Source organism: Tamandua tetradactyla, chromosome 13 (genome assembly GCF_023851605.1).
Source record: "Tamandua tetradactyla isolate mTamTet1 chromosome 13, mTamTet1.pri, whole genome shotgun sequence".
NCBI classification, from domain to species: domain Eukaryota; kingdom Metazoa; phylum Chordata; class Mammalia; order Pilosa; family Myrmecophagidae; genus Tamandua; species Tamandua tetradactyla.
The window spans coordinates 62,043,888-62,115,463 of NC_135339.1; the positions used below are offsets into that span (position 1 = coordinate 62,043,888).

A 71,576-nucleotide genomic window follows, 5' to 3' on the forward strand; every position below is an offset into this window, starting at 1 on the left:
TATTTGGGTTATTTAATTGATCTATCCAGACAGGTTGAATCAGATTATTTGCTACAGAAAATTTAGGTGTTGGACAAAATAAACCTCTCTTCCTTTTTGGTCTCCTAAAACAGGTGGAGTTCTAAAATACAGGCAATGTCCTCCCTACCCCTGTATTCTGATTTACCTTAGGCCCAACCTCATCAGCTTCATTCTTATCGCTAATTGAAGCCTGATCTCTTTTTTTTTTTTTTTTTTTAACATGGGCAGGCACTGGGAATCAAACCCGGGTCCTCTGGCATCTCCAGGCAAGCACTCCTGCCTGCTGAGCCACTGTGGCCCACCTGCCTGATCTCTTTTTAAATTTCTGCAACAGTTGTTGCATGTGGCAATGCTGCCTTTTGGACCTGTAGATCTCCTACTCTGAGTCTGTGGTGTCATACAGGTATCCAAAATTCTAGGAAATACCAGGTTACACATATATAGAACAGCCTCTCGAAATCTAGATATAACAATTTCAGTTCCAGACTGACTTTGCAGTCAGATATATTCAGGAGTTGTAACTGTTATTTCTAACTTTTGAGATACTGAAGTTAGTATCTTCAGTATCATTCCCAGAAACTTCAGGTATTTATGTGACACCTGAGACTCAGAATTAGAGCTCTGAAGCTATGAAAGTCAGCAGTACCCCATACAGGAACCATGTGATTGCGATGAAAGCTTGCAATCTAGGCCCAAATTTTCTTATAAGTATTTTCTAAATGCAACCATACAATATTTGCTCTTCTGTTTTTGGATTATTTTGTATCATATATTGTCCCTCAGGTTCCTTCAGATCATTGCATGCCTCATGACTTTGTTCCTTTCTGTAGAGTACAATATTCAATCATGTGACTCCACCAGAGTTCACCATTCTACTTCTCAGTCAGTGTGTCCTTCAGCCACCTCCATCCATTGAACATCATGTATAATGTCCAAAGTCAGCATCAATGTCTCACATTATCCTCACTTAGTTGTATAATCATCAACACTCTCAATTTTAGAAAATTTTTTTTGCTCCCAAGAGAAAAATAACCAATAAACACACCCTCATCAAATAGGAAATCCAGACCTCCCTTTAACTCTTGTCCTTCCCACACACCCCCAATTGCTGTGATACTGTCACTGTCTTCCTATTAAACATAGCCCGTAGCATGCAGTAGTAGCTTTCCCCCCATAGCCCTCTATTATTTACTCTTTGTACAAGATTCATACCTTTGAAATAGTTCATGTAAGAACTTATTTATATTTGTACCTGGAGGAACTGAGTGTGGGGACATGAATGGACATCTGCACATTGGTGTCTATGGTGGCAGTGATCCCAATCCACAACGGATGGAGGTGGCCTAAGGGTACAACAACTGAGGAATGGGAGGGGGAACAATGATGACACACACAACAGACTACCAGCCAGCCGCAAGAAGGAATGAAGTTGGGAGGCATGCAACTAGGTGAATGAAACTTAAGGACTGTATGTTTGGATGAAATGTCAAAAACAGAAAGACAAATATTATCATGTCTCACTCATATGAACTATGATATAAAACTTGGTGAACAGAAGTTGAGAGCATGGGCTATCAGGTTGGTGCCTATTGTAAAGGGTCCTAGATTGTAAGCTCTTACAGCAGTCACATATATTCAGGAGGTATAACTGCTATTTCTAACTTCTGAGATACTGAGCTGTTAGTATATAACATGATCATTCCCAGAAACTTTGGGTATGTATGTGACATCTGAGACTCAGAATTAGAGCTCTGAAGCTATGAAAGTCAGCAGTACCCCATACAGGAACTGTTTAAAAAGCGGAAAAAGAGATCTGACTTCAAGTAGAGATATGAATGAAGCTGATCTGCATAGGACTAAGGTAAATCAGAATACAGGGTAAAGGATGATATTGTCCATATTTTAAAACTTCAACTTCTGTGTGAGAGCAAAGGGAAAGATGTTCATTTGGTGCAAAATTTATATTTTGGGTAGTACATTTCCTAATTTAACTTGTATAGTCAGTTTATTTGAACGCCATAAGTACATGAAATCTTGAATAGGGCATGAGACTTTGTTGGGTTGTCAGGTTAATGTGATGCCCCAATATATATCAGAGTAATTTGTGTAGAGAATAAAAAGCTCTTCTGGATATGTACGAAGTAGTGATATTGCCGGGTCATAGGGAACTGGATATTTAGTTTTCTAGGGAACCACCAAACTATCTTCCATAGCAGCTGTACCATTATACATTCCAACCAGGAGTGCGTAAGAGTCCTAATTCCCCACATCCTCTCCAACATTTGTAGTTTCCAGTTTATTTAACAGCAGCCACTGTTATAGGTGTGAGGTGGTATCTCATTGTAGTCTTTTTAAAAATGGTTTTATTAATAAATCTAACATACAAACATTCCATATGGCGTACAATCAATGGCTTACAATATCATCCCATAGTTGAGCACTCACCACCACGATCATTTTTTTTAACATTTGCATCACTCCAGAAAAAAAAAAGATACTCCTTACCCCTCTCTCTTTGACTACCAGTATTTCCATCTACCCAATTTACTTTAACCTTTGTTCCCCCTATTATTTGTTCATTCTCCATCCATGCTTTTTATACATCTGTTCATACCCTTGATAAAAGGAACATCAGACACCAGTTTTTCACAATCACCGTCACATTGTAAAAGCCATATCGTTATACAATCATCTTCAAGAATCAAGGTTACCCAAACACAGCTTAACAGTTTCGGATCATGTCTCTGCAAATAATGAGAGTTTTACTTTCTCCTTACTGATTTGGATGCCTTTTATTTTTCTTGTCCAATTGCTCTAGCTAGAACTTCCAGCTCATAGTTGAGTAGCAGTGCTAACAGTGGCATCCTTGTCTCATTCCCGATCCTGGGGGGAAGGCTTTCTCTCACTGTTGAGTACGATGCTGGCTATGGATTTTTCATAAATGCTCTTTATCATAATGAGGAAGTTTCCTTCAATTCCTACCTTTTGAAGTTTTTTTTTTTTTATCAGAAAAGGATCCTGAATTTTGTCAAACTAGTAGTATCCTTTTGAGCCTTTTCTCCTCCATTATTAGGTCCAGTCCAGGATCATGTATTACAATTATCACTGTCTCTTTAATTGCTCTTTTTAAAAAAATTGTGAAAATATATATACAACATAAATTTTCCCATCTCAGCCACTCCCAAGCATGCTGTTCAGTGGGATTAATAACATTCACAATAGTGCAGTACCCCACCACCCGTTACCAGAACCTTCCCATCACCCCAAACTGAAACCCTATATCCATTGTACATTAACTCCTCATTCCCCCGCCCCTCACCCCGGTACCTGTACTCTACTTTCCGTCTTCATGATTTTGAATATTCTTGCTATTTCATGTAAGTGGAATCATACAATATCATTCAACATGGTATCTTCAAGGCACATCCATTTGGTTGTATTTATCAGAACTTCATTTTTAATGCAATTTTATTGAGATATATTCATACACCATACAATCCATCTGAAGTTCATTCCTTTTTTAAGGCTGAGAATATTCCACAGCATCTATACCACATTTTGCTCATCTATTCATTTGTTGATGGACATTTGGGTTGCTTCTGCTTTTTGGCTATCGTGAATAATGCTGTTATGAATATTGGTGTACAAATATCTGAGTCCTTGCTTTCAGTTCTTTTGGGTATATATCAAGAATTAGGATTGCCTGGTTATATGAAAGCTCTATGTTTAAGTTCTTTTTATCTTTTTTTTAACTATTAATTTAAAAATAATTTTTTCCAAACTAACATTCCCCTTCCCATCTCCCCTCATTGCCTGGCAAATTCTAATCTACTTTTGATCTCTGAGAATTTTCTATTTCTACTCATTTCTTATAAACGATATCTCACAATAGTTGTCTTTATGGGCCTCACTTATTTTCAAGCTTCTTCCATGTTGCAGCATGTCTCATAACCTCATTGTTTCTTTTGCCTGTCCAGTCAGCTATTTCCCTTACTTCTTTTAGATCTCTCCGCTCATTTGCTCATTTCCTTTGACAGGTATAATACTCCTCCAGGTATCATAAGCAACTTGAAATTAATTAGAACTTAAACTGAATCCATGTATCCAGAGTATGGTGGGACATGAACCACAAGTTCCACCACAGTGACTTGCTTTGGGTTACTCGGAAAAGACTCAGAGCCTGCTCATGATGATTACCCTTCTGTCATTCCTTCTTATCCTACCTACCCTTTGGGATAATACCGTGAAAAACCTTCCCCTTGGCTTTGGTAAAATATCTAGGACATCAGCAATAGTGGCAACAAAGGAAAACAACCTTGCATTCCTCATCTCCCCTAGCCACCTCACAAGGGGTCTCTGGGCCTCTGGTAAAGGGTGAAGTGTTTTTTGTCCAGTGGGTAGGTGCAGTGTAGGGGAAAAACTAATAAGAGTTAGAATGCCTGTAATCTGGGTCACAGTTAGTTTTGTATCCCCTGGATTTGATACTTCAGGCTGGAATATCAGATGTGGATTCCAGGCTTTGGGTAAATACCTCTGAGCCTCCAGCCTTGAGGCTTCCTACGTTCAAGAATTGTCAAAGCATCTCTTTGTCTTGCAGTGAAGCTTGCTGGATCTTGTTCTGACAATAGTTTAGACTTCCTGATCCCAGGCCTTCCTGCAGCTCAGCAGACTGCTTCAGGAATTCAGATTCTGTGGTGACTTGACTGATGAAGACTCGGTGGGGGCAAGGCTGTGGCAGCTGGTGGGCAGGGGTACCGCAGAGGCCAAAGGTGACCAGCTCTCCCCCAAACTGGTGAGCCAAAACAAAGGAGGGATAATATTAACGTTCAAGCTGAAAACTAACACCAAGTCAGGATCAAAGGGGAAACTATGTACCGTTCAATACTAAGATAGGAAATCGATAGTAAGAGCACGCCTGTGTGTGGGCCAGGGTCAGGAATTGAGCATGGAATATGCCCCCCACACCCAAACCACATCTGCATGCTTAGCACCATCAGCTGAAAACTTCGGCACCTGGTGCTCATCTTCTCACCTGTTCTAAATCATCATTTTCCTAAAATGGGCTAAAAGGCTTGGCATTATCACAACCTTTAGACTCACTACAGCCAAGTGACAAAGTCTTGTCTTTTCTTCTTGTCCAGCATCTCTCATGCAGGTCCCTCTATTTCATTCCCACTACTAGCACACCTAAATTACTGACTATATTGCTGGCCTGGTTTTGCCCGCCCTCCAATCCAACCCTTAGGTTACCACCCTGTCCTTGTTGCTACTCAGGAGCTTGTAATGACTACATAAGGCCACAGGAGAGAGCTTAACCCTTCTACCTCTAGTGCACAAAATCCTCCAAAATCAGGGCCGGGCTTTCTTCTCCAAACAGCTCTCCCTGCTCATTTATGTGATCTTTTCACATCCCTCAAACACCTGGTTCGTTCCTGCTTCTGTGCCTTTGCCCACCGCAACACCCCCACTTCAGTGCCAAATTAGATATTTTATACGAGGCACCTGGCACAAGATGGGTGCATAGTAAAGGTCCTTATTCCAGCAGTTCCCACCTTCCCTGCCCATTAAAACCAGCTAGAGAGCTCTTTTAAAATGAATTTCTAGGGTTGTCAGATCACACTCCAGACAATAAAATCAGAATCTCTGGGGGTGATACCAGTATTCTTCAAAGCTCTCCAAGTCATTCTAGCGTGCAGCCAAGGTTGAGAACTTCTGTTTTATTTTTTAACTATTCACCAGTTCCTATCCTAAGATCCAAATTCTCAATGAACTTTCCCACCAGAATTCCTATTTGTCATGACTCCTACAGGTGGTGATAGTAGCACAACATTGTGACTGTAATTAGCAGCACTGAACTATGTAATTGAAAGTGGTTAAAACAGATAATTTTAGGTTGTATATGTTACCAGAATATTTTTTTTAAATCAACAATATAGAACTCTACAACACAGAACGTGAACCCCAATGTCAACTATGAAACATAGTTAAAAACATAATTATAATAATATTCATTCATCATTTGTAACAAAGGTTCTGCACTAATGCAAAGGTTAATAAAAGGGAAAACTGTGTGTGTATATGGTAACTCTCTACTTTCTGCAAAGAAACTTTCTTGAAGTTAACATTTACCCTTCTTTGTTTTTCCTCACCAGTTTGGGAGAAAGCTGGTCACCTTTCTTCATGGTTTTTCTATAAACCCACAGCTGCTCTAATAAAATTTAAAATTTTAAAAAAGAATAAAGGAAAAAATCTAAAACAGAAATTAGTGAAACAAAACCATCTTAACTTTTTATTTGTATAGTACTTTATGCTTTTACAAAGTACTTACACATTCTCTTTCACGGTTCCTGTTAATTTACTAATATAAGCTGGGAAGATACTACTATCTCTGTTTTAACAGATAAGAACACTGAAGTTCTGAGAGGTTAAGATCGCCCAGCTAGTAAGTGGCAGAGCTATGATAAGAATTCAGGTCTCCTGACATCTAGTTCAGAGCTGGGCACCTCACTGTCTCTGAGTGTATTAATTTTACCTCGAACCTCTGCTTTTATGCAACTGTTACAGTTCAATCCTAAAATGTAAACATTCTGCTAGGTGCTTTAGGGCCTTGATATTCAGAGTGTGGTCCTCAGACCAGCACCAAGGGCAATAAACTAGGAACTTAGAAATTCAGCATCTTGGGATCTACCCCAAAACTAATGAATCAGACTCTGAATTTTAACAAGATCCTCCATGATTTCTGAACACATTGAAGTTTGAGAAGTACTGCTTAGGGTATTCAAAAATGGACATATCCATGCTTGCTTCAGCAGCACATATACTAAAATTGGAATGATACAGAAAAGATTGGCATAGCCCCTGCGCTAGGATGATATGCGAATTCGTGAAGCGTTCCATATTTTTAAAAAAATGGACATATTCTTAACCTCAAGGAATCCATTATTATATATAATCTCTGTGCTGGTCTGAATCTGTGGTGGACCTCAGAAAAGCCATGCCCTTTGATCCTCATTCAATATTGCTGGGTGGGAGTATTTTGATTGTTTCCATGAAGATGTGACCCACCCAGTTGTGGGTGTTAACTTTTGATTAGATGATTTCCATGGAGGTGTGTCTTCACCCACTGAAGGTGGAGTTGCTTGCTGGAATCCTTTAAAAGAGGAAACATTTTGGAGACAGTCCCTTTTGGTAGAGCCACAAAAAGCCAGCAGACACCGCCATGTTCGTCATGTGCCCTTCCAGCTGAGAGAGAAACGTTAAACGTCGTCAACCTTCTTGAACCAAGGTATCTTTCCCTGGGTGCCTTAAATTGGACATTTCTATAGACTTGTTTTAATTGGGACATTTTCTCGGCCTTAGAACTGTAAACTAGCAACTTATTAAATTCCCCTTGTTAAAAGCCATTCCGTTTCTGGTATATTGCATTCCAGCAGCTAGCAAACTAGAACAATCTATTATAACCTCCAGATACGTATATAAACAACTTCAGTGCAGTTAGAATGTATCATTAAAGGAGTATAAATCTGTGGGATTACATCAGTGACATTGATTTTGACTAGGGTTAAAGAAGGGTTTCCTGGAGGAGATGGCATTTAAACAGGACCTTGAAAGGCTACACTGAAAGGATCAAAAGGTATTTAAGTAAGGTCTTGAAAGGATTCATTGGGCACAGGAGAGAGCTGAAGAGGCAGGAGAGTTGAGGACTTCTTTATGGAACAGAAGGTAGTCACATGTAATTGAAGCATAAGGAATACACGGGAATGAAGTAGAAATGAAAACTGGAAAAGCAAGGGGGGCCCTATGTGCACTTGGCCTTCGGTCTACAAGATGTGGGGGCTCAATGGTTATGAGAAGGGGAGTGACGTAATAAAATCGAAATATGTTTTCTTCCCTGCTTTGTATTACTTAGTGCCAATCCAGACATATAAAGATTACAGAAAAATCAGGCTATTTTCCATAACCAAGAGATCTAAATCAATCAATTTTTTTAGACAGGACTGGAACGGCAAGGAGGGCAGAGAAAGGATGAAGGGGTAGATGAGATGGAAGCTATAGTGATTCTATACTGAAGAAGTGGGACCTAATATAGGACAGAAGCAGTGGGAATAAACCTCCAAAAGAACTTTGCTCTAGCCTGGGCACATGATACACACACCCCCTATATACACACTACACTTACAGTAAATGAAGCTTCTGCTGGCCTTCTAATCCATTAGGGGGGCTTTTTCAGGGAAGGTATCACTGTTGCTTGGGCCATCTGTCCTGGCACCTGCAATGGCGGGAGAGGCTGGCCTTTGAAAGGAAAGGAGATCTGGGGCAAAGGGCATCTGTATCATTAGTCTGAAGTGGGGATTTAGCCAGGAAATCACCTATAAACTCCATTTTGAGAGGAACACTTGGGACACTGAATGTGGCATAAAAAGGCTGGATACTCATATTACAGGGGCTGGGGCTGGGAGTGAGGGCGTGATTCCCATGCAGCGGAATGATTCTTGGAGAACCTACTGTGCCCAAAGTCCACAATGGAGTGTAACACAAATGGGGATATGGGAAAGAGGGAGACAAGACAGTTCATAGTGCTGAAATAATGGTCCCAGTAAAGAGGTCCTATGTCACTGACTACAGGAAACATCTAAGAACAAGAGTTAAAATGAAGGCCTCCTTTGTACTGTGGCAGTAACTGACATCCTTCCAGGAAGATGGGCACTGGAGCAAAGGCCCAGCCCTCCTAAACCCAGGGCTCTGGTCTCCTAGGCTCCAACAGACCCCACCTCTTCCCAGGCCACATATCGCCCCCCTGCTACTTTCTCTGCCCACAGAGAAGCTCCTTCTCTCCAGCATTCTCCACCAAATCCTTCTAACCTTGTCAACTTATCTCATCTGCTGGACTTCCCAGCTCCTACCCATCACAGAATATAAACGAATCCCACCATCAAAGGAGGCAGCAGAGAACACTGAAGGGTCCTGAGGGCACCACTGAACATCAAAGCACCAGGTGCTCTGAGTGGGTAGTTCATGTGCCACCTAATATCAGGGGACACAGCCATTAACAGCCATGCAGACCACAAAACCTTGACTTAGGCAACGCAACCCAAAAAACACAGCTGTAGCTGGGATTCCTCTACCATCTCACCTCCCATCCTGACATTCTTGCAGAAGGCCAAGCCTACCTTATTGCTCCCCAGGTTCCAGCTCAAGATCTGGTTGTCCTTGGCACTACTGAGCTGCAGCTCAGAATGAGCTCGACTCCATGATCCTGACATGATCCCTTTGAAAAGGAAAGAGAAACTAACATTTATTGAATGCCTGCTATGAGTAGAGTACCTTATATATATCTGAGATAAATCCCAGCCCTCTAAAGTAGGTAGTCTGATTTAATCTTACAAATGTAAAAAAGCAAGGCTTTGAAAAGTTGAGTAACTTTCAGACAGTTACACAGCCACTAGTGGGAGATGAACCCAAATTGAACTCCAGAGCCTGTGCACTGAACCACTTCGCCTCCCAGGAGTCACGCAGAATGGCCTGCTTTTCTCTGATTGTAGAGCAGGGACTGTGAATCAGTATGAAGTGGGTAAGCACCCATCTCTATGGATGAACCCTCTTCTGTAGAATTTTATCTCAGGAAGGTAGTGAGGACCTAATCCTCAAATACCCCCAAGAAGGTAGAAAGGTAACAAGGTCCTTTGGTTAGAAAGAACAGATGGGGGGTGGGGGTGGGGGTGACTTTTCCCTCTGCTGTGGATCCAAGCGTTACAGCTTCAAGGGCAGGCCTATTAGCAGAATAGACAGAAGCTAAGTTGCTTTTATTAAGGAAGAGACCTGGAGGAGGTAACCTTATCCTAAGGAAATGAGCATTAGCCTTGGATCAGAGTCTGGAGACTCTTTCAGGTGGACTAAAGACTGGTTTCAGTATTTCTCATGATCCTACATCCATTCCCATCTCTGGAAGTTGCATGGAATCTCAGACTATTCTTCAAAACCCAAAGTTGGGAAGGAACTCATGTTAGTTGGGGTTGGAGCCAGGACTTAGGACTGTGTGTTCACTGGGATGGCTTTGAACCTGGGGAAGATGTTGGGTGGGGACAACACAACAGATGTTACCTGCTGTGGTTCTCCAGCACCTTCAGGGGTGAGGAGGCAAAATGCAAGCCCCACAGCTGGATCACGGGAGATGATCATCCTCTGAGCAGAGTACCAGCTGGGTGGCTGTGTTCGGTTGCCAGGCCAGGCCTGAGCAATGCATCTGTGAACAAAGTGCATCCCAACAGGTGATGTTATCTGACTCTTCTGGTTATGAACCTTTTTCTGCCCAGTTAGAATGAGACTGCTCCAAGGGCAGGTTTTGTGTCATCTTCTATATGACTGAGAATACCACAGACATCAGGGAATAAGTTGCAACCATGAATAAGTAAGGAATAGAAGAAACCTTCAGATCAGATTTTTAGCTTTCCTAAGCTTTCATGCTCAATGGCAAGTCTGCTACGGGGTTGAATGCACATGAGCAGTGGCTGAAAGCAGCTTCAACCGACAGGCCTGAGGAGAGACTAGACCCCAAGTTTGCATCCTGGTCTCCACTACTCACCCTGCTGCTGTGATCACTGACTTTGATGATAGATTGGTTCTTCGGAGATTTCACACAACTACCTTGCCACTGGGGTGGGCAGAAGACAGAATGTACTGTACTTGCCGGTTCCAAGACAGTGCCTTGATAGCCTCTGGGGGCTCCTGAGGCAGATGGCAGAGGGGACAACTTGTCACCTCCTGGACCAAGGGACATCTGCTATTCCCCTCTCCCAACCAACCACAGAAAGCCCAAGAATAGACATGGAGCTATCAAAACCTAAGCAGTCTCAGGGAGCTAGGAGTTACATTTTCCATGGAGGATCCTTTAGGATATTGATGTAAAAGCTGAGAGAATGGCAGACTTGGATATTTTCCTCTAACCCAAGGTGCTTTTGAGAGGATAGAGGCAAGATTTAAAAATAGCCCTCTTGTCTATAACGAAGAGAGGAGAAAGAGAGATAGTGAAAGAGGTATATATCCCCCAAGATCCCCCAGAAAGAGTGAGACAGAAAGAAAAGCACTGCTACTTTAAAAGCACAAAGTGTCATCAAATTCAACCTAATGCATCCCACAGTAATGTTAGCATAAGTCAGGAAAAAGCCAAGGAAGCAAAAAGATGGGCCCAGTTATAGACCATCAGATAGGCGCACACAGGCAGAAGACAAAAGACAGAGCAGCTCCCCCCCATGCTCCCCCATTGCATGGGACAACCATAAACAGAGGCAAGGTTGACCTTACCTACACAAGGAACACATATATATCTGGGTGTCCTACTCGCTCTCTCTTTAGGGAGCCCAGGGCCCTACCCAACCCTGCCTAAACTGTATTAATAACAAATAGCGCTTCAGCCCCTTCCCTTAACATCTTTTACTCTACCCCTCTTCTTCATTTTCCTTTCAAAACCTCCTAGGACAGCTAATGACCACTAGTCACCACTCAGCTCCCACCCACCCTCTGCTCTCCCTCCCAACCCTGCTTACCAACTGGCTGGTAGCATCCTAGAGTGTGGAGTTTCACTGCCCTCCAGTGGTAATGTCTGAAACCTCCTGTGTATTGGCTGGCTACAGAATTCAAATTCAAGACTTTCCTTGGAAAAGTCAGCTGTACACTCTAAGCAACAGTGCCAGGAGCCTTCTCACCTGTGATTTGGATCCTGGTGTCATTGGCACACTTGGGTTATTCAAATCCCAAATGAAGATTTCAGAATGATTGGCTCCTGAGGCCAGGAGGTCGCTCTGTGGAAAGAATAGGCTTTGGAGACACAGCCATCCCAGAAAGAGATGAGAGCAGGAAAGGGGGGCTAGAGGCCCATATTTGGAACTATCCAAAGCCTTGCCCGTAACAGCATGGGAAGGGGTCAGAGTTAAGGTCTGTAAGCCGTAAGTGAATGCTCCCATTTAGACTTGTTACTCTGTGGTGTGGCTATGTTTGACTACCTGGAATTCAGTAGCTGGAAAGGATTAAAGTCAAGGGCCCTGAGAGCTCCCTTATGCTTCTGTCTCTGGGTAATCACCGGCTCCTTCCCTGAAGACAAGATGTGGGTCACATTGTATAGACTAAGCATGCCATTGTCCCCGCTGCCTGCAATAACCCCAGAGCCTTCTAGAAGTCCATTGCCAAAGCTCCCCCAGTTCAATTTGTGAAAACTACAAAGAGGAGGAACTGTCACCAGCACCAACTCGGGTCCACATCAGTAAGCAGAGGTGAGGATCTTTTTCAGCCTTGTTATTATGCAGGCATCCCCACCCCTGGCCAGGGCCTGCCTATTTCTCTCATTTCCCAGACGCAGAACAGAGGTCTCCTCTGCCCAGTCATGCCCTTTCTCTTAAAGAAGATTCTACCTGTTGCACTAGAAGCCTGGTGGCCACTGCAATTAAATTACATTTAGGGGTGCTTTTTGGCTTTAAAGTTAACATTATTGGGGTTATTATAGGTTGGGCACTCTGAAAAATTAATCGAATAAATTACTTAATCCTCACAATTCAAATAGACAAGTATAATAATAACAACGAATACTGAGTGTTGGCTATATACAGGCACTGTTTTAATGTATCATATGTGTTTTAGTTTACTAAAGCTGCCAGAATGCAACACACCAGAGATGGATTGGCTTTTAATAAGAGGATTTATTTAATTAAAAATTTATAGTTCTTCAGAGGAAAGGCAGCTAGCTTTCATCTGAGTTTCTCTATCACATGGGAAGGCACGTGGTGACTTCTGCTGGCATTCTCTCTTGGCTTCTGGGTTCCAACAGCTTGCCCTGGGGTGATTTCTTTCTGCATCTCTGAATGTCTGGGCTGAGCTGCGAGTGCTGAGATGAGGTATGCTGAGCTGCTTGAGCTGTGCTGTGTTGAGCTCCCTCTGACCTCTCTCTTTTAAGCCTCCAGCTAATTAAATGAAAGGTCACTCGTTGTGGAAGGCACTCCTCTTAGCTGACTGCAGATATAATCAGCCATAGATGAATTTCACATGCTTTATGACTTAAGACCACAGCAACAGAACAACAGGACATCATCACCTGGCCAAGCTGACACCTGAACCTAACTATCACAACGTGTATTACAAATATTAGCTGACAATATTCAACAATCCCATGAGGTAAAGATTATTACTTCCATTTTCAATTGAGAAAACTGAGGCACAAAGAAGTTATAAAACTTGTGTTCATTCAGCTAGTAATTTTACAGTTAGGAAGTAGCAGACCCAAGGCTCAAAGCCAGTCCCATCTTATTCCAGCGCCTGAGTTCTCAACCACTGTAAAATACTACCTCCTGCTTAAAGGTAGATTTGGTAGATTCTAATTGTTCTGTACTAAATGAGAAGCAGGTTCTCTCAGTCAACAACTGCTGCTCCTCAATTGGAAGAGAGAAAATACCCAAGGACCCAACAATGACCTCTCCACTAATGCCTCTCCCAAGTAGCTGGCCCACTGGAGCTACTACATGACTGCGATGGACCAAGACACAGGGGCATAAGAGGATAAATACCCCACTTGGGAAATACTTTCTTGGCTCTCTGAGAATGCTCCTAACAAGATGCGCCTGCATCTTGCACAAAAGAAAAAATTTGACCTTGAGATGCCTGCTGCCACATATGCCTAGGGAAGGCTAGGGGACGCTACACTGGTGCCTGTGAGTGTGGGGTACATGTTGCGGGGTTGGGGAGGTGTGGGGCCATGAGAGCGAGGTGCCGCTCAGGCAGGCCTTGGAGCTCAGGAGCAGGGTGTGGCATGGGGAACACAGAGGTAGGGCACTGCTGGAGGTGGGTCAGGAGGCTGAGCGGATGGGCTGAGGCAGGATGCAGGTGGCTGTGTGGAGCGTGTGGGTTGTGGTGTGAGGGTGTGGGTACAGGGCACAGAAGTCAGGATGCAGGGAGAGCAGGGCAGGAGTGTGTCCTTGCACAGCGGAAGGGGTCAAGGAGGGCTGGGATGTGGATGCCCGAGTGTGTAGGGACACGGTAAGTGGGGTGTATATCAGGGGCGGATAATGTCGGATAGGCAGGACCCTGGAGCAGGTGCACAGGTGTGGGGGTTTGGGGGAGGCAGACGTGCACGCGTGTGCAGGGCAGGAGCCATGTGGCACAGATGTGCAGGAGAGCACCTGCCAGGTGTGGGAGAAGGGCGCTTATGTGGGGGTGGGGCGGGGCAAGGGTGTGCACGTGTTTGGGCAGGGTGGCTGGAGTACAGGGGTCAAGAGGTCAGTGCACGGATGCGTGGATGCCCAGTGGGAGGATGTGGCTGTGTGCATGCGTGGGTCTAGGGTGTGCGTGGGTAGAGCTCAGGGGCAGTGGGGTGGGATTGCATCTCAGTGGGCTGGAGGCGGGTATGGCCCTGATGTGCACTTCAGCGTGTGCCCAGAGCTGAGGGGCGTGGCTACAGTGGGCACATGCGGGTGCACACATGTGCACACACACACAAATTTATCTTCTGTTCCCTGTTCAGTTAACAGAGCAGAGGTGATTGACTCATTTCTTGAGCCCACTGAATGATCGAGTCTCCTTTTTTGCTTAACATGTCAGCTTCATCCCACTCTCCCAGGGGTTCTCAGTCATGACCCATTCAGACACCAGCTTTCACCCTCACTGGTGAAGTGGTTAACAACAGGAATGTACTTTATAAATGCATTTAGAAAAAGAATCATTTTGTTACATCCTGTGTTCTGTATTTCTGTCGCTTTGAAGTAACTGTGTTCTCTAACCCTTGGGTAATCCTCCCTGGGGGCTCATCTCCCTTTACTCTGATCTGTATGTCATGTTCTCTGACCATACTGAGGTCACTGCAACTTCTCCTACCATTCCCAGGTGACTGGCCATATCCTCCTCTGATCCCTGTGTGATCTGTTATGAACTTCACTTGGGGGGGGGTACAGATACTGATGTGTGCATGCACAGAGCTGGGAGTGGGGTGGGGTAGCGTGACGGTATAGGCTGGGGGCAGGTGTGGCCAAGGTATGAAGGTGAGTGTTGACAGCCTGGATGCGCAGGTGACTGCCTGCATGGGGTAGGGAAGGGGAGGTGGGGGTTGGGGACTGGACGCAGGTGCGGGGTCTGAGGAGGGGCAGGGCGAGACTGTGCGCTTGCTGAGAAGAGGTGTGTCAGGCTGGGACTGGCTTGCACACATGCGCGGGGCGGGGGTGGGGATGCATGGGGCGGGGGTGGGGATGCATGGGGAGGGATGCTTGGAGTGCAGTGTGGGGGGCAGGTGACGGGGTTCAGGTGCATGGGGTGTGGAGGAGTCTCCAGTCGTGGGGCAGGAGCAATGCCCATGAGAGCAGCGTTTTCAAGGAACGCTGCGTGGCTTATTTCCTTGTCCCTGTCTCCCTGTCCATGCGCTCCTGAGGGCTGAGGGCCTCCGTTAGGCTGTTTGCACTAGCTGGACAGTCTCTGGTTCTTTGCATCTCAATTCTTCTGCTTATTCAACCAGGGCCTCCATATGTGGTGTAGAAGACCCTCCCAGGTCACTTACACTCTGGAATCGCTGTCCCTGTCAATTTTTCTGTCCCTTCTCTAGCTGTGCCTTGGAGCCAGGGCGAAGTTGACCTATCCTATTCCACCATCTTCCCAGAACTCTTCACGTTGATCTTAATATGGCAGAAGAATGTGTTCCATACTGGCTTGAGAGGCTGCCATGTCATCCAGGGTGACAGCTTAGCATGGGCAGAGGACAAGGCAACAGAGAAGCTAGTGAAGTTCATAACAGATCACACAGGGATCAGAGGAGGATATGGCCAGTCACCTGGGAATGGTAGGAGAAGTTGCAGTGACCTCATGGTCAGAGAACATGACATACAGATCAGAGTAAAGGGAGATGAGCCCCCACAGAGGATTACCAAAGGGTTAGAGAACACAGTTACTTCAAAGCGACAGAAATACAGAACACAGGATGTGACAAAATGATTTTTTTTCTAAATGCATTTATAAAGTACATTCCTGTTGTTAACCACTTCACCAGTGAGGGTGAAAGCTGGTGTCTGAATGGGTCATGACTGAGAACCCCTGGGAGAGTGGGATGAAGCTGACATGTTAAGCAAAAAAGGAGACTCGATCATTCAGTGGGCTCAAGAAATGAGTCAATCACCTCTGCTCTGTTAACTGAACAGGGAACAGGAGATAAATTTGTGTGTGTGTGCACATGTGTGGAGAGAGAGGAGAGAGAAAGAGGGAAAACACAAATGTGACAAAATGTTAACTGGCAGGCAGAAGTGAAAGACAGATGGGTGTTTATTGCACTATTCTGCAACTTTTTTTGTTTGATTTTTTTTTCAAAATAAAAAGTTAAAAAATGAAAGAGATGGCCTTTAGTCTGAAACAGGAACTAAGCGAGAAGTTTAAGACACAGAAAGTTAAGTGTGTATAGGAAGATGGTAACTTTCAAAACACAGGAATAAAGGTGGAATTATCTGCTAAATAAGTTCCCAGGATAACGATGGCAGTGATGAAGACGTTATGGCACCACAGAATGATGGGTGACAACTAAAGAAAATACAAATTATGCAATTCCTACTCAGACCTCAAAGCAGAATTTCCAAATTCTGAGACAGCCCTCAGAATCTACATATTTAACAAAAAACCCAGGTGGTTTTTACAGGTAGCCAGGGGTAAGCCAGGGTTGAGAACAGCTTAGAACAAGAGGGGAAGAAGTTGAGTTTCATAAACATAGAACCAGGATTAATTACCAGTGTTCTAGTTAGCCAGCTGCTGGAATGCAATATACCACAAATGGAATGGCTTTTAAAAGGGGGAATTTAATGAGTTGCTAGTTTACAGTTCTAAGGCCGAGAAAATGTCCCAATTAAAGCAAGTCTATAGAAATGTCCAATCTAAGCCATCTGGGGAATGATACCTTGGTTCAAGAAGGCCAACGACGTTCAACGTTTCTCTCTCAGTTGGAAGGTCACATGGCGAACATGGCGGCATCTGCTGGCTTTCATGTGGCTCTCTCCTGGCTTCCGGTTTCATGAAGCTCCCTGGGAGACATTTTCCTTCTTCATCTTCAAAGCTCGCTGGCTGGTGGACTCTGCTTCTTGTGGCTATGTCATTCTGCTCTGCTGTCTCTGAATCTCTAAATCTCCAAAATGTTTCCTCTTTTATAGGATTCCAGTAAACTAATCAAGATGCACCCAAATCTCCACCTAATCCATTTTAACAACCACTCTTGATCACTCAAGATCACATCAAGATCACATCAAGATGTGACTCCCTAAGTCACATCTCCAGGGAGATGATCAATTACAGTTTCAAACATACAGTACTGAATAGGGATTAGAAGAAACGGTTTACAAAATGGAATTAGGATTAAAACATGGTTTTTCTAGGGTACATACATCCTTTCAAACCATCACAACCAGTAAAGGCTAAAGAAAATAAATTTAGACCTGTGAGATCAGGAGGTTGTACCAGCTAAACTAATCTGAGGCTGAGCTTTGGCTACTAGTTTACTAGCTGCTGGAATGCAGTATACTAGAAACAGAATGGCCTCTAAAAAGGGGAATTTAATAAGATGCTAGCTTGCAGTTCTAAAGTTGTGAAAATATCCAAATTAAAGCAAGTATATAAAAATGTCCAAAATAAGGTACCAACAAGAGGTTACCTTCACTCAGGAAAGGCTGATGAAGTTCAGGGTTTCTTTTTCAAATAGAAAGGTACGTGGCAAACATGGCAACATCTGTTAGCTTTCTCTCCAGGCTTGTTTTGTGAAGCTTCCTGCGGGGCATTTTCCTTCTTCATTTCCAAAGGTCTCTGGCTGTGTGGTTCTTGTGGTTCCTGTGACTCTAAAAAGAGACTGTCTCTAAAATGTTTCCTCTTATAAAGGATTCCAGCAAACTAATCAAGACTGGAATGAGTGGAGTCACATCTCTCTCCAATTCAAGATTAATAGCCACAACTGGGCGAGTCACATTTCATGGAGATAATCTAATCAAAGATTCCAACCTACAGTATTGAATAGGGATTAAAAGAAACTTTATTTCCACATGGTTGGATCAGGATTAAAACATGGCTTTTCTAGGGTATATAATTCTTTCAAACCAGTACAGCTACTTTATGATTAGGAATATGTGCTGTATAGATTCTTTCATTTGTAATTTATACACTTCCTTGTTTTTGGATTTTGCTTCTATTTGCTTACTAAAGTTCCTTTTGAAAAATCCCAACCACATGTTAGTGAACTAAAATGGTAAATAATTTGTCCACATCCAGCCAAAATAGCTGGGGAGATCCAAATTTTGTTAAAAGTCAAGCAGAATTACTTGGTATATACCCAGAAAACGTGAAAGCAGTGACACAAACAGACATTTGTACATTGAAGTTCATAGTGCATTATTCACAAACACCAAAAGATAGAAACAATCCAAATGCCCATCAACAGATGAGCGGATTAACAAAATGTGGCATACACACACACACACACACACACACAATGGGATATTATGCAACAGTAAGACAAGATGATGCCCTGAAGCACATGACAAGATGGATGAGCCTTGGGGTCATAATGCTGAGTGAAATAAGCCAGACACAGAAGGATAGATACTGTATGAAATCCACTTTTATGAGCATGGTAAAGGTAAAATTGGGGGGTTATAATACAAAATATAGGAGACTTAGAGATACATAGAAACTAGAGATGGATGAATGGTTAGCCAATGGGGTTGAACTCAAATGTAAGGGAATAGATAGAAGTGAAGGTGGTTCTCTAGTGGGTCTATAAATAATATTATCATATTGAAGGTAAACATGGTTGAAAGAGGTGGTATAGACTTATATGTCCCACTGATTAACAATACAAATATAAATAAGTTCTTGCATGAACTACTTCAAAGGTATGATTTCTGTATAAGGAGTGTTTAGGTTCAGGGTACAGGGAGAAAACTACTATTGCATGCTATTGGCTGTGTTTAACAGGAAAATATTAGCAGTACCACAGCAACACTACTAGTAAATAATGGGTGGAGGGATGGAGTTAAGGAGAGATTTAGATTTTCTATTTGGTGAGGGTATTGGTTATCTTTCTCTTGGGAACAATGAAATTATCTAAAACTGAGAGTGTTGATGGACTGGGGACTTTGGGCATTATACATGATGCCTAGTGCATGCAGATGGCTGAAGGATGCACTGACTGAGAAACAGATTGGTGAACGATGGTGTATACATATGATGGAACATTGTGCTGCTACTAAAAAGAATGAAGTTGTGAGGTATGCAACACTGTGAACGAACTTGTGGGACATTTGGTGAGGCAAAATAAGCCAGAAACAAAAAAGCAATTATTGTATGGTGTGCTGTTTGAAATTATGTATGTACCCTAGAAAAGCCATGTTTTAATCATAGTTCCATTTTGTAAAGGCAACCATTTCTTCTAATCCCTATTCAGTATTGTATGTTTGAAACTGTAATTAGATCATCTCCATGGAGATATGATTTAATCAAGAGTAGTTGTTAAGCTGCATTAGGGGAGATGTGTCTCCACCCATCTGAGTGGGTCTTGATTAGTTTCTGAAATCCTATAAAAGAGGAAACATTTTGGAGAACGAGAGATTCAGAGAGAGCAGAGCAGAACGACATAGCCATGAGAAGCAGAGTCCACTAGCTAGCAACCTTTGGAGATGAAGAAGGAAAATGTGTCCCAGGGAGCTTCATGAAACAGGAAGCCAGGAGAGGAAGTTATCAGATGACACCATGTTCGCCATGTGCCCTTCCAGATGAGAGAGGAACCCTGACTGTGTTCGCCATGTGCCTTCTCACTTGAGAGAGAAACCCTGAATTTCATCGACTTTCTTGAACAAAGGTATCCTTCCCTGGATGGATGCCTTTGATTGGACATTTCTATAGACTTGTTTTAATTGGGACATTTTCTCAGCCTTAAAACTGTAAACTAGCAACTTATTAAATTCCCCTTTTTAAAAGCCATTCTGTTTCTGGTATATTGCATTCTGGCGGCTAGCAAACTAGAACATATGGTCTCGTTTAGAAAATGCTTTTAAGAAAACAGGGGCCTAGATTGTAAGCTCTTACAGCAGTCACATTTAGTCCAGAGTGGTAAATATTATTTCTGAAATTTGAGAGGCTGTTTTATATATGTATAGCCTGGTATTTAGAGATAAGAATGTAGCTTATCAGAATTAAGGTAATTCAGAACACAGGGGTAAGGAAGACATTGTCTATATTTCAGAAATGCACCTAGTCTTTGAGACCAAAGGAAGAAAGTTTTTTTTGTCTGGAAACTAAATTTTTTGTAGCACAAATCTAGCTCATTTAAACAATTGAAACACCAGGAGCCCAGAATAAGAATTAGGGCCTTTGACCCTGTATAGCTTAATATAATACCTGGATACACAGTAGGATATATTAAGTAGATTATTAAAAAGTTTTGGCAAGGTCCCCTGAGGGATGGGAGAAAAAATATGAAATTATTAAAGTTTACCAGAGGAGAAACCCCTGATACTGTATCAAACATTAGGGACACCAAAACCAATAGACCAAGCCTTTGATATTAAGGCTTGCTCTTGTAAAGTTTATGTATGTAGTGGAGCAGCTTAGCCTACCTATAGGTATGCCTAAGAGTTACTTCTGGAGGACCTCTTTTGTTGCTCTGATGTGGCCTCACTTTCTCTAAGCCCAACTCTGCAAGAGAAATCGTTGCCCTCCCCCCTATCTGAGACACAACATCCAGGGGGTGAAAATCTCCCTGGCTGCATGGAAGATGACTTCTAGGGATGAGTCTGGTCCTGGCACCATGGGATCAACAATTCCATCCTGACCAAAACGGGGGAAAGAAGGGTAACAAATAAGGTATCAGTGGCTGAGAGCATTCAAATAGAGTTGAGAGGCTACTCTGGAGGTCACTCTTATGCAAGCTTCAGTTAGACATTGCTACCTATCACAATTTGCCAACCCCAACCAAAACCATTCTTACCAATCCTAAAGAACATTTAAGGTGTTATGTAAGATTCTACAAAGGTTCCATGCACTAGGGTAACTTTCCAGAAACTACAGCCTCCAGATGGGTCCCTGGACCAGATAAGTCCTGAAATCTAGAGGGGCCAGCCTCTCCAGAACATCAGCTAGCTCCATCTCCCAACCCCCTATTATGACAGCCCTTTCCAACATGAAAAAGTAGAATGGGCATAGCCCAAATACCCCTACAGAGTGGGAGAAAGATCAAAGATGATGGTGGAGTTATACAGAGAAGGTAGGGTTTAACAAACAAGTATGATTGCTGAATCATTATATTGATATATCTTTTAGTCTCCATTTCTTAGAGCAGCTATAAGTAAAACCTAAAATTGTGGAATTGTAACCCATACCAAACTCTGAAATCTGTTATACAACTAATTGTTGTGCTGTCCTTTGAAATTTATTGCTCTTTTGTATATATGTTCTTTTTGACAAAAAGAAAAAAGAAGTCAATGGTAATGATAAAAAATATTTATTCCTTCTAACATCCAATATTCTGGAGTAGCTAAAAGGAAAAATCTGAGATGATGGTATGGTAGCCCATGACAAACTCTGGGATCTGTCCTGTAACTACTTGTTGAAGAGTGCTTTGAAAACTATTGCTTTTTTCTTTCTTTAGTTTGTATATATGTTATATTATATATATATAAAAAGCCAATATAGGTGGGATACATGGGTGGTTCAGTGGTAGAATGCTCACCTGCCATGTGGGAGACCCAGGTTTGATTCTCTGTCCATGTACCACCAAAAAAAAGTAGGAGCTTAAAACAAAAATATAATAGCATCTCATGGTTCTGTAGGTTGACTTGGCTCAGTTGGTGTGGCAATTTGAAAGGATTTTCAATTTGTAAAACCCTTTTCAGTTTATGGTGTATTTGAATTGCTAAAGGAAAGCTGTAGAGCTGTGTTCCAGTAGCCTTGTTCCTTGAAGATGATCGTATGAAAATATAACGTTTACAGTGTGACTGTGTGATTGTGAAAACCTTGTGTCTGATGGTCCCTTTATCTAGGGTATGAACAGATGAGTAAAAAATATGGATAAAAAATAAACAAATAATAGGGGGAGCAAAGGTTAAAATATATTGGGTAGTTGGAAATACTAGTGATCAATGAAAGGGAGGGGTAAGGGGTATGGTATGAATGTTTTTTTTCTTTTTTTTCTTTTTCTTTTTCTGTATTGAAGCAAATGTCCTAAGAAATGATCATGTGATGAATATACAACTATGTGATGATATTGTGAGGAATTTATTGTATACCATGTATGGAATATTCGTATGTGGAGAATGCTTGTGTTTATATTTTGTTTTATCAATAAAAATATTGTAAATAAAGTTTCAGTGGCTGAGAGATTTCAAACAGTCAAGAGGTTATCCTGGAGGCTATTATTATGCATTAGATAGATAACCCTTTTTAGTTTATGGTGTATTGGAGTGGCTGGAGGGAAGTATCTGAAACTGTTGAGCTGTGTTCCACTAGCCTTGATGGTTGAAGATGATTGTATAAAGATAACTTTTACAATTTGACTGTGTGATTGTGAAAACCTTGTGTCTGATGCTCCTTTTATCCTATGGACAGATGCGTTAAAAAATATGGATAATAAATAAATAATAAGGGGGCTAATGGATAAAATAAATGGGGTAGATGGAAATATTAGTGGTCAATGACAGGAAGGAGTAAGGTGTATGGTATATATGAGTTTTTTCTTTTTATTTCTTTTTCTGGAGTGAGGCAAATGTTCTAAAAATGATCATGGTGATGAATACACAACTATGTGATGATACTGTGAACCACTGATTGTATACCATATATGGAATGTATGTGTGTGAAGATTTGTCAATAAAAATATTTTTAAAAAACAGAGAGAGCTTTTTTTTCACAACAGGATTGCCACCAGAACACAGGTGTCACGAAAATCATATCTTAAACTATATCTTAAACCAAAATGGGGAAGGAAAGGACTCATAGCAACATTGTCATATCTTAAACCAAAATGGGGAAGGAAAGGACTCATAGCAACATTGTCATTATTGGACACACAGATTCGGAAAAGTTTATCACGATTGGCCATTTGTCCTACAAATACGGTGGACTCGACAAAAGAACCATTGAAAAATTTAAGAAGGAGGCTGCTGAGTTGGGAAAGGGACCCTTCTAGTATGCCTGGGTCTTGGATAAACTAAAGGCTGAATGTGCACATGGTATCACCATTGCTATCTCCTGTGGAATTTGAGACCAGCAAGTATTATGTGACCATCATTGATGCCCTAGGACACAGAGACTTTATTAAAAACATGATTACAGGAACATCTCAGACTGACTGTGCTGTCCTGATTGTTGCTACTGGTGTCTGTGAATTTGAAGCTGGTATACGCAAGAATGGGCAGACCCAAGAGCATGCCCTTCTGGCTTACACACTGGGTGTAAAACAACTAATAGTTGGTGTTAACAAAATGGATTCCACTGAACCACCTTACAGTCAGAAGAGAAAAGGAAATCATTAAGAAAGTCAGTACCTACATTAATATAATTGGCTATAACCCTGACACAGTAGCATTGGTGCCAATTTCTGGTTGGAATGATGACACAGGCTGGAGCCAAGTGCTAATATGCCTTGGTTCAAGGGATGGAAAGTCACTCGTAAGGATGGTAATGCCAGTGGAACCATACTGCTTAAAGCTCTGAATTGTATCCTGCCACCTACTCATCCAATTGACAAGCCCTTGCATCTACCTCTTCAGGATATCTACAGCATTGGTGGTATTGGTACTGTGCCTGTGGGCCGAGTGGAGACAAGTGTTCTCAAACCAGGCATGGTCACCAAGTCTGCCCAGAAAGCTCAGAAAGCTAAATGAATAATCCTCATAATACCTGCCACCTCAGTCTTAATCAGTGGAAGAATGGTCTCAGAACTGTTTGTTTCAACTGGCCATTTAAGCTTACTAGTAAACGCTGGTTAATGATAACAATGCATTGTAAAACCTTCAGGAGGAAAGGAATGTCTTGTGGACCATTTGTTTTCATGTGGCAGTTTTAAGTTATTAGTTTTTAAAATCGGCACTTTTTAAATGGAAACGACCAAAAATCTGTCACGGAATTTTGAGACCCATTAAAACAAAGTTTAATGAGAAAAAAAAAAAACGAACAGAGAGAAACAAGTGCTAGAGAAAATGTGATAAAAGAGATGTACCTACTCACTGTTGGTAGAGAAGCTGAGAGGCGCAGTCTCTCCAGAGGGAAGTGTGGTAGTTCTGGAGGCTAGGGGTGGGGTTTGCATAAGATCTTGTAATCCCATTGCTAGGTATATACCGGAGGAACTGAGACTGGGGATATGAATGGACATTTACACACTGGTGTGTATGGTGGCAGTGTTCTAAATTCTGAGATATTGACCTATTTGTACATAACTTGGTCATTCCCCGAAATTTCAAGTGTTTGTATGACACCTGAGACTCAGAGTTAGAGCACTGAAACTATGAAAGTCAGCATTACCCCATTCAGCAACTGTTTAAAAAGTTGAAAAAATGATTAGAGTTCATCTAGAGATATGAAGCTGATCTGGGTAGGACTAAGGTAAATCAAAATACTGGGTAAAGGATGACATGGCCCATATTTTCAAACTTCAACCTCTGTGCAACACCAAAGGGAGACATGTTTATTAGGCGGCAAAATTTATATCTTGGGTAGCACATTATGTAATTTAACTGGTATGGTCAGTTTACTTGAACACCATAATTACATGGAATCTTAAATGGGGTGTGAGATCATGTTGGTTTGTACAGGTTAGTGTGATGCCCTGATATATCCCAGAGTAATTTGGGCAGAGAATAAAAACATATTTGCAAAGTCCCCCTGGAGGACTGAGGAGAAAAAAGGAAATATTCAACTTCCCAATTTGGAGAATTTCTGATATTCTCCCAAGCAGTGGAGACAACCAAATCAATAGGCTGAGCCCTCAGTCATGGAGCTCATCCCTATGAAGCTTAGTCTGCAAAGGAGAGGCTAAGCCTACTGATAATTGTGCCTAAGAGTCACCCCTGGAGGGCCTTTTTTGTTGCTCAGATGTGGCCTCTCTCTCTAAGCCAACTTGGCAGATGAACTCACTGCCCTCCCCTCTATATGGGACCTAACTCTCAGGGGTGTAAATCTCCCTGGCAATGTGAGACCTGACTCCTGGGGATGAGCTGGGACCTGGCATCATGGGAATGAGAAAGCCTTCTTGACCAAAAGCGGGAAGAGAAATGAAACAAAATTATCAGTGGTTGAGAGATTTCAAACAGAGTTGAGAGGTTATCCTGGAGATTATTTTTTATGCATTATATAGATAACCCTTTTAGTTTATGGTGTATTGGAGTAGATAGAGGGAAGTCCCTGACACTGTTGAACTGTATTCCAATAGCCTTGATTCTTGAAGAAGACTGTATGACTATATGGCTTTTACAATGTGACTGTGTGATTGTGAAAACCTTGTGTCTGATGCTCCTTTTATCCAGGGTATGGACAGATGAGTAATAAATAAATAAATAAGAGTGAAAAAATAATAGGGGGAGATAAAGGGTAAAAATTGGGTAGATTGAAATACTAGGTCAATGACAGGGAGGGGTATAGGATGTATGAATTTTTTTTTTCTTTTATTTCTTTTTTCTGGAGTGATGCAAATGTTCTAAAAATCATCATGGTGAAGAATACACAACTATGTGATGATAGTGAGTCACTGATTGTACAATATGGTTAGACTGTATGTGTGTGGATATTTCTCAATAAAAATAAATTTTAAAAAAGTCAAGCAGAGTGGGTAATTTCCCCACAGTGCTCCAAGCTGGACAATGAAGAAGGTGGAGTGGAGCAATGGAACAAGGGAGATGAACTTCTTCTGAAGGCTTACTATCTATCAGGCACTATCCCAAAATTACAGTGGATAAAATGATCACAGACGTTAAATAATGTGCTCAAGAGGAGAGTAAATGGAAGAGCTGGGATTTGAACCTATGTCTGTCCAAGAACAAAGCTCAGGCTCTCTCTATTCTATGATCTTAATGCCTCTAGAGAGAAGGAAAGCCTTGGGAAACAAGAAAACTAGGAGAGGTAAGCAAATCATTCCTTTCCTGCTTGGTACTATTCCTTACACAGGCACCTAAAGAGAGGTCACAGTGCTCCCAAATAGTTGAACTGAGATAACGGTACTGGAAGATTGACTACCTATTATACCCATGTTACTTGAGGATGGGTCATATAGAGATCATTCAGGCCACACAGCTAGGACCTCAGTGTAGACAGAGTAGAGTGAGCCTGGCCTCATTCAGACCCATGGGTTATAACAAACACAGAAGCTATGTCCTCAGTCCAAAGGTCAATAACCTAAACAATGCATATTATTCTCCCAGAAACCTTTCCTCTTGAGTTGGACCCATTTAACAAATTCAACATAGTTTGTTACAGGGCACATGCTAAACTATATTGATTCTGACTCTGTCCAGTTTCATCTATCCATACACTCTCTTCAGTCTATTAGTAGCTTCAGGCTGTCCCTTATCTACAGCCACACTAGTATTTCATACTTCTCTTTCAGTCAGTGTATTAGTCAGGGTTCTCTAGGGAAAAGAACCAACAGAAGATATCTGTAAATATGATATTTTATGAAACTGTCTCACACAACTCTGGGGCTGCATGAGTCCAAATTCCGTAGTGCAGGCCACGAGTTGACAGCTCCAATGAAGGTCTTCAATGAAATCCCCAGGAGAGGTTGGCTGGCTGAAGTGGAGAGAATTCTCTCTTCTAACTTCTCTTTTAAAGGTTTTGACTGATTAGATTAAGCATCACTAGATTAAACATCAACAGAAGACTGCCCTTGGATGACTGCAGATATAATCAGCCATGAATGCAATCAATGTGCTAATGATTTAATAAACCAGCCTTCTGGTTTATTAACCAGCCATGAAATGTCCTTGCAGTAATGGTTTAGGCCAGTGCTTGCCTGACCAGACAAATGGGCACCATCACCTAACAGTAATTGGTACCTAATAGTAATGAGAGAATCATTCAGTCTCCTACTCATTGACAGAAAAGAGAGATATTGTGTAAGGTTGTTATCTTCACAAGAGCCAAGAGAGGAAGAAGAGCATATCTGTAGGTTCAAGGAGAGATCAGGTACACATGGGTCTAGGCTTGTGTGAAGCATCATATCATATACATTCTACCTGATATTGCTTCTCCGGCTGACCAGAAACGTGGAGGAAGCTTTCCAGAGACCTACAGCCTCCAGATGGGTCCTCAGACCAGATGTGTCCTGGGATGCTGGGGGTCCAGCCTCTATGGAGCATCGGCTGGTTCCATCCCCCATCCCGTTGTCGAGGGACCCTTCCAACATGGGAAGGTTGGAATGGGCATAACCCAAATACCCATAGACAGTGGGAGAAGGATCGAAGGTGATGTTGGAGTTACACATAAAAGGTAGGTTTTATCAAGTGAGTGTGATTGCTGAGTCACTGAATTGAGGTTTCTATTGGTCTCCAGTGTCTTGGAGCAGCTAGAGGTGAAGCCTTGGGATGGTGGAATTGTAACACATACCAAACTCTGAAATCTGTTGTACAACTAATGGTGGCAATGTGCTTTGAAATTTATCGCTTCTTTGTATATGTTAGTTTGGTATGGGTTACAGCTCTATAATTTTAGGTTTTTACTTCTGATTGCTCTAGGCTATCGGAGACGAAAAGAAATGTCCTTTGTGGAAATTCCTTGTAGTATATTCCCAGACTTGGGATTTTGGATAAAAGAGTATGAACAATATTGCAGTGCTTATTACAAACTGTCAGATTATTCCTTAGAAAGATTAACCAATTAATAGCATCATCAATACTACATAAAATAAACATTTTTATCTTTATTGCTCCACCAACATTGCATTTTATCCTTTATTTCTGACAGAGTAATAGTTTTAATAAGTATAAATATTTTAATTTCTTTTAATTTCCAGTGTGGCTATAAGGTTTTTCTTTTTTCCCCTCCTTTTTTTTTGGAACTGGCATTTCCTATTGCCTTATAGTAGGGTTTGCACATTTTCATATATATTTATCAATTCTTTAAATATATTTTATGGTAAGCTTCACCAATGAGATTTGTAATATATATGTTTCCCACCCTGTTGCATTCTTTTAAATAATTATTTCATTTGCCTTCACGCAAATTTTTAAAAATCAGATATATCCATTTTATCATATATACCTTCAATTTCTTCAAGAATTGTAAATTAATCTCACCCCTTAATCTGAATAGAATGTGCTATTCTTATTTTCTCCAGTTTTCCTAAATTATAAGGTATCTGTTTACAAAAATTGATATGTCCATGTTGACTGCAGGGAACTGGAAAATAGAGAAAAGTGAAAAGGAAAAAAAATCAGCTATAATTTCATCACTCAAAGAAAACTACTGTCTTTATTTTGGTGTATTTGCTTTCAACCTATTTTTTTATGGTTTTTTCCAACATTTTTTACTGTGAAATATATGTGCAAAGAAGCACTAAATTTCAAGGTACACTGTAACAAGTGGTTGCAGAAAGGACGTTAGCGTTTGGGTTACAATTCCGCAGCTTTAGGTTTTTTCTTCTGGCTGTTCTGAGAGGCTGGAAACTAGAAGAGGTGTCAATATGGTGATTCAGCAGTCATACTCATTTGTCAAATCCTATATTCCCTGTTGTGGTTCCTCCTTCTCCTTTGATCCTTCTCCCAATCTTTAGGGGTGTTTAGGCTGTGCCTGTTTGGGCTTTTTCATGTTGGAAGATGGTGTCGATGGTGTGGGGTGGGGGGAAGGAGGGATGGAGTTGATTGTTGTTCTTGGGTGGGGGCTGGCCACTGTGGGTTTCAGGACTTATCTGGCCTAAAACCTATCTGGGTTGTGGGTTTCTGGAAATTAATCAGAGTGCGTGGAACTTTTGTAGAGCCTCAGATAGAGCCCTGGCTTTCAGAGAGGTTTTGGTTGGGGGTTGGCAAACCAATTGGGGGTATCTGGCTGAGGCTTGGCAGGAGAGCCTCCAGAGTCTCTTGACACTGTTTGAACTCTCTTAGCCACTGATGCTTTGTTTGTTGCATTTCTTTCCCCCCTTTTGGTTGGGAGGCATTGTTGATCCTGCAGTGCCAGGGCCAGGGTCATCCCTGGAAAGGATGACCCATGTTGCCAGGGAGACCTTCGCCCCTGGATGTCCCGTCCTGTGTGGAGGGGAGGGTAGTGATTTTACTTGCGGAGTTGGGTAAATGGATGGGCACATGGATGGGCACCACAAGAGCAAGCCTGGGGATAGAGGGCTTGGCCTATTGATTTGGGAGTCCCTAGTGTTTAAGGTAGTATCAGGGATTTCCCCGGTGGTGAAGCTTAATAGTTCCATGTTTTGTCTCCCATTCCTCAGGGGTCTCTGCTAATACTTTTTAGTTTTCTGCCCAACATACTCTGGGATGGGTCTGGGTATTGCACTGAGCTATACAGACTTGTAGGCCCTCGTTCCTATTCTGGGCTCCCTGTGTTTGTGTTTTTCCAATGATCTATCCAAATAGGTTGACTTGGATTGTGTGCTACAGAGGGTTTGGGTTCTGGACAAGGTGGGCCTCTCTTCCTTTAGTCTCGTAGAGCAGTTGAGGTTCTAGAATGCAGAAGGTGTCTTCCTTATCCCTGTATTCTGATTAACCTTGGTTCTAACCCGATCAGATTTGTTGTCATCTCTAAGTGAAACCTGATCTCTTTTTCAATTTCTTTAACAGTTGTTGTAAGTGGCAATACTGAACTTTAGAACTGTAGAATTCCTACTCTGAGTCTTAGGTATCACACAGGTACCCAAAGTTCCAGGGAAATCCAGGTTATACATAAATAGCACAGCTTCTCAAAATCTAGACATAATATTTGCAGCTCTGGACTAGAAGTGGCTCCTGTAGGAACTTGTAGTCTGGGTACCAATTTTCTTATAGATATTTTCTAAATGGGGCAATGCAATGTTCGTTCTTTTGTTTCTGGCTTATTTTGCACCACATAATGTTCCCAAGGTTCATTCACCCTGTTGCATGCCTCATGACTTCATACCTTTCTGTAGCCTCACAATATTCCATCAGTCAAACTGTCTTCTATAGTGGCTTTACCAATGTATGTTCCCACTGACAGTGCACAGGTGTTCCAGTTTCTCCATGTCCTCTCCAACATTTGTAGTTTCTGGTTTGTTTAATAGCAGCTATATTATTTTTTTAATGATCTTTTTTTAAAAATTTGAAATGTACTTAAATTTTCTTTGATAATACTAATCATTGTAAAAATGTTAATAAAGAAAATGAACAAAGATCTTCTTAATAACTAAAAAAAAAATCATTTTGCAAAATAAATACAGAGTTAATTTCTCTACAACTTGTTGCATCTCCTTCTCCACTCATCTGTCTCTCCATGATCCCTGAGAAACATACTTTGGTCCTAGGATTCCTCATCAGGATTCTTACAAGGATCCGTCCTACATAACCACCAATAGTTCAGAAATAGTACCTGCTAGAGGCAAAAAGGACTCTTGAGTTTCAGGTTCAGAGAGGGGTCCCTGAAATCAACCTCAAAGATTTCCATTGTGCCATCTGCAATCAACCTCAAAGATTTCCATTGTGCCATCTGCGCTAAAGGAGGCAACAAACTGCTGCTGGGCAAGTGTTCCTGGGCACAAGAGAAGTCAAGGGGCAGCATACAAGCAATATTGTATGCGTGGATTTGCCTATAAATGGGTTAGGGAGTGGAGAAGAGGAGAACAGGAGAGGACTGGGTAATACCTCTCTCAAATGATAACTAGGATGAGAAAAAGGAAGAAAGCCATATTGCAAGGCTGCCCCCAGGTACCCAAAACACCCAATACCCCCTTGCTTATTCTTTTTTTTTTTTTAATTTTTTTTATTAATCAAAAAAAAGAAAAGAAATTAACACAACATTTAGAAATCATTCCATTCTACAAATGCACTCAGTAATTCTTAGTATCATCACATAGATGTATGATCATCATTTCTTAGTACATTTGCATCGATTTAGGAAAAGAACTAGCAAAACAGCAGAAAAAGATATAGAATGTTAATATAGAGAAGAGAATTAAAATAATAATACTAATAATATATATATATATATATATAAAGGAAAAAGAAAAAAACAAAAACAAAAGATACAAACACACAAACAAACAAAAAACCATATTTCAGGTGCAGCTTCATTCAGTGTTCCAACCTAGTTACATTACACTTAGGTATTATTGTGCTGTCCACTTTTGAGTTTTTGTATCTAGTCCTGTTGCACAGTCTGTATCCCTTCAGCTCCAATTACCCATTATCTTACCCTGTTTCTAACTCCTGCTGGTCTCTGTTACCAATGATATATTCCAAGCTGATTCTCGAATGTCGGTTCACATCAGTGGGACCTTACAGTATTTGTCCTTTAGTTTTGGGCTAGACTCACTCAGCATAATGTTCTCTAGGTCCATCCATGTTATTACATGCTTCATAAGTTTAGTCTGTCTTAAAGCTGCATAATATTCCATCGTAGGTATACGCCACAGTTTGTTTAGCCACTCGTCTGTTGATGAACATTTTGGCTGTTTCCATCTCTTTGCAATTGTAGATAATGCTGCTATAAACACTGGTGTGCAAATGTCCGTCTGTGTCTTTGCCCTTAAGTCCTTTGAGTAGATACCTAGCAGTGGTATTGCTGGGTCGTAATCCATTCTGCCATTCTATGTCTTTTGATTGGGAAATTCAGTCCATTAACTTTTAGTATTATTACTGTTTGGATAATATTTTCCTCTAACATTTTGCCTTTTGTATTATATATATCATATCTGATTTTCCTTCTTTCTACACTTTACTCCATACCTCTCTCTTCTGTCTTTTCGTATCTGACTCTAGTGCTCCCTTTAGTATTTCTTGCAGAGCTGGTCTCTTGGTCACAAATTCTCTCAGTGACTTTTTGTCTATAAATGTTTTAATTTCTCCTTCATTTTTGAAGGACAATTTTGCTGGATATAGGAGTCTTGGTTGGCAGTTTTTCTCTTTTAGTAATTTAAATATATCATCCCACTGTCTTCTAGCTTCCATGGTTTCTGCTGAGAAATCTACACATAGTCTTATTGGGTTTCCCTTGTATGTGATGGATTGTTTTTCTCTTGCTACTTTCAAGATCCTCTCTTTCTCTTTGACCTCTGACATTCTAACTAGTAAGTGTCTTGGAGAACGCCTATTTGGGTCTATTCTCTTTGGGGTGCGCTGCACTTCTTGGATCTGCAAATTTAGGTCTTTCATAAGAGTTGGGAAATTTTCAGTGATAATTTCTTCCATTAGTTTTTCTCCTCCTTTTCCCTTCTCTTCTCCTTCTGGGACACCCACAACATGTATATTTGTGCGCTTCATATTGTCATTCAGTTCCCTGATCCCCTGCTCAAGTTTTTCCATTCTTTTCCCTATAGTTTCTGTTTCTTTTTGGAATTCAGATGTTCCATCCTCCAGTTCACTAATTGTAGCTTCTGTCTCTTTAGATCTACCATTGTAGGTATCCATTGTTTTTTCCATTTTTTCTTCTTTGTCCTTCACTCCCATAAGTTCTGTGATTTGTTTTTTCAGATTTTCTATTTCTTCTTTTTGTTCAGCCCATGTCTTCTTCATGTCCTCCCTCAATTTATTGATTTGGTTTTTGAAGAGTTTTTCCATTTCTGTTCGTATATTCAGCATTAGTTGTCTCAGCTCCTGTATCTCATTTGAACTATTGGTTTGTTCCTTTGACTGGGCCATATCTTCAATTTTCCGAGCGTCATCCATTATTTTCTGCTGGTGTCTGGGCATTTGATCAGATTTCCCTGGGTGTGGGACCCGGCTGGTTGAAAGCTTTTTCTGTGAAAACTTTTGGGCTGTTTTTCTTTTCCTGCCCAGTAGGTGGCGCTCGTGGCGCTCGTCTGTCTGCACGGCAGTCAGCCCGCGAAACCATGCGTGGAGGCGGGGGTCGCTGGCCGCCGCGGCTTGGGAGAGTGCCGGTCCTAATTGCCCAGCTGGCCCCAAACGCCAAGCGTGACGGGAGGGCCCCGCTATCCAACGTTCCCAGTCACACCGGGGAGCCACGTGCGTGGAGGGGACCCCAGTCGCCAGCCGCCCCGGCCGGGAAAATGCGCGCCCCTTGGGTATCTCACCGCAGCAGATTCTCCCTGCCCGTTCAGCTGTTCCAGAATGGGGTACGCTGTCTTTTTGGTCTCTGTCGTGACTCCGGGAGCTGTTTTGTGTTGTTTCTGTTTCTTTAGTTGCTTTTCTGGAGGAGGTACTAAGACCCGCGCGTCTTACTAAGCCGCCATCTTCTCCGGAAGTCCCCCTTGCTTATTCTATAAGCCATGCCCCTAACACCTTTCTGTGACCCTACAGGTTTCTCTGGTGTTCAATAAAGAATTCTAAATACAGTTTCTCCTCAATCTAAGTACTTGCAGTAGATTCTAGTCCACAGTTGCCATACCTGTGGTCAGATACATAAGGTATTGGCTAGTTGGGCTCCACACTTGGATGGACGGCTGCTCAAGTTCCTTCAGCTTCATGGTCTGTCCTAAACTGACATGGCCCAGTGAAAACAGAAACCAGCAAGCTTAATGCCTAGATCCACAGAACATCTGTGGACCCAGGATCTTGCTTTTCTCTCTCTCTTCCACAGGATGGGGCATTTCAGGGCAATATAGGGTGAGAAATACATGACCATCTTCATATCTGTACAGTTATGTGCCCAACTACTGAAGTCCAAAGCTTTAAACCCTCAAGGATATCCAAAGACACTGGTTGTCACAAGCCAATTATCTTCTCCATTTTCTTGGCTTTAAATATCATCCATTTGCTGATGACTCCAAAATGTATATCACCAATACACATCTTTCCTCTCAGCTCCAATGATAATCAAATAATTCTACTTGGATATAGCAAAGATACCTAACAGTTGCTCTAACATGGAATTCTCTATTCTACTATCTCCTCCAAAAAAATCTCTTCTATTATTCCTCCATTTTTCTTCTTCTTGGCAAATGGTACCATCATCTACCCAATTGGTCAAGCCAAAATCCTAAATATCACCCTTGATTCTTCCCTCTCCTTCATTCTCTTCCAATTTATCATTAAGGTCTCCTGGTTTTACCTTCAAAGTATGTCTTAATTTGTCTATTTTTTTCACCATCACTGCTACCACACTATTTGAAGATTTCATCAACTCTCACCTGAATAACTGCAATAGTTTCCCAGTTGGTTATATCCCTGCTATGCATGTCATCCTCCAACTTGTTCTCTACATAGCAGCAGGAGTGAACTTTAAAAATCATTAATAGGATATTAGCATTCCTATGCTTAAAATCTTTCAACTACTTCTATCACATTCATAATAAAATTCAAATTACTTACTATGGCCCTGACCAAAGGCTCCAGCTTACCATTCTAATTTCACTTCTCACTCCTTTCTCCCTTATTCATTACGCTCCAAACACACTAGATTTTATAATTTGTTGGCTTTTCCTACCCCAGAGCCTTTATAAATGCTGTTCCCTATACCTTGAATGCTCTTTGTATGACTAGTTCCTTACCACAACCTCATGGGCTCAGTTTCTCACTTCCTCAAACACACACACACAAACAGCCTCACTTATTTTCTTCCTAGCAATTTGTAATTGTATTTATTTACATCTACATTGCTTGGTCTCATCCACTAATATGTAAGCTCCGTGAAAACTGGAACTGTGTCTGCTTTGTTCACTATGTTGTAACGAGTGCCTAGAACAGTATCTGGCACATTGCAGGTACTCAATAAATATTTGTTGTATGAATGGAAGAAACCATTTTAACAGTGTTTTCCAATCCAATACTAAGGCATATTCAAGGTCCCATCCTAACAGACCAGCAAAGGGACAAAAAGATTAAAATACACACACACACCCCACTGAACTTGTAGGAGGAAATCTAGAACCCACTGTGACCACTTGAACAAACCATTCAAGTCAGTCTCATCTACCAAAACAGGAAGTTGAATTATTTAATTTCTAAGGAGCTTTCCACCCTTATGAAAGTTTAAGGCAGCCAATTAAGCTAAACTTTCCAGGGGACCTCTAAATACGTGTGGATACTGCAGGTAACCTCTAACATGCTGCACACCAGTGTCACCTGCCGGTCACAACCATTTTCGCATTTCTAGGGAAAGAACCCCTAATAGCACAGGAGCTGCAATTAACATGATGCATTCAACGTGCACTATTTCACAATAATTATTTTCACAACAGAATTATTTCATAATAATTCTATGAGGCATTATTATTACCCTCATTGTACAGAGAAGGAAACTGGCTAGGCAGGGATGTGCACCCCAAACAGAGCCTGTGCTTTTAACAATTATGCTACCTTAAACTAACTAAACCATATAAAGTGTTTAAATTCCTAACAGTTTGGGAATTGGGAAAGTGGACTCTTAATCCACTCTTTTCAGAGTCGTTTGTGCACAAATGGGACTCCGCTGGGGTCGTAAAACGACAATGGTTAGGCGACAAAGGGTGCGAGAGCTATAAACATTCAACCTAAAGCTTAAGACCCTTGCAGGGAAGAAGGGCGCCAGCTACCTTTGGCAGTCCAGTGCCTAAGTGGCATACCGGCCAGGAGCCCTGAGGACGAACTGGGCTGGCGGAAGAGGCAGGTACCAGCCAGAGCCTCCGCGACGGGCGAGCTCACACCACCATCACTTCCCGCCCCCCACCTCCCCATAAATCTCCAGAGTGATGAGCGGCTCTCGGGTTCCCCAAGACCTCTGCCCGACGTGCCTCGGGGCTCCCAGACGCACGAAGTAAACCAATCTGCGTACTGAAAGCCCAAGTCATGGGTCACGTGTGGCAGAGCCGGAGCCGACACTCCAAGTGCTTTGGGGCGCAGCAGGAATGTGGACCGCGGCTGCCGAGGGCCAAAATTAATCCTAGCTGCACGGCAACGCCGCCTGCACGCGTCCGGGAGAAGCGCAGAGGCCCGTATGCCGCAGAGCCCTAGAGTAGATTCCCCAATAACTTTTCACTGGGCCCCCCTCACCTGCCCTGTGATTGCAGTTGTGACACAGTGGATCAGACCCTGCGACCAGTAAGTTATGGTCTATTCAATTTGACCCAGGCTCTGGGGGGCAGCCTCTGAAAAGGGAAAATACTAATTCAGTTCATTATCTATTTATGAAGCGGGAGAACGTCGGCCCTAGCCCCAGGAGCGCCCAGTGGAATCCACTTAGCTGAAAAGGTAAAAAGCAATCGAAGCCGTAAATGGCAGTAAGCGCCGCACTGCAGCCCAGGAATATAACCGGTACCCAAAAGCTGTTAGTTGAAATGTATTAAGGAATATATGTGTGCAAGGCGAGATTACTGTGGACCAGTGGATTCCTGGAAGGCATGAGGGATGTGAGAGACGGGTATACCCCGTGGGGTTGCAGGAAGATGGATGGTGTTCTAACAAGGAGGCGTATACCCTACCATGAAAGAAACCCAGGCTGTGACTGAATATCACCTCAACTCTGCAGGTAATTTCGAGTTACTGGCAATATGGGTTCCCTTGGAGACAGAACAGAGCTGGAGGCAGGAACTAATAGAATGATCCAGGTACCATGTGATGAAAGCCTGGAATAATATAGTGGAAATGACTGTAAAAAGAGACAGGTTTTTGTGACTATTAAAGAGTTGAAGATTATTAGACTTTAGAGATAGAAACACAGTAGTGTTATTAACAGCGATAGAGAATGTGAGGTGGGAAGGCAGAGGCCAAGAGATCATCTAAAATTTTATGCTCGAGGAAATTGTGGCCCTTCCAAATAAAAATGTCCTGTAGCAACTAAACATCTTAGACCTAAGTTATTTTTTCAAAACTTCCACTTAATGCATGAATTCTACCATATCCCTCCCTGATATGCTTCCAAAGATGGGTAGTCAATTATCTGATGACACAGCCCAAATCATTGTGAAACAATTCCTGAGTTCCTTCTCATGTAGTCTTCGGTTTTGAAGACAGGACAGAAACTTAAGAGTATTATCTCACTGAGCCTATCCCACCCTCTCCTTATAGCAAGCACTTAACAAGTATTTATTGAACTTTCATCCACAACAGTGAATGAAACCTAGTCAAGACGGTTGAAAACGGAACCTTAGGCAACATCTAAAATTAGGGAATGAGGTAGAAGAGCCACTAATGGAGCCATCCAAGATAATTTTGAACCAAAGGTGTAAGGTCAGTTTCAAGTAGGACATGGTTTAAACCTTTTAAAGTACATTCTTCTCTCAACTCATACATCTCTTAGGAATCTTTTCACCTTGTTTTATAACTGCTGGTCTCCTCTTCTAGGTAACTACTTGAAGCTAATTATTTTGCCTTGTTCAACTTTATATCCCTAGGGCCTATCAATGTCTGATATATATTAGGCACACAGATGTCTTAAATAAATGCTTATCAAATGCTACAGGAGACAGAGATTGAAGACATAAAAAGCAAGCAGTGACCTTCAGAAAGGCATTTTAGTAAAAGCAGCCATTCCCAGATCTCAAAAAGGTCTGCCTGGATAACCCCTAAAGGATCTAATATCTAAATTGAATGAACTTGCTTCTGTAGGTCATGTTGTATGCAAACTTAGTACATTTTTTTATGGGGTAGGTTTTCAGGCAGTATGACTGTATCTTAAGAAAATATCCCCAAAGGGGTGAAAAGAACATAAGTTAGTTCAATTATAAACAGAGGCAATGAGGTAGACACTCAAAAACAAAGTTTCTTCTTTCTAAGCCTATTGTAGGAGCATGCAGAATGAATCATTAAGGTAATGAAAGCTATGTATAGGTTCTACAACTCATGGAACTATCCTCTAATTCATAAATATTGGTAATGTCAACTTATTCAGAAGCTATAATTCAGAAGTTGCAGTGGAATAAGGAAAACATTCTTAGAGCAGAAACTGGAGACTGGAGACAGTTACAGCCCCAGACCAGTACAAAAATACCTATTTATCCTATAATGTGCTTAAATGTGTTAAAGTACAATTAAAAAAAATTAAACTGTCAAAAAGTTTTTTTAATGGGAAATAAATCTTGTTCCAACGTGGTAACTCAGAAACATATCTTCCTTGCTCCTTGACCCTGTAAATGGGTAAAGGAGCTACCCTTCCTACCTGCTGCACAATTGGAACCCTCAACTACCTCACCACCCCAGCAAAAAATTAAATGATCCTTCTTAGGCTTATGCCAGCCCTCCATCCCCACCCCACCCTGGCCCTTTCCTTCCCATCCTTCCAATCCCAGGAAAGGGGGAGTGGCTAGACAGTAGGCTGGAAAAAAAGGAAAAGGATGAGATTATTCATGACTGGCTGTTCCTGGGGAAATGAGGCACAGATACCACAGCACTAAGTTTTATTTAGGATTTCTTTAAAGTTAAATCTCTATGAATAAGGGAGTCCTAGTTAGAGGTCACAAAAACCCAGGAAGCGTCCTCAGATCTCATAGTGAACCACCGGCTCAGGTTCTTTGTTGGGGTCGCCTCCTCGTTCCAGGTACAGATTATTATAAGGATACTGCTTTGGCCCCTAAGGAAAAAACACAGGTCAGCAAGAACACATACATCCAGTCGATACCAGGCTACACTCCACTTTGAGTTAACAATTATACATGGTAAACGGGTACATGGTAGCCTCTGGTCAGAGCCAGCTGGACTAGAAGGGCAGGAGCAGTATTCCTCTTCCCTGCTCAGCCCAGGACAGAAAGAAAGCCTAGACTGTAAGAGAAGTGGTATCTATACTGTTTGTGTGTGTGTGAGAGAGAGAGAGTCAAAGCATTCTAAATGAGACGATGCATCCATCCATCCCACTCTCTCTCGGGGTCGAGACAGACTCAATCTCCTTTAAGTCACTCAGCCTCTAATGGTTCCACCACTAAAGTGGCCCAGCAAATGAGGCGTGCAGGAGCAGCGGTGGGGGAAAGCACAGAGGAGACATGCCTGGGATGTGCTTTAGGGGCTGCTGGCTTTACCAACAAACAGCTGTCAGAGAACACAGCTCAAGGGGAGGAGAAAAGGGTGATGTGCTTACAGAACTGAAAAATGGAAGAGCCTCACTGTGTTTCTTGCTCTCCTGAAGTGAAGTTAGTGCTCACACCAGTCCTACGTGTACTCTCCAGCCTGGAGCCCCTGAGGCTCGACAGGAAGGCTCGTGTCAGTGCACAGACATACCAGCTACCATCAGGACATTGATTATTTCTGCAGAGGTAGCATTGGGCAGCCAACTGCAAACCCGGCAGCCTCCTCAGTTCCTTTCCCTTCAATCCATCCCGAAGACTACTCCCAGATTAACCTTCGTAAAAACCCAGCCTTCATTATGACACTCTTCTGTTCAAAAACCCTCAATAGCTCCCTGCTGTCTACAGACAGACCAAGTAATCACTGTATTCCCAACCCCTAGCACAGTCTGCAGCTGGTACATAGTAGAGTCCATAAATATTGTTGAATGAAGTGAGTTACTATACCATCAAGTCCAAATCCTTCAGCCATGCAATAAAGTCTGCCCAACCTTCTGCCTAATTGATCAACTCATCTCACAACGTTTTTTAATATAGTGAGTCTCAAACCTAGATGCACATCAGAATTATCTGGTAGCTTGTTTAAAACATCAGCTCTAGAACCTCCCACAGAGCTACTGAATAGGATCTCCAGGGAGTGGAGACTAGGCATATGAATTTATAATAGCTCCCCAGATAACCAATGCAGCTGGTTATCTAGGAACTATTTTACACACCTATTCCACTCCAACTAATTTACTTTTTTTCTCCCTCCAATCTGTTCTCTCTTGTCCCAAATGTTCTCTCCAACTTATTTCCATCACCCAACATCAGCTTTTGGCATCTATTACAACCCTTCTTAAGGACACCTGAGCTGCTTAGCACATATGTTCACACATATATACACACAAACTGTTACAAACTCACATATACCTATTCAAATATTGTTCTTCACATCATTTATCTAATTTTTTTCTTAACCAAACTAAATTCCTTAAAGGTAGAGAGAATGTTTTCTATGTCTACTTATAGTAGACACTTAATTGCTTCAGGTTCCCTATAGGAAATACGTGCCTTTCACACCTCCAGTAAAGGAGATTTCAGCTCTCAATTCTTTGACTCTTGAAAGATCATTTGCTGATAGTGATAAGTACATTCCCCAAATGGCAGCTCTAGAAACTAGCTGGCTTCCATGTTCTCATTCCTCACCCAGTCCAAAAGCTTCTTTTCACCCAAACTGATCCAAGTTGTAGGAGTGGAACAGTGTTGTGGTATTTGAGCCAAGCCAGTGCATAAGGCCCTCCTATCTTCCTCTCCCTAGATCCAGGAACCAAGCTTGGTATTAGCTGGCTCTCTACGCTGGACACTTCATCCCCTTAGGAAATGGGGGTAATGCAGTATCTCCCAGATACTCACCACTGGCTGGTAGGTGGGGTACTTCTCCCCGACCCAGAACATGAACAGCATGAAGGCCACGAAGCCGAAGAGATGCTTACACATGACATTCCAAGAAACAGGTGTGGGGGATGTGTCCACACGGTTCCGGATATACATGTCTAGGTCCCAGTGTAGCTAAAGCAAAAGGCAGATAATGGTCACATACTGCTCTGCCTACAAAAGGTGACAGTCCCGAATATCAGATCATGACACAAGGCTTCTACTCCCCCTGGCAAAATTCTGCAAGCCAGGTCTGAGACACCACAACCCACAGGACTGGGTGCTAGCTTCTGCCTAGCACTGACTAGGTTTGCTGACTAGGGTCAGCTCAATCATGGATGTTCGTAACTTTCACAATACAAAGCTTAACTTATTCCCAGAAGTCTCATTCCACATGCCACACTTCGAACCTTCAGCCTCAGACCACTGGACCTTGCTTCCTTGGGCAGAAAAGCTTAGTGTTGCGATTAGGAACAGGGAAGTGTCATTTAAGTTAAAGACTCAACCCCCTGGAAGACATTACTAAGAAGGAAGGTCAGAGGGAATATGGTTCTCTCACCGGTTCACCCCAGTTCAACCTCAGGTCTGGGTGGTCCCAGTCATACCACGGATCCCTCTCCTGCTGTGAGCGGTCAGGAAGCTTTGGGTAGTCACCATACCTGAGAGACAGCAAGAACTTCTGGATGAGTCCCTGAACAGACTCAGATAATTCAGAGTCTCCTCATATCAGAGATAAGATACCAAGGGACAAAGATAACTGCCTCAATTAAGGACAGAGGAATTGGCTCTCAAATCCAGATCTCAAGTTCTAGTTACTAAACTCAGAACTAACCATCCAAATCCAAATTTTAATTAAAAGTTCATGTCAGACTCTGACATATTATAACATATATAAGCTTTCCTTACCTCCTCTCAACAAAAAAGAAAAAAGACACAATGCTATGACAGAACTGAAAGGGAACTTCATAATCAATTAAATAACCTGATTCCTTCATAATTAGAAAGTTTAGGGTCTGAACCCAAGGTCACCCAGCTAACTGAAATAAAAACAAAAACAGAAAAGTATTCTTTTCATTCTAACTGTATTCTTCAATCAGCGAGTTGGTATATATCTCCAGTGTCTCAAAACCCTCGCAGGATTTCTTGCTAATGTCCATTCCCCCACAACAGATCCAGGTTCCCTTTATAAAGACGAGTACCAAGTTTGTTTTTATCCACACGACAATAAAAAACATAGTAAACGATGACAACTAGACATGTGTCACAGAAAACGATTAGGAAACAGAACGAGACTAGGAGCTGCTGAAACTAAGATTGAAAGAGTGATGCTAGGTCAGGAAATAGGGGCAATGGTAATCACTTCAGATAATTAACCATAGGGATGTTATATGGATATTGGCGGCGGTGGTGAGGGAGAAGGAGTGCACATCTTCAAATGGATTAAGGAGATGGCTGTTTATTGTGCCTAAAGGTTGCTATGATTTCTACCGGCCTAAAAAAGTTTGTGCAGAGCACAAAAAATTATTTTTTAAAAGAGATATGCAAACAAATATAGAGTACCCATCTACAAAGATGGTTCTCATGACTAGGGTCCAATTCCAGCTTGATCACGTGCCTGGGTAACAGCACCTGAGCCCAGCAGATGCTCAAGCTAAATGAAACCTAGCGATCTGGATGGAGCCAAGGAAGGTTCCTGTTATTCGGGGGTCCTCAAGGGAGCCATTAAAACCTCGGTTTCCTCATTTGAGGAAACAGCTTGAGCCAAGGACAAAATTGAAGTCCTCTCGGCTGCAGCTGCTCACCCACTCCTTCCTGCCTCCCTCCACCGAGAAAAACATCCACTTCATTGACTCTGCGGGGTCAAGAGAAGGTTCTGGGGAAAGGGTCAGAACAGCCATCCAACCCAGGTGCGAGCAAACCTTCTCTATCTCACCCCATGCCATCATCCGGGTACGGCTCGTAGTCTTCTACTCGCATATTATACTTCTTAGCGGCGGCGGCCCGTTCTTCTGGGGTCTTGGGATAGGGCCCAGGAAGCATGTCCTTGGTAATGTGGGAAGCTGCACTGCAGAATAGGGCCGGTCAGAAGCGATCCCGTTCCCCTGCCGCCCCCAAAACTTCAAGCTTCAGGGGCTACTGAGACCGGAGCTTGGGATTTAACGGGACCAAAGAGATCCTCCACCCTCTTTTTGGATATACCAACGCCACATCTGTATCGAGCCCGAACACGGCCGCCACAGTATCCCACAGTGCCCTCCTCCCGGCAGACAAACCCAGGAATCCCTTTCCCACATTGAGGCCTCGCCCGTTCTTGCCGACCTGTCCGTGCACCTAATGGCACCTGGACTGCCTTTTGCAGCCATCGGACTCTCAGGACTTTCGCCATGGCCGCCGCCATCTTCACCTTCTTCACGTTTCACCCCGCACATGCGCAAAGGCCGTGTCACGGTGGCTGAGCCGGGCCAAACGCAATGCTGGAAGCCGGTAATGAAGAGAAGTCTTTAAAAGGTTCAACAAGGGCGGGGCTTGAACGGTGCTGGAAGAGCCGGTGGGAAGATGAGGGTTTGGATAGAGTTAGGGAGTAATAACGAAGAAGAGAAAAACAGGCAGGTCGCTGCTTTGATATTTCAGATTATGTCCCTGTTCTCCCTCAGCTGACTTAGATCAGCCCAGGGATAGTGGGAACCCAGAACCTGAGCATCTCAGGCGGCCAGGCTGAACTCTTAGTCTCTTCTTTGGCTGCTTGTCTTTTTCCTCTCTTTCACTGGCACTTCTTCCTTCTATCCCATATTGTGATCTTTACTCAAATTTTGCCCTTAGTCGTGTTCTGTTCTCCAAATTGATCTTCAGGTAGATACGTGATGCAACCCAGAAATCGGCCCCGAATTGGCTTTCAGCTCCAGTTCCTGTCCATAACCTCAACCCAACAAATGTAAAACCAAATCTTTCACCAGAAGCCTGTCTCTAGAAACTGCCTAAGGCCTCAGGTTTGCAAAGACCTGGATTTCAACAAGTGGACCCCAAGAGACTCTAGCTTAATTAAAAAAAAAAATGGGGAAGATTATTATGCCTGCCTTTCAATATGCTTTCACCTTATTTACAACAAAGGGGGGTTGCATAATTTACACAGTGTGAATTGCACGTATTTCCAGAAACTTGTAGGATGATCACTGTGTTTGGGGGCAGAATCCATTACTTTAGACATTCTCAAATGGACATCACAGCAATAAAAACTGATGTGTGCTATTTAGTATATAAATTGGGGGAGGATTATTTCACATTAAATAGCCCTCTTGTAACTGAGCACAACTAGTTGATGTTCAGAATCATTGGACAGCATCTACATTCAACCAATCGGGAGCCCTGATCTAATCTAGGTCAAGAAACATAGTTGGTCTTATTTATTTATTTTTGTTAAGATAAAATTTACATAACATAAAATCCCTTCTTTTAAAGTGTTCAGTTCAGTGATTTTTAGTGTATTCACAAAGTTGTGCAACTGTGACCTCTGCCTAATTATAGAACATTTTCATCACCCTGAAAAAGAAATCCAATGCCCATTAGCAGTCACTCTCCATTAGTCCCCAGCCAAGCCCTTCATAACCACTAATCTACTTTCTGTCTCTATGGATTTCCACATTCTGGACATTTCATGTAAATGGAAATGGAATCATACAATATGTGGCCTTTTGTATTTCATTTCTTTTAGTTAACAATGTTTTCCGGGTTCATCCATGTTATAGTATATATCAGAAAAAGTCATCCCTTTTAATGGCTGAATACCATTCCATTATATGGATATGCCACATTTTATTTATCCATTCTTCACAGGAACATTTGGATTGTTTCCACTTTGGGGCTATTATGAATAATATTGCTATGAATATTCTTATACAAGTTTTTGTTTGGATGTATGTTTTCAGTTCTCTTGGGCATATATTTAGGAGTAGAATTGCTGGTTAATATGGTAACTCTTATGCTGAACTTTTCAAAGGACTGCTAAATTGTTTTTCAGAGTGGCTATACCATATTACATTCTCACCATCACTGTATGAGGATGCCAACTTCTCCACATCCTCTTCAACTCTTCTTATTCTTTTTATTTTTATTGTAACCATCCTAGTGGATATCTAGTGGTATATCATTTGATTTTTGTTTCCATACCCTGATGACTAGGGATGTTGAGCATCTTTTGTGCGCTTTTTGGCCATTTTATATCTTCTTTAGGGTAATGTCTATATTCAAATCCTTTGTCCATTTTTTATACTTTTTATTTTGAAATTTTTTTAATTCAGAAAACACTTACAAAAATAATACAAACCCCATACAGAGACCTCCAACATTCCCCTATCCCCCCTGGCTGCACAGTTCCACCAATATTAACCTTATTGCCACATTTGTCATGTCATTCTATCTGAGCATCTACCTGTCCATCTGCCTGTCTATCTGTTTATCAACCCATTTTGTGGACACTTAAGTGTAGGCTGTATACGCCATGCTCCTTGAACATTTGTTATTATTGTCAAAGACAAACTGAGGCATTTAAATTTTTTTTGTAAAAGCTCATTTAGGCAACAAACAGGCCATAAATCAAGTAGTGCCAGACTGAAAGTGGTAAGGAGCTCTGCTGAGTGGTAAGGAGCTCTGCTGAGGGAGTGGGAAAGGTAATCTTATATAGGACAAACATGAAAATAAGCAAGGAAATGTTATGATTGGCTGACATCAAGTTTCCATTTTACATAGAGAGGGAGGTCTTACAAAATGGAGAGCAGATATACATTGCTTAGTATGGTAGGTATGTCTATTCTAATAAGCTATCTCTCCTGGACCAAAACTGGTTTATCACAAGGTGTTGCTTATATGCAGTTCTGGAGAGTGTGTCCCATTTTTCCATTTCTGGTAAATCCCTGAAGATTAACCAGTTTTGTCTTCTGGAAAATCCTTTCTCAGTTAAGGGGTCTTCCTGGCAATGCCCAATGCAGGCAGCCATTTTATTTTACTTAACATTGCCATGTACATTTCCAAGAATAAGGATATTCACTTATTTAACCACCTTAGGTACAGTTATTAAGGTCAGGAAATTTAGCACTGATATCAAGCTTACATTCTATATTTCAATGTTTTTATGTGTTCCAATAATGTCCTTTTGAGGCTTTTCTCTTCCCTTATTAGATCCTGCCCAGGATCACTTATTGCATTCAATTGCCATTGTCTCTTTACTCTTTTTCTTTTAATTGTAGGGATATACATACAACATAAACTTTCCCATATCAGCCACTCCCAAGTATACCATTCAGTATTAATCACATTCACAATGTTGCAGTACCCTCACCACCTTCTGTTTATAAAACTTTTCCATCTGCCCAAACTGAAACCCTATACTCATTGTGCCCCCTGCCCCTGGTAAGCTGTATTCTCCTTTCTGTGTGAGCTTGCATATTCTCTGATATTTTCTTTATATATTCTTCATAGTTACCATGGGGCTTAAATTTTAGCATCCTAAATTTATAATAATCTTGTTTGCTTTGATACCAACTTCAATAGTATACAGAAACTATGTTCCTATATCCCTCTGTCCCCCACCTTTATTAGTTCATGTCACAAATAACATGTTTATACTTTATGAATACTAAACCACTGATTTATCATTACATTTTATGCATTTGCCTTTTAGATCCTGTAGGAAGTAAAAAGTGGAGTTGCAAACCAAAAAAACAATCATACTAGCATTTATATTTGCCCTTGTTTTTACCCTTACTGGAGATCTTTATTTCTTCATGTGGCTTTGATCTACTCTCTATTGTACTTTCCTTTCAACCTACAGAACTCTCTTTAATATCTCTTGTAGGGCCAATCTAGTGGTGGTGAACTATCTCAGTTTCTGTTTATCTGGGAATATCTTAATCCCTTCCTCAGTTTTGTAAGACAGTTTTCCTGGATACAGAATTATTGGTTGGCATTTTTTTTGCTTACAGCACTATAAATATGTAGACATATAGCCTCCATGGTTTTCAATGAGAAATCGGCTCTTAATGTTATTAACACTTCCTTGAATGAGACACATTGCTTCTCTCCTGTGGCTTTCAGAATTCTTGGTTTGGCATTTGACAGTTTGATTATAAAATGCCATAGTGTGGATCTATTTGGGTTCATCCTGTTTGGAGATTGTTGAGCGTGTTGATTGTATATCATGTCTTTTGGTAAATCTGGGAAGTTTGCAGCCATTATTCTTTCTGTCCCTTTTTCTCTTTCTACTCCTTACAGGATTCCCACAATGGGTATATTAGTAGTCTTGATGGTGTCACAATGGTTCCTCAAGCTCTGTTCACTTTCCTTCATTCTTTCTTCTTTATGCTCCTCAGACTGGATGATTTCAGTTGTCTTATCTTCAGGTTCACTGATTTTTCCACCGGTGCTAATGTTCTTGAAGCCCTCTAGGGAATTTTTAATATCAGTTATTATGGTCTTTGGCTCTCTTTGGTTCCTTTCCATAATTTCTATCTCTCTATTGATATTCTTTGTGTTCATCTATTATTTCCTGATTTCCTTTAGTTTTTTGTTTGTTTGTTTGTTTGTTTGTCCATGTCTTCCTTTAGCTCTTCGAATATAAATTTAAGACAATTTTTAAAAAATGTTTGCCTGGTGTTCTAGTTTGCTAGCTGCTAGAATGTGACATACCAAAAATGGAATGGCTTTTTTAAAAGGGGGAATGAATATTATGTTGCAAATTTGCAGTTCTAAGGTCATGAAAATGTCCAATTAAAGCAAGTCAATAAAAATGCCCAAATTAAGTCACCAACAAAAGTTTACCTTCACTCAGGAAAGGCCAGTGAAGTTCAGAGTTTCTCTCTGAACTGGAAAGGCATATGGTAAACATGGCGATGTTTGCTTGCTTTCTCTCCAAGCTTCTTGTTTCATGAAGCTCCCCTATGGGCGTTTTCCTTCTTCATCTCCAAAAGTCTCTGGCTGCATGGGCTGTTGTGGCTCTGATGTTCTGTCATTCTGAAGCTTTCTCCAAAATGCTTCTCTTTTAAAGGATTCCAGTAAACCAATCAAGACCAACCTGGAATGGGTAGAGTCACATCTTCTAATCCAAGTTTAATACCCAACTGGGTGACTCACATCTCCATAGAGATAATCTAATCAAGTTCCCAACATACAGTGCTGAATAGCGATTAAAAGAAACAGCTGCTTCCACAAGATTGGATCAGGATTAAACCATGGCTTTCCTAGGGTACATAAATCCTTTCAAACCAACATACCTTGTATGTCCCAGATATGATCTTCCTCACAGATGGTTTCTAAGGCTTTAATCCTCTGTCTGGGTTATTGCTTCCTGTTTCTTTGTTTGTTTTGTAATCTTTCATTGAACCCAGACATTTTAATATTTTAATGTTATCATTGGAATTTAGACTCTGAGACATCTGTATGTTTGTATCCAAGCTAGTGTTGAAGCTTCCCTTGAATGCCAAGAGCTAAGAAAAAAGAAAAAGAAGAGGAAGAAGAAGAAACACCTTTCCCAGTTTTTGAAGATTGACCTATGTGCATGCTCTCCTTCAGAGCTATCCATACAATGAGTTTAGAGAATTGCTCAAGGCTAAAGCAGAGGTCACCATGTTCCTTTGTGCACCTACATCTTGTCTTGAGTATGCATGTGTAGTCCTAGGATTTCCCTGATTTATATGGATGGGAATGTCCCTTCTTCTCTAGGGAAGTTTTCTCATGGTCCCAGGCACTGGGACCTACAACCAGCAATCCGTTCCCCCAGACAGCCACAACTTGACTGCATTCCACATCTCTCTAATAGAGCTGTGTGAGCTGCCTTCCACATGCAGGGCAAGGTCTGGATTGCAATCCTGCAATGAATGTCGTAGATCAGTCCCTCCAGCCACCACAAAAGAGACTGAGCCAGACATTGATGCTCCCAGTATGTGCATGAAGGTCGCTCTCCTCCCTCTGGAACCCAGACCAGGGACCTGCACTGGAAACGCAGGCCAATTCTGCACCTAGCTGGCGAAAGGTGGGGGAGGGGCCAGCAGGGTAGCACAAAGTACTATCACTTTTAAGTTACTGTGATAGTTTGACTCTATTGTGGACCCCAGAAAAGCCATGTCCTTTCATCTTCATTCAGTATTGCTAGGTGGGAGCTTTTTGATTATTTCCATACAGATGTGACCAACCCAATTGTGGGTGGTAACTTTTGATTAGATGATTTCCATGGAGATGTGTCTCCACCTGTTCAAGGTGGGATTGCTTACTGGAGCCCTTTAAGAGGGAATCATTTTGGAAAAAGCTAGAGAGCCACAAGAGCCACCAGAGCCAAGAGAGCCTACACAGCCAGAGACCTTTGGAGATGAAGAAGGAAAACGCCCCTGAGGGAAGCTTCATGAAACAATAAGCCTGGAGAGAAAGCTAGCGGACTTCACCAGGTTCACCATGTGCCTTCCCAGTTGAGAGAGAAACCATGAACGTCATTGGCTTCCTTGAACCAAGGTATCTTTTCCTGGATGCCTTAGATTGGACATTTCTATAGCCTTGCTTTAATTTGGACATTTTCATTGCCATAGAACTATAAACTTACAACTTATTAAATTCCCCTTTTTAAAAGCCATTCTGTTTCTGGTATATCTCCTTCCAGTAGCTTTCAAACTAAAACTAGAACAGTTATCTATTCTTTTTTTTTAATTTGGCACTTGTCCAATTACTATAATCCTTTATGTGTTTTCTAGAGCTTTGAAAAGGATGCTTCTGCAGTTCTTGCTGGTTGTTCAAAGCATCTGTGAAGGAAAGAGTTCTGATGCTTTTCACTCTGTGTTCTACTTTGCTAGCTGCCAGAATGCAAGACATCAGAGATGGATTGGCTTTTAATAAAAGGGGATTTATTTCATTAGTTCTTCAGAGGAAAGGCAGCTAACTTTCAACTGAGGTTCTTTCTTACATGGGAATGCATAGGGTGATCTCTGCTGGCCTTTTCTCCAGGCCTCTGGGTTCCAAAAACTTTCCCCAGGGTGATTTCTTTCTGCATCTCCAAAGGCCTGGGCTGAGCTGCAAATGCCGAGATCAGGTATGCTGAGCTGCTTGGGCTGTGCTACATTGAGCTCTCTCATTTAAGCAGCAGCCAATTAACTCAAACATCATTCATTGCAGCAGGCATGCCTCCTAGCCAACTGCAGATGTAATGAGCAACAGATGAGGTTCACGTACCATTGACTCATGTCCACAGCAAAAGAACTAGTCACCTTCACCTGGCCAAGTTGGCACCACACTCTGCCAACTTGATCCTGGGCCATTTACTCTTACCCTGGGTTGAAGTGAAGCTATCCATTTTTAAATTTTGTAATTTTCTTTTTTATTGTTGAGTTGTAAGGGTTCTTTATGTATTCTAGATGAAAGTCTCTTGTCAGATACAGGCAGATTATTTTCTACCATTCCATCGGGTTTTCTGGTCACAATCTTGATGGTGCTGTTTGATACACAAAAGTTTTAAATTTTGATGAAGTCCAATTTATGTTTTCTCTTGTCATGTCTTTTTTGTGTCAGATCTAAAAAACTATTACCTAATCCAAAGTCATGAAGATTTACAGTTTTCTTTTAAGAGTTTTACAGTTTTAACTCTTACATTTAGGTCTTTGATCCATTTTGAGTTAATTTTTATAAATGTGTGAGATAGATTGTTCTTTGACCTCCAGTCCCAGATTTAAAAGGCTCAAATGATTAGGTCAGGCCCACCTAGGATAATAAAAACTTAAAGTGAACTCTTAGGAATTTTAATCTCATCTTTGGCATATGATGTAATCTAATCACAGGAGCCATTGCTCATTATAGCCACAAGTCCTGCTCTCAATCAAAGGAAGAGAATTATACAAAGCATGTACACCAAGGGGTGGGACTCTTAGGAGTCTGCCTCCCCCAGTTGACAGGAGAACTATCTAAGTAAGCAAAAGAGGTAATTAACATACACTTTTATAACCAATATAGATTGTTTGAAAATGTGGTATTTCCACGGTCTGTCACTAATAATACCATTGGGCCCAAAATTATCTAACATTAGAAGAGATGGTAATAGAGGCAGAAAATTCAAATGAAGTTACACAAAAGACAATGCCCTTGATGTTAGAAGAATTCATTTTGCCATACACCTTTGCCTAGGACTTCCAAGCAGTCCTTTCCCAACATCTATCGATCTCACAATTGCTTTCCCTTTAGACTTCTTTAGATAGGTCCAGAGTTTGTCATTCTCCCATTATTAATGTAAGGCTTACTGCCTCATTAAACTTGCCTTCTTCTTTGCCTCTTGGGTAGGCCTGGGCACGCTGAAGCAGCAATAACATTTTGGAGTTGGTTACCAGGTAGTTACCCCAATTTAGTCTGACTAAGGCGTAGTTCCAGTTCTTCAGGGTGGGTGCCTAGGACGTACAGCTCTGCAGTTCACCGCTTGGTGGAGCATCCGCCTCCCTCAGGCTTCGGCCTCGCCTCCTTAGAGTCGCCGAACCGCTCTCTCTCTTACTCGCAGTCCATCTCTATGGTCTCCGTTGTGGTTTCATCCGGAATGGGCAGAACTTCCGGTTCCGGCGGGACAGTCCCTAGCGGTAGAGATGGCGGCGGCGCCGGCCCAGCTTGCGTCGTCGGGCTCTGGAGGGCCCCGGGAAGAGGCTGAAGTCTCTGGCCCTATTTGGGATGAGTCCCAACTGCGTAGTTATAGCTTCCCGACCCGACCCATCCCGCGTCTGAGTCAGAGCGACCCCCGGGCGGAGGAGCTTATCGAGAATGAGGTGGGAGGGGCGGGGCCGCGGCTAAGGAGGTGGGGGAGGGACCGGATTGGAAAGGGAAGTCAGAGGCGAATGGTGAAAGAGGTGGGAATGGCCGAGCTGTGAACTAGGACCTAAGGGAGATGGAGAAGGTGAAGAGAAATGAGACTTAAAGGATCTGTGCTGGTTAACTGAAGAAATTATTCTGAAGTTGGCAGGTAGTTGGAATCTTGGCTCAGTAACCCACTAGCACCTTGGAACGACTTCAAATGTTTTTTTCACTTGGTGTTTTCACGTAGGAGCCTGTAGTGCTTACCGACACAAATCTTGTGTACCCTGCCCTGAAGTGGGACCTTGAATACCTGCAAGAGAATATTGGCAGTGGAGACTTCTCTGTGTACAGTGCGAGCACCCACAAGTTCTTGTACTATGATGAGAAGAAGATGACTAATTTCCAGAACTTTAAGCCGAGGTCCAACAGGGAGGAAATGAAATTTCATGAGTTTGTTGAAAAACTGCAGGACATACAGCAACAAGGAGGGGAAGAGAGGTAAAGTCACATATCATGGTTTTCCATTGAATTTAGGGCATCCATTTCTCCTTATACCTCCTTGATGTGTGGAGAAGTCAGATGAATAGCAATTGGCATCTTGTGTCTTTGGATTCCTGCTGAATGAATATTTTGCTAGTCCAGGCTCTGAGGGGTTTGAGTTGTTATTAGTGATTCTTGTGTCTACATCAGCCAGTTCTCTAGCTTGAGTGATAAGATAATGATTAAACTTGAGCTGTTATTCTCTAGTTCCTTGTCTTCCTCTTCATAAAGAGAGAGTCACAATTGCCTAGAAAGATCAGGCAGATGAACAAAGTGAAAATGTAATCGGCTGGATGGAAACTGTGATGAAGGTGAAGCCATGTGCCCTGCTCAGAGTTAGAGTCTGCTTGTTTGCATTTGGGAGTGTAGACCCATAGTCAGATACTCTTGATTTTTCAAGAGAAGTTAGAAGTCAGAATTTTTATTTTAAATCTTTAACTTAAATTTCAGCATCTAATTCAGTTTTTTTTAAATGTTGCATGGTAGCCAACAAAAAAGTGTATGTGGCCTTTGAGATTGCTAGTTTGCAGCCTTTGCTCAAAAGTATTAGGCTGCTTGGGACAGTTAAGGCTGAAAAGTTATCCACATTGTTAGGAGTAAAAGATACCGGACCCTCCAGTTTAGGGAAGATCAGATTAGATTGGGGGAGAGGGGTTGGGGTTGGGAAATCATATTGATGTTTCATGTTGTGCTAGTGATAGCAAACACAAGGCACACACATTGGGACAGTGCCCCCTACTTTCTTCCTGACTTATGAGAGCCACCTCTTATATAGGTCCCAGCTAACATTTGTTCCCACACTAAAACATTTCCCGCTTTCACTGACTGGCTGTATTAGATAAATCCCTGTTGTTACTTCATGGTGAATAATCAGCTCACATTTGGTCTTCAACACTCGGATTCTCCCTGGCCCCCGCCTCAGTTCTCTTCCTGATTCCGTGTCAGCAATATGTGCCTAAATGAATGAATTCGAAATGCATTATTTTTTTCCTGAAGTTCAGCATTTGTCATAATCATGGGACTTTGACCAAAAGAGTTTCAAGGATCAGAATTGTGCTTGATCTGTCTTTTAGATGTTATAAAAACCTGGTTCAATTCAATCATTTCATGCATTGATTTCCTCAAACTTAACATAAAACAAACACATACACACATGCAGTTGGAAGAGATTGATCATTTTAAAAAATTGTGCTGGTAGAGTGTATAATTCTGCTGAATGAACAGATGCTTTGGACTAAGCATGCATTAATCTTCTGGTTTCTTGGTCAGTGTAAGTTTCTTGCCTCCCGTAGTGAAAGTATTGTGCCTCCCTAAGTATGAGATATGAGTTAATCTTTACTATGGGTAATTGAAGGGATTTTTAAGGAAATCTACTGTATGCAGGTTTTTTCCCGTTAGCTGACTTTAGCACCAGCCAGCTCCACTATATAATTAAATGGATTGTTGTGATTCTGGAGTAAAGGATATTAGGATCCTCTTTGAACCATGTGGAGCATTTCCTGTGTGGGTATAAAGTGAATATTGTTTAGATTCATGTTTGGGGAATGTCCCTAATTCAGAGTTACTTGCAGAATTCTTGTGTGAATATGTTTATAATAATCTGTAGGGAGAGTCCATAGGTTTCTTTCATTTGAGTGTTAAGGTCTTCTGTGTCCCCAGAAAGTTAGTGGACTCAACTATTGAAATATTAATAATTAATGTTGACTTAAACATTGTGGTTCTAGGCAGTGGAATACCTTTGAGCCTTATGAAGTAACATTCTCAGGACCAGCATAGGGTAGCTTTCTGTCTACTTCATTCTTCAGGTTTGCCCCCTTATTATATGTCTCTAGTGGGACTTGATCAAGTATATCTTGATTTTCATATCCCTTAAGTAATTTCTGACCTTCCTCAAACATGTTAGGACCCCTGAGTCTGCAGAAAACCTGAAAAAAATCTTCCTGTTTGTTTCAGATGTAGACGGCTACTGCAGATTGGTGACTCAGTCAAGATAGGCTAGTCTTCAAGCCAGAGGACAGTGGCTTGAAAGCACAAAAGTTTTATTTCTCGCTCAAGCTACACATTCATCACTGGTGACGTGGGGGCTCTGCACTCATATCATCATTTTCACTTGGACCCAGATTGCACCAACAGCTACTCTTTGGAACTTTGCAATTTCTGTAGTAGAGGGAAAGAGAAGTGGGAGTAGTGTGTACTGGTTCTTAAAATTACAGTTTGAAAGTAACACGAGTCACTTCTACAGACATTCTATTGTCCAAAGCAAGTTAAATAAGCAATCCTGGCTTCAAGGGGCTGCAGAAGAATAACTCTCCCTTGGAGGAAACCAGCTCTTGATGAACAGTAACACAGTCTTCCACAGTGGCCATCAGGAGGAAAAGAGGATATCTCAGGCCCTGAGACTCTGTAGAACAAAGTTGATTAATCATCCGTAGGTATATGGATAGGCTTCCAAGAATATACAGACTTGTATGAAAAGTTCTAAGTGTATGTGCATTTTTATGGGAAACGTTCCTTGGATTCTTAAAGGATTTGTGCTGTGACCTGGAAATGGTCATTTGTTTAAGGGAAAAGTTTGATGTTGATCAAAGCTCTAAGAAGGATAGGAAGGAATTCGGTTCTTCTCTGAAAGTGGGTTGGGTAAGATTTGCATGATTATAGATACTCTTTGTGGATTTGTTTTGGGATTTGTATTTTCAGGTGTCGGGAGGCCAAGCCAGGGACCATGTATGTGAGCACTAATGGACTTTCTTCTTGGGAACTTAGGTTATATCTGCAGCAGACACTCAATGACACCGTGGGCAGGAAGATTGTCATGGACTTCTTGGGTTTTAACTGGAACTGGATTAATAAGCAGCAGGGAAAACGTGGCTGGGGGCAGCTGACCTCCAATCTGCTACTTATTGGCATGGAAGGTAAGAAATATTTCAGAAAGCAGCATGACTTGAAGTCATACAAACCTGATTTCTAATCTTGTCTTCACAACTTATTAGCTCACTGACTCTGAACCAGTCACTTAGCTTTCTTAAACCTCGTTCTCCTCATCTGTAGAAGGAGTGCGCTAGTATCTGATAAATATCTGTGAAGATTAAATAGGATGATGTATGTTAAGTCTTTAAAATAGTGTCAATGCACTCTAAAGAGAAAGTTCCCTTTTTCCTACTTCAGCTGTCAAGTGAGGGCATATAAACTTGGATATTAGGGACCTTTGTGAAATACTGTTGTCTTTGGATCTGTCTGCATTCAGAATATTTTTATTCCAGTAAAAAGGGGGAAACTTATTTTTCCAATTTATATACAACCTTATCTTTTTAATAGATCATATATGTTTGTGGGTTCAAAATTCAGAAGATACAAAGAAGTATACAATGATAAATTTCTCCCTGTCTCCCAACCTGCCACTTTCCCTCCCTGGGGGTACCCTGTGTGGTTAGTTTCTTGTGTATTTTACATAAGCAAGTATGTGAATGTGTTCTAGAGAATTTACATAAGCAAGTGCATGGATGTGCTCTTTTGTTTTGCTTTGTTTCTTCCATAAAAAAGGAGAAACCTTTAAACCCCATTTAGGAGGAGAGCTACAAGCAGGCGGGATCATTGTCTCCTTCTTATTTTTATTTCTGGCACTAACTCAGTGCCTGGTCCGTAGTGGGTACTTAGTAAATGGCGAATAAACTGGGCTGAAGAAAGAAACAGATCTTGACTGTCACAGGAGTTATTATTCATTGTCATTCACTACTTGGCTCTGTGAAATCTCTTCTCTCCCTTTGATTTTCCTTTCTTCAAATTTGAATCCTTTGTTGCCAGTAACAGTAAAGGATTCCAGCAAAGCAGCTTATGAGTTGGCACTTACCTGCCCTTTGAAACTAGGTCTTAGTTGACTTGCCAGATGCCAGTTCTGATTTACTTGATTCTGAGCTTTCCTGTTGCCTTCTTTTCCTTTGGTGGTATGCAGGGATGCACATCCCTCAGGTAGAGATGGAGAGCAGCTCCCCTTTGAGGATGCATATGAACTCTCAGCACTCAAAAACACAGCTGTGGTGGCATATCCCAGGCAGAGCTAGGGCATGTTTTATAAAATCTGTGACCTGCAGAGGTATGTGTTCAGCCCTGAGTTATTTGTACAAAGGATAAACCACAGTCATGGCCTCAGTCATAAAGGAGTAAATGATCATATTTTTTCAAGGGAAGAACTAATTAAGTGTGCTTTATTCAAATAATACAACACTCCTCAGGAATCTGATATGCTCCACCCCCCCCAACCCCCCCCCAGATGAGAATCAGCAGCTCCAGTGAGTCCCAGTGGTATATCCCACAGGTGGGTTGAAGTGGGAGCAAAGGTTGCAAATCTCTGAGCTCTGTAAGAGCTGCCCAAGCCAGGTATGTATTCATACAGCTTAAGAAGACCGATTCACGCCATCAAGGTAGATCATGCATTTTATTGATACCAGTAGTTTCTGTTGTTTTACTGCCCTTGAGCTCTTGCCATAGTTAGAGTACAAGTATTCCCTAGTATATTACTTTGCCAGGCTTGTGAGTAGCGTTTTACAGAGCTGTTGCTCCCAGTGAGAACAGCAAACATCATTTAGGAAAGTTTTATTTGGTGATCAGTGGTGGACCCTTAGCTAGTGATGATTGCTAGACTTTATTTTCCAGTAAAAGTCTAACACCTAATCTGCTGAGAGTTATAATTCCATTTTTCCCTGATTTTGGTTTGGAACCTTAACTGAGAGGGCCGACTGTTTTTTTCTACAGTGCTGGGCCCTATATTCAAGCCTGGGTAATAGAGTCACTACTCTGATAAGAAAATACTTTTTCCTCCTGCAGGAAATGTGACACCTGCTCACTATGATGAGCAGCAGAACTTCTTTGCTCAGATCAAAGGCCACAAGCGTTGCATCTTATTCCCTCCGGATCAGTTTGAGTGCCTCTACCCATACCCTGTCCATCACCCATGTGACAGACAGAGCCAGGTGAGCTTGAGTGGTCTGAGGAAGGTGTAGAACTCTAAATCCTAGAAACTCCTTTAGGATCTGTGGCTGGACCGTCTTTCCCCTTCCCTGTTATGGTGTTACACAATGGTCTATCAGGTTTGGATTACACAGACTTGTCTTCCTTTACAAACCCAGAGAATAGTTTCACAGCCTCTGGTGGTCTGCAGATGTCTGTATGCATAAACAACCCCATAGAGCTAATGCTAGAGGGCAGACTCCATCGTTGATGCTGGCAGAATCTATTACTCTGTTTGATGGGCTTATAAGTTCATAGAACAAAATGTTTGTTTAGTCGTTGTATTCTTTTGCCATGGATGCCACTTTTTGATTCGCAGAAGGGCTAATAGAATTGAGATAGATCACTTAATGCATTCCTGGATCTAAGTAAGGTTGACTTTGTGGCCAGCTTGAGAGACCATCCTCTTTCATGAGGACTGCCCAGCCATGTCCTGTAGAGTCTTTGCCAGTTAGAATATTTGGGGAAGAAAGTTTCCTTCCTTTTCTCAGGCCGTGGAGTAGGTCTTGTGACTTGAAAGCTGTGTTGATTGATTCCTGACCACAGGAGCACTGAAGCCAAGGGTTCTTAATAATTTAGCCTTCAAGCATGCCCTATCTTACATCTTTCAGTGAGAGAGAAAGAAGGGGGATGGATGCAAGGGGAGAGAGAGTGTTTAATGTGAGTTGGGTTTTCTTCTGGATATAAACGCTAAAGGCATCTTTTTTGACCACCAAAATAGCTGACTAATAGTTGTTACTGATAAAGATTTGGTGATTGAGTTTTTTTTCTTTTTCTTGAACTTCTCAGGTGGACTTTGACAATCCTGACTACGAGAGGTTTCCCAATTTCCAGAATGTGGTTGGCTACGAAACAGTGGTTGGCCCTGGTGATGTTCTTTACATCCCTATGTACTGGTGAGGAGGGGGTAACGGCTGGTCGCTTCTTGGGAGCTTTCTTTCCCATTCCCTGGAAATCCTTGTCTGTATCCCTTCTCAGTTATGTCAGGAATGGTCTTGTGTGGTCTATAGGAAAGTTGGCATATCCTGATATGAGCATACTGATGTAAGCCTTCTCATGGAGGAAATGAAAACCCTATTTTTAGGACAGAATGACTAATTCCTCAAGTTTAAAGAGGTCCCAGAAGCTTGAGGTGGAGAATCTGTTCTTGGTTCTTTTTTATTTGGAGACTGAATGCCACTCCCTCTGCCCCAGTGTGTATTTACAGGCCGAGTGTAAAAATACTATCTTTGCTATTTCCCTGAGCTAGACTCCACCTGGTTTTCCATTCCTCCCTCTCAAAAGTATCGATGACAAGCAAGATTTGTTTTCTTCCAGGTGGCATCACATAGAGTCATTATTAAATGGGGGAATCACCATCACTGTGAACTTCTGGTATAAGGTGAATAGAGTTGATTTTTTCCTAGATGGGACTGAGGTGGGGTTAGATATAATAAATTACTTGAGGCCAAATGGGGATGTTGGCTGCCTGGAGATGATTCCCAGGTCTTTGGAAAGACGAAAAGGGATAGGATTGAATTGGGTTTCTTAGAGGGGAGGATGTTTCTAGGAAGAGTGGGGTGACACTGAAGCCTGCTGCTAAAGGCATTTCCTGAGCTGCTGCTTCCTTTGCAGGGGGCCCCCACCCCTAAGAGAATTGAATATCCTCTCAAAGCTCATCAGAAAGTGGCCATAATGAGAAACATTGAGAAGATGCTTGGAGAGGCTCTGGGGAACCCACAAGAGGTATGTGGCTGCCCCGAGGTGGTACTCCTTTGGTTCAGTGGGCGGGTTGACCAGGAGACATCAGGACTGGTGTGACAGTATCAATAGCTCCTCTCTGTCGGTATCTGGTTCCCTCTCCCTCCATAGAGGTTACGGGCGTGTTCAGGAAATCCTTGTTTTCTGGTGAGAGCTAGGCTTGACTGGCAGATCAATTAAAATCTGTTCCGTACTGGTGGTAATGATCCCCATGGGGTTTGTGTGCCAGCTGGGGACCCCTGAGGGGATTTTTCTGGAACAAAAAGCGAGCTGTAAAGAATCTCTGTGCACTCTCACAACTGTACCAAGGTAGCTCTAGATAATGTTGAGATATACTTCCTATGCCAGTACTCCAGTGGCCTATTGGGCAAGTGGAGAGTTTTGCATTTGTAATGCTCTTGCCTCCTCCTTATTGGTGGCCTTAGCATCCAGAGGACCTTTGGGGTTGGGAGATAGCACCAGCCCCAGTTGCCGGTGACCTTTTGAGGACATAGAGACATTTAACATTCTTAAGGCATATTTGAGAAATATGCAGATGCATACTTTTGAGTGTTTGGGAATTAGCTCCTCTAACCTTTTTATGAATTTGGTGCTACTTACAGCTAAAGGGTATTGCGAGGGGGAAGGTAATATCAGATGGATAGGGCCATGCCCCAGAATACTGGGTTAATCTCCAGGAAGAGAATTGGCAAAAAGATTTAAAAAATTGAATGAAAGCCTTGTTCCTACCCTTGGCTAGATATGGAATGTCTACAGACATACCCTGTCCAGCTTCAGGACCAGAGGACAGGTAGTTCTGACTGGCTCCTCATATCTCTTCACAGGTGGGGCCCTTGTTGAACACAATGATCAAGGGTCGATACAACTAGCCTGCCAGGGGTTGAGACCTCCTGCCAGGTGACTGCTATCCTGTCCACACCGCTTCATTGATGAGGATGGGAGATTCCAAGCGCTAGTATTGCACGCTGCACTTAATGGACTGGACTCTTGCCATGGCCCTGGAGGCAGGTGTTTGGGGCAAGGCAGGGTGGTTGGCACTCCACTGCTATTTGGAGGACTTCTTACCCATGCCTTCTATGCCCCAGCACCTACCCTCTCTGCCCCCCCCCCCAAAGTCTTGCATTTGGTGTGTTGAGTCCCAACTTCTGGTTGTCATCATGTCTGTGTGTGTCAGTTTGTCAGCATTGGGATGTGTGTGCATGCACACGCATGTATGTATTTGTTCCTTGCTTCCTTTTGGGCCAGGATGTCACTTCTGGCTCTCAGCCCTATCTCCTATAACCTCAGTGCCTCAGCCTGAGAGAAAGGAGATGCTTCTTGGACCCCACTGCGTCTGGGCTGCAGGGCCAGAGCTATCCTGACCATTAGGTCACTCTGCCTCCTTTCCATTTCCACATGCTCTAGATTGGGTGGGCATGGCTAATGGAACTCTAATGGGGAGGGGGAGAGTGAGACTTGCCTTTGAGAGCCTAGACAGCCTTCCTGTGTGAGAGAGGATTAGATAGCATTCTAGCTTGGATTTTCAAGCTCAGGCCATACACAGGAATGAACCTTGGGACACGGGAACCAAGATTGTGCATAAGTTTCAAATTAAGAACACATGCAGTTTCTCTCTTTCAGCACCAGCTCTTGCTCCTTGTGCTGGACACCAAGGGAGTTCTCCTAGTGGTGGCTTCTCTAGGTTCTAGGGGTGCAAGCCTCTGTGGGTGTGAGTGTAAATGTGTGTGTGCTGCATGCACATGTGTTCACACTGGCCAGCCTCTTCTTACTAAGGTTCTCTACTGCATAACCTTATCCAGTGGGACCCCCGGGAAGAACTGCTCGCCCTAGACTAAAGCTTTTTTAACTCACATTTTAGCCACTGTATGTTGGTTGCCTAAGGCTGACTGGCTAGAGCCTCGAGGTCCTATGCCTCTCCCTGCCCGGGCCACATCCTCCAGTTTCCTGGCTGAGTAGATGAAATAAGGTCAAGCTTAGGCAGCTAACCCAATACGTGTCATCCACCTCAAGGCAAGGGCAAAAATGTAGCTCTCCCTCATAAAACCAGCACCTCTGCCAGATGCCACTGTAATACTCCAGAAACCCCCCTTGAACATCAGGGCAACTGGTGAAGCACAAAAGTGGAATTTCCTTTTCTGTTCATAACTACTCATAAGAACTCCTCTCAGGGCTGTAGTTTACACCTGGGTCGTGTGTACTGCACAACCTGTAGGGCCATTATTATTCACATCTGTTCATTGGGAGTGGATCCCCTAGAATTGTGCAGTGTGGGGGCCCTGTGTTTTTCCTCATCTCTATCCCACCTTTTCTCTGGAAGGAAAAAGGAGTTGAAGTCTGGTTTAGTTTGTTTGTTTTTTTTTCCTGGCCAAAGGTTTATTTCTAGTCACTAAGTTATGACTCTTCCCCTGAAGCTCAGTTTACAGTGCACTGATTGGACTGAGAGGATGTGTGTGTATGTGCGCACACCCCCATGTGCATAGTTTGGGGAGGGGTGTTTATTTTTACTAAATCCTGTTCTGTTTTGTTTTGTTTTGTTTTCTGTTATACAGTGTGGGTATGCAAACACGGTACCTTCTCAAGTGTAGTTCTTTCAAATATAGCCAGTGCTGGAAAAATGTGATTGCAGTGATCTCCATCCCTCTTCCACCTCTTTTGGGAAAGAGGAGCACAGTAAAGCTAACAAAGCAGACAGTGGGCAAACATAGAGACAATCACACTTGGAAAGATAGCAGATTATTTTCATTCTCCTCGATAGGTCTGTTGCATTCCTGGCTCAGCTATCAAAGATAAGGGTGATATGTGGTAGGGAGGTGTGTGCCATGTAGCTGGTCCTCACTGGACTGACCTAAAGTGATGGGTAAAGGAGAAGGAAAAGGCTCACTTTGGGAACTTTAACAGGACTTGCCTGATCCTTGGGTAATATAATAGCAGCCTGTTATTAGACACTTAATATGTGCCTAGTGCCTTTATCTTTGTTCCTCACCATCCTGCATGGTAGGTATTCTCATTTTACAGATGAAGAAATGGGCTCAGAGAGGTTAAGTGATCAGTGGCAAAAAGGATTTGAACCTAGTGCCGTTTGACTGCAAACCCCTGTTCCTTCCCTTCCGCCACCATGCAGTGTTTGGTACAGGCAGATTCAGGCCAAGAGGTTGCAGATCCGCTCAAAGGGGACACTCTTCGGAGGCTCTAGCTAAAGGCATCGTGGAAAACTGCTCAGGAAGCCATATTATGGTTCAGAGTGCTGGTAGGAAAAACTAGGGAATCTAACTTCTAGATCCCATTGCATTGCTTGTGTGTCTTTGACTAGGTCCTATAACTTTTCCCAGCATGCTTTTGTATCCATAGGTCTTGTTCTAGATGATCACTGAGAAGCTTAATTCATGTTCTTCTGTTTCTTCTTTTAAGGATGAGATTGAGGCTGTTCCCTTCATTTAGCTAGATTAGGGCTATTTAGGCTCAAATTCTGCTTGCACAGGAAGAAACATTTCTGCTACAGTTGATTACCCCCATTCTAGCCAAAAGCATGGGAAGCAGGCACACCAAGGGAAGGTGGAGATTTGGGTCTGGATAGTGGTCATCCAGTCTGCAGGCTGCTCTTTTTATACTAGCAGGTATGGAGGAAACTACTGTTTTATGAAGTCAAATATTTGTTGGGGGGTTGAGGGTGGGGGTTGGGGGAGGAGCTGTTCTGGGCATCAGTTGAGCAGATGCCCAGGATGCCTGGGGGAGACCAGCTTCCCCTACAAATCAGAGCTCTAAATTACAAGGTTTTTACCAACATGAACAGTTGGGGAAAGTCGTCTGCTCTCATTTGCGTAATGGTTTCTGTCACTGGTGATTAGACACAGGATGAAGGAAAAGAAATTTGACAATTAGGAATGAGCGATCATTAATCTGAATCTGTTAGGAGACAGAGGGGAAGAGTACTTATCTATGGGCCAGCCCAGTGAAGGGGTACACTTCTTCCCTTTACTGTCCCCTTCCTCTCCCCAGACCCCTGGGCCATACGCCGTTTTGGTATTCCCACAAGCGAATGAGCTTGTATTTCTTTAACAACAAATAAACTGGGTATGCCCTGTCTCCTGCCCAAGATAGATTCAGAAACTGACATCTATGAACCTGAGTCAACAAGATAGATGGGTGTCAAATCCAGGCTACCGGCCAAAGAGTAACACTACACAATAGAATAGTTTTGACATGTGTTTAATGTTTGTTGAAAATGTCTTTATAATTGCCAATGACCTGGCCTGAAACCCTACCTGTGACAAGTATTTGTTACATTCCAGCATTTCAGGGTGTGGAGAGAATCTGGTTTTTATCAAAATCAAGGAGCTTCTGCTTAGTTTGGAGAGGAACCCACGTGAGACAACCAGAGGTTATGAAGCCATGTGTCATTAGGCTCCCTGGTGGATGAGTTTAGGGGCTGTTGATAGAGGAGGAAGATCAATAGAGAACAAAGCTCTACCCAAGCCTCCTCCAGATCCCTGGCTCCCCGAGAAAGGATATTTACACTAGGCCTCCCAGCAAAGTTAATATTTCCCCCATTTCAGTGCCGTTCTGGTTATGTGGAGGGCACTGAAGTCCCTGGCCTACATCTGTGAACCAGTGATGAGGTTAGCTAATAGGCTGAATCATGCGGTGTGAAGAATCCCAATTTGAATCTTCCCAGATTTCTGAGTTACCTCACTTTTCATCCCTCTGCTCCTTCAGACTTCAAAGACACTGTTAGTTTGCACAAATTGGTACTTGTTTCCCTGTTTTGTGACTTAAATGCAGTGGGTTCTTTAGGCTCCCTCAAGGATAGGGGGAAGGGGAGTTCTCTGTCTCCCTCAGAATGTGAACTTCCCAAGGATGGGACTGTGTCTTTACTCTTAAGTTGTTGCCTACCTTTGGATATACCCTTCAAAATCCAGTTCTGAATTGAGAGCAGTGAGGGAATGACCTTTGGTGAACAGTGTTGACAGTGGCCTGGGTGGATGATGAGAAAGGGATTATTACCTGGAACTGGCTCATGGGATTCTAGAGATACTGACCTTTTTAGTCTGTGTCCATTTCCACTTTCTTTGGAACCTTCTCCAACTGCTTGTCCTTTAGCCCCCTGTCCAGTTCTCTCAAACTGCCTTCTCTACAGATATGCTCTAGCTTCCCTTTCCAAAGGTCACCCCAGTTTCCCCTACCCATCTTCCTCCCGCTCATTATTTTTCTAATGTCCTCTTTACCAAGTCCTTTTTCCTAAACGATTGCCCTTCCCTAAGAAGCTCCATGGCTGCAAGTGTTTTTTGATAGACTGGTCTTGTCTCTAGGATCTTTCTTCCTGGGGTCACCCCTGTTCTTCATAGGTCTTCTGACCTGTGATAACTCTTGTTTATTTATCTTGGGTTAGTCCATGTGTTCTGTCTCTTCTCTGTCCTCTTTTTATTCCTTTGCCAATTATGTACATTTTGGTTTAGCTCTGATTCACTCTGGTGGCCCTTTATTCTAGTCTTCAGACATTTCTAATCCTCACAAGTCTGGGATCCTCGATGGAGCCGTGCTGGCGCCATTTTGGGGACATCTCTGGGGTTTAAGCAAAGCCTCAGCACCTGGCAACCTCTAAGCCCAAGGGCGTCTGGCTAGGCCTCCATAGATTAGTCAGGAGCAGCGATCCTAGAGAGTGGTGGACAATGGAGAACTAGAGGTGAGGGGTGGTCGGGTTTCAGGAGATGACTCCAGGAGTGGGGCAAGACCTGACAAAGCAGGGTGGAACAACTGAAGTTTCGTTTCCATCTAAATGCATCTGTGTGCCTTAAAGTCTAGCTGTTCAGAGATGATAGACATTTTGTGAATGCCTCCTAATTTCTCTCAGGTATCTTTGGCAGTGCTCTGAGTCACCAAGTTAGTCTGGCCTCTGCATTCCACTGATTGCTGGAAGGAAAGCAGCATGTTCAGTGACCAGATATCACAAGTGGAGTTCTTAGATGATAAAAACCCTGGAGGCTGAGGGTAACAGAAGGGAGGGACCCAGTAGTTATACCCAGCAATTGCTTCACACATGCAAGAGTTCGAATGTAATAGCTGATTAAAGAAGTTAATATCAACTGGGCCCTGCCTTCCTTCTCACATAAAATCTGGTCTCCAGACAGTATTTTGAGAAGATGGATGTGTCCTTTAATTTCCAATGGGAAACAATCTAGCATAGAGTTTAAATGCATGGACTTCGGAGTTAGATGTCTTTGGTTTAGGTTTCTAGTTTTGCTACTCACCAGCTGGGTTTGACCTCGGTTGATTTGCTTAACCTCTCTGAGCCTGTTTCATCAACTGTAATGATATGGGTGAGGGAGGGAGTGGGTATTGAAAATATCTACCTCAGGGTTGTTGGATTAACTGAAATAATGTATGTAAAGCTTTAGCACAGTGTCTGGCAGGCACTTAATAAATGGTTGTGGTGGTGATTGTTATATTTTTTATATGGCTTATTCAGCAGCTTGGTTCGGTGATCTCTAAACTGAATTTGCAGTGATTCTTTCTCTCAAGGAAAGCATAGGACAGAACAATGAGAAATACTGTAGAAACCCGTATTGAGTTGGGGGCAGATGGAAAAGTCTTGGCTCCTAAACTAGTCCTGGAAAAAGGGATACAGGGAGGCTTTACAGCTACACACTTCAGCCCCAGACCCCAGACCCCAGGGGAGTGGCTGTCAGGTATGATCTTCTTGCACTGTGTGAGTGGTTGTGGGCAGTTGAATGATTTCTCATTACACCCAGAGAAGCTGTTGCCACCTCAAACCGTGAGACACTGTCTCCATCAAATCAGGCTAGGTTCAGTTTTATTCTGTTCCCTTCAATGTGCTTCAGTTACATGGGTGGTAAGATTGTTATAAGGCAGAGGGACATTCAAAGGAGAATTCAGAAAAGTATAAGACCATTATCTTAATAGTTACCCTTTGCTGAGTACCCTATTTCTGGCACTGCTAGCCCAGCCCCATGCATGCTTTTGGTTCAGAGGAGGTGACAAGCAGGAAATTAGAGTAGTAATTGGTACACAGAGGAGCAGCACTTGATCAAGTTCAGGTGGTCAGGGTAGGCTCCTGCAGGAAGTGACTTAGTCTAAGTTGTTATGAATAGTTAACCAGGAGGGTGAGGAGTGGTAAATGGCTTTTATTTCTCCTTTAGATTCTCCATCTCCTAGTCCAAAAACAAATTTTGCTCCTCTGAGTTTAAGAGGTTTGTTGGTAATCACTCCAGGGAAAGAGCCAGGCACTGAACCCAAAATAGAAGAAAGTGTTTTGGGAAATTAGTCATAGAAGTCTTTGAAAAGCATTTTGGTTGCTGGCTCAGATCTGTATTGGAGTGCAAATGGATTAGACTTGCTCATTTGTAGCTCCTCAGTCCTCCCTCAGAATATTGCATTCCAGCCTCAGGAGCCATGCTACCAGACCTTGGGAGAGTCACTGGATCAAGTTACTCAGACTTCTGCCTGAGCTGTATTCAGGCTGGCTCATATTCTCATCCCCTTCCACAACCTGATCCCACTGATCTCCTAGGTTTTGTTCCCCTAACCACCTCCACCCCTCAGTGCTATAAACCAAACCTTTCTGCAGTTCCCCTTTGTAGCTGTTCAGATCCTTTTGTCTCTGACTGAAGAAGACACCTCTCTAGCTTTTGCCAAGCCATTCCTCTGGGCTCCAGGCCATTCTGCAGTCACCTTGCAGTCACCTCTTTCCTTCTAGTTATCTCTGGCTCTGGGCCTTAGACATATTTTCTTTGGCCTTGGCCAATTTTGCTGTGCTTTCTTCAGTTTAAAGCATATTCACTTGGTCATTAAGGTTAGTCCTGCTCTTCAGGGAATTCCACTCAGTCACCCAAAGGTCCACTCTAAGTTACATCTGAGCCAGGCTTTTATTAACCTTTTGAAGGCAGTGTAGTATAGTGTATTAGAACAAGGGCTTTGCATACCTAGCTTTGAATCCCAGATCTGCCTTTTTATGTGTGACCTTGGACAAATGACAAACTTCCTGAAACTCACCTTCATATAGGGATAATACCTGCCTTCTTAGAGTTAACATAAAATAAGGTATATAAAGAAAGACGTAGCAGGGATTTGGTCTGTAGTGAGGGCTCAGTCATTGTAGGCTCAGTTGTCATCACTGTGATATAACAGTGGACACAACAGTGGCCCCAGTCATTCTGTCTTTTTCTATTTCAAAGCCTTTACCTCTCTATTACCTTTCTGACTAATGACCTGTTTCTAGTTTCAGGGCATGTCTAGTTGTCAGCTCATGAGCAGAGCAGATTTCTGAGCATGAACTCTCTTGCTAACCTTACCAGTCCCTACCCCTTCTCAGTGACCTCTCACTCTCATGACCTTATCATTACTGCCATTGCTGGGAAATATTCCAGAGTGTCTCCACTACAATATTAACACCCGAAACACAATACCAATAAAAATAAAACATGCTAGACCAGCTGCTTCCTGAAAGGATAAGAGGATGGTTAACCTCAACAGGGACTGGGAAGGTTTACAAGCTGGCAACACAGTCACAGGGCATGAAGGAGATGCTGAGATGTGTGTGGATTGCCCAGGGACATAGAAGATAAGGAGATCAGCTCACAGGCCACTGTGCTAGTCTAGGTTAGGAGAACATAGGCTTGAGACTATATCCTTCAAGTTTTTGAATTTTGAGCTTTTGATCATATTATTGAGCAGAAACCCACACACTTTGCAATTGGCATGATCATGTTTTTCACAAGGGTCTACATAATGTAGTCACAAGAAAGAGGTTTTGGATGTGACACCTAGGTTTGAATCCCCATTTGCTGTTTCTAAGTCTAACCTTTGGTAAGTTAATATCTCTAGGCCTCACCATCTTCAAATGTGGCAACTAGAAAATAACCTGTTAGCATCGTTAGGGTTCATGGTAATGCTTGTTTGTTTTTTGCCCTCATGGGCAGGCACCAGGAATTGAACCCGGGTCTCCAGCATGGCAGGCTAAAACTCTGCCTGCTGATCCACTGTGGCCCTCCTGGTAATGGTTTTTTCAACACCTCACTCAGTGTGGGCATTCAGGAAATGGTTTTGTTATAAAGACTGACTATATGATCAATGTTCAATTAGTTCTCAGAGAAAAAGAAACCACTGGCAGCACTTTTCTGATCCTACTCTGACTCTCAGGATAGAACGCTTAAAATGGAATCACAGAGAAAATAACTTGGGGTGGGAGAGCAAAATGAAGGTCATAAGATTGTGGAAGGGACTGAAACCCATGAAGGGCAGGACTAGGGACAAAGATGCTTTAGTTAGGGTAGGGTCTTGAGAAGGTGAGACCTAGCTCTGGATTGTTACCTAATTTCCTAGAGAACAAAGGAAATGGGGTGAGAGGGTGTCTGGAGGACACAGTGTGACTGAGTAAAAGGAACACAAGATTTGGGGACACTTAACCTGTGAAAATCTTAGATGTACCTTACACAGCTGGATGGCTTGGGGCATGTTAAGTCTATGCTTCAGTCCCCTCATCTTTAAAATTGGCACTGACACTACTGTCTTTTTTCTGTGAAGAGTGAATGGTTGATGGTACAATATATATAAAAAATGCTGTGTAAACTGATGCTATACAAATAATTAGTTTTTGGGTTGTGAGTGAAATTCAGGAGAACGCCAAATTGGTGGGCCCAGAATTGCTAGTGTGCCCAGGTTAAAGCCTCCCACTTTTCCATTAGGAAATAAGTGAAGCAGTGTTTTCCGCCAGAATACTGCTCTTATACTGCCAACATTTAACTAGTAAGGATTTTGTTTTGATTTTAAACTAAAAGTGTGGTACAAAAGAGTAAATTTTGTAGTTACATAAACTATGTTTGAATCTTGGATTTCACCATTTACTAACAGGAAATGATCAAATTATTTACTAAATGTCTCCAAGCTTTGAGGTCTTAACAGGTCCTCCTCTCCCCTACACTTCAAACTCCCCCACCCACCCACCCCCGTGTGGCTATTGGAAATGAATGAGACAACTCAAGCAAAATAATTAACTCACTGCCTAGTAAATGCTCAATAAATATTGGTTCCCTTTCTTCCCTTCCTTTTCCCCTTAGGAAGTGTTCAGTTTACTCGGCATGAAAGGGACTCAGTCGTCCATGCCTTAGTGTGAACAAGTAATATCAGATTTCTCTTTTCTAAGATGAGATCAATTGCCCTAAAGGAATGAATGTGACTGGGGAAGAATCATGGAGAAGGGGACAGGAGTTTATAGTGTTAGAGATGGCGTAGGGATCCTTTGTCATCTAATCTTTGCTCTGGGTGGAGAACAGAAAGGGTGACAGAGGTGAGAGTTTCAAGAATGAAGATGAGGGCTAGAGTGGAAAAACCAAACAAGGAGGGGCAGAGTGGAGTGGAGGATGGAACACTGAACTAAGTAGGGAGACCAGAGTTCTGTCAGGAGAATCCCAGGAGTTGTGACCACAAGTCAAAAGGTATGAGAAAAATCCTGTATTCAACCAAGAGCCACCTTAAGTCCTGCAAGAGTGGTGCTCCAATCAGAAAGGGAGAATATAAAAAAGGCAGAAATGGTCAAGATAGGAAGACATTTAAGTATTTTCAGAGTCAAAGAGATGAACCACCCATTATGGAAGCCTAAAAGGGGTACTAGGCTTCTGTGAGAAAGTGGAGTTAGGTACTGAACAGCATCAAATCAGGGATAAGGACTGGGTGACCATCTCTCTTCTTAAGTTATCTTGAGGCCCTGTCATAGGCCAGAAATAGGGCTTGGATCCCTTCAGAATCCAGACAGTGACCCAACCAATGTCTCTGGTTGTTCTGCCAACGTCACCCATCTAAGAGGATAGCCTCCAAAATACATGGGTTAGCATCAATTATTTGTTTACTAAATAAGCATCTTTTAAAACTGGAAACCTTAGGATGAAGGCTAGGCATGTTTAAGAACATCAAATGTGTAGTGTTAACATTTTTTGCTTTAAGGAGTCTGTACAAAGTGTGCATTTTAACTTCTTGACATGTGGAAGATAATTTTCTGTTAGAGTAACAGGTTTACCTTGTAATTCCTATTAAAGAATGTTGTGAACTTTATTTAAACTTGCAATTTTAAGTTAAAATTTAAATAGTTTTGCAACATTTAAAATGACTTAAAATTTGCTATATCTATAAACTCTATTAGTAAGTGTTTGGGAAAGTTTGTTTTGGTTAGATAAATGAAGTATTTATGGAAATCAAATATATTAAACTTATAAATGCCCCTTAAATATTTAAAGGAGTTTAATCGTAAATTGAGCCATTAAATCAACTCCTTTGTTTTATGAACAAAGTGAAATGAGATTTATAACTGAACTTACGAGCGTAGAAAAGAACTAGGATTTTGAATTTGTAACTTTGAGGAAAAAATGGAGCATACGTTTTAAAAAATCAAATTTCTGAGTTCTTATATTTATACAAAAAAACACCCTTGTGGACATCAAAAAAACTCACAGGGAAGACGCTAATCATAGTATTACTATGAAGCCAAGTCAGTTCATCTCTGAAAGTACTAGGGAGTTAGCAGCAGTTAAAAATGGCTGCCATGGGTCAAATCAGATTTTTGTTTGGTCTACACATGTTTTTGAAAAATTTTTAAATTAGTTGTCAATAATTAAGACTTTAAAAAACCAAAGACTTTAATTTCATCCAAAAAGCCAAATTTCTGGCTTGGAAAATCAGAAGATCTGGCAACAATTAAATCGCATTTCCCATATGACAGCTGGCTGGACCTGAGAACCACTTTAGGCTTGTTTCTTCCAGTTTGTAACAGTATCCACTCATCATTGTACCTTATAACTGGTTTGTTTCACTCACTTTTGTGACCTATCTGTCCCATGTAGGCATTTGTGTGTGTGATCCTTGAACTAGCAGTTCTCTAACAACTGGTTGCATAACTTGGGATAAGGATTCAGGAAAGGTGCACATCCTGTCCTCTCTACTCTCATCACCCCATTCCAGCTAGGTTGTCTATTTTATATAACCTGAACTCAGCACTGGTTCCAGACTCCATAGAGAGTATGTAAGAAGTTCCTAGGCTTGGATTTCAGTGTTTGCTATTATTTGTGACCAGACTGTTTCCTGGTCCCCTCTTGCCTATACCCTTTACCTAAGCTCTAACCTCATGTCTCCATTCCTGCTAACTTCCTGATCACCTGGCTTAGTTTGACCACAGCCTTGCTTTGGTTTGTGAGGAGCCCCAGGTCCTCAGTTTTGTGAAGCTCTCATACCTGATTATACCTGATCTTTCTGGCTTCACTGTGAATCTTATGACTCTGACTCCCAAATCTGACCCCAGCTTCATCATTGACCATTGTCTGTATATTGTGGTTGCTCAGCTAAAGGATAGAAGCCAAACTGCTGAAGGTTCAGGAGACATGAGAGGTGAGATTGGAGGTGTTTGGGTTTTCAAGAAAAGGGGAGAAGCAGAAACCAACCACAGTTTAAAGAGACAGCTGGTAGAAAGAAGGCTTTTTTGGTTAGGGAGACCACTGTACATATTTGTAGTCAGAGAGGAGCCAGTGGGAGGGAAGATACTGAGGTAAGAGAGAATTTAGGTGTTGGAATAAGGTCTCAGGGAAGGCATGGGGTGATGAAATAAGAAATGGTTATCAAAGGTTATCATCTAGGTATATCCTAAAGCTCAGAAATATCTTCCTATCACCTCAAATGACCCAGGAGGGGGCACTGTTGGAAGTCTATAATCTAAAGTTATGGTTGAAGTTATGACATGATTCTGGACGTTTGGAGGGTAGAGGGCATGATGTTGGGGCATAGCCTGGGACAGGAGAAATTTCCAACAAAGCAACTGACAGAAACCTCTCACATTATCTGTAGAGGTAGAGATATCTGAACCTAATGGTCAGGAATCTTGGTGAAGAGCCAGACACAGTGGGGGTTGATTAATGGATCCATGTCAGCCTAGACTAGAGGGAAGTCTCTAGCAGTGTGCCTTAGGGCTCAGTCTGGGCCT

The 71,576-nt window shown here is 42.2% G+C and overlaps 3 protein-coding genes and 1 non-coding gene across 4 annotated transcripts; 2 read left to right on the plus strand and 2 right to left on the minus strand.

The window, feature by feature from the left end:
* Nucleotides 1-4,507: 4,507 nt before the first annotated feature.
* On the minus strand, nt 4,508-35,209 carry SEC31B (SEC31 homolog B, COPII component). The gene is given in 11 exon segments (XM_077124461.1): nt 4,508-4,810; nt 8,201-8,332; nt 8,884-9,045; nt 9,192-9,309; nt 10,114-10,192; nt 10,195-10,264; nt 10,604-10,647; nt 10,650-10,746; nt 11,724-11,817; nt 12,021-12,230; nt 35,193-35,209. Coding segments are annotated over 11 exon segments (1,326 nt in total).
* Nucleotides 6,822-6,924, plus strand: LOC143654632 (U6 spliceosomal RNA). Its single transcript, XR_013161838.1, has one exon. It is a non-coding gene; the product is annotated as a U6 spliceosomal RNA (small nuclear RNA).
* A 3,214-nt stretch (nt 35,210-38,423) lies between the features above and the next one.
* On the minus strand, nt 38,424-42,968 carry NDUFB8 (NADH:ubiquinone oxidoreductase subunit B8). The gene is made up of 5 exons (XM_077125744.1): nt 42,836-42,968; nt 42,450-42,576; nt 41,076-41,175; nt 40,496-40,651; nt 38,424-38,613 (listed from the first exon to the last, which is right to left on the minus strand). Exons 1-5 carry the CDS (start codon nt 42,912-42,914, stop codon nt 38,521-38,523), a joined length of 555 nt encoding a protein of 184 aa, XP_076981859.1. The 5' UTR covers nt 42,915-42,968; the 3' UTR covers nt 38,424-38,520.
* An 8,115-nt stretch (nt 42,969-51,083) lies between these two features.
* On the plus strand, nt 51,084-61,123 carry HIF1AN (hypoxia inducible factor 1 subunit alpha inhibitor). Its single transcript, XM_077125745.1, has 8 exons — nt 51,084-51,288; nt 51,564-51,814; nt 54,620-54,768; nt 56,678-56,823; nt 57,650-57,756; nt 58,178-58,241; nt 58,475-58,585; nt 59,425-61,123. The coding sequence occupies exons 1-8, from the start codon at nt 51,112-51,114 to the stop codon at nt 59,467-59,469; spliced, it is 1,050 nt and encodes a 349-aa protein (XP_076981860.1). The 5' UTR covers nt 51,084-51,111; the 3' UTR covers nt 59,470-61,123.
* Nucleotides 61,124-71,576: the final 10,453 nt, after the last annotated feature.

What these genes read in the sequence shown, in the direction of transcription:
- NDUFB8 (XM_077125744.1), bottom strand. Translation starts at nt 42,914, where the DNA reads ATGGCGGCGGCCATGGCGAAAGTCCTGAGAGTCCGATGGCTGCAAAAG. An exon ending in GCCATTAGGTGCACGGACAG is followed by an intron (nt 42,577 to 42,835) that starts GTCGGCAAGAAC and finishes TCTGCAGTGCAG; the next exon opens with CTTCCCACATTACCAAGGAC. An exon ending in GGTTGAACTGGGGTGAACCG is followed by an intron (nt 40,652 to 41,075) that starts GTGAGAGAACCA and finishes CTTTTGCTTTAG; the next exon opens with CTACACTGGGACCTAGACAT.
- HIF1AN (XM_077125745.1), top strand. Translation starts at nt 51,112, where the DNA reads ATGGCGGCGGCGCCGGCCCAGCTTGCGTCGTCGGGCTCTGGAGGGCCC. An exon ending in CTGTGAACTTCTGGTATAAG is followed by an intron (nt 58,242 to 58,474) that starts GTGAATAGAGTT and finishes CTTCCTTTGCAG; the next exon opens with GGGGCCCCCACCCCTAAGAG. An exon ending in CTCTGGGGAACCCACAAGAG is followed by an intron (nt 58,586 to 59,424) that starts GTATGTGGCTGC and finishes ATCTCTTCACAG; the next exon opens with GTGGGGCCCTTGTTGAACAC.